General features: G+C 39.7%; 3 protein-coding genes across 10 annotated transcripts; 2 read left to right on the top strand and 1 right to left on the bottom strand.

Moving 5' to 3' along the window:
- Positions 1-27114: 27114 nt before the first annotated feature.
- nme9 (NME/NM23 family member 9) lies at positions 27115-38340 on the top strand. 5 transcript variants are annotated; one of them, XM_037789668.1, is made up of 18 exons: positions 27115-27528; positions 27639-27696; positions 28459-28562; positions 28670-28741; positions 29234-29350; positions 29853-29937; positions 30105-30187; positions 30289-30381; positions 30982-31136; positions 31466-31662; positions 32450-32594; positions 32675-32782; positions 34464-34621; positions 34723-34867; positions 36243-36505; positions 36711-36794; positions 37867-37945; positions 38057-38340. In XM_037789668.1, the coding sequence occupies exons 1-17, from the start codon at positions 27496-27498 to the stop codon at positions 37929-37931; spliced, it is 1965 nt and encodes a 654-aa protein (XP_037645596.1). In that variant the 5' UTR covers positions 27115-27495; the 3' UTR covers positions 37932-37945; positions 38057-38340. The 5 variants fall into 5 exon arrangements, with proteins under 5 accessions (XP_037645596.1, XP_037645598.1, XP_037645595.1 ...); XM_037789670.1 differs by lacking the exon at positions 38057-38340 and having other exon boundaries at positions 28465-28562; positions 37867-37964; XM_037789667.1 differs by lacking the exon at positions 38057-38340 and having other exon boundaries at positions 37867-37964.
- A 72-nt stretch (positions 38341-38412) lies between these two features.
- smarcal1 (SWI/SNF related, matrix associated, actin dependent regulator of chromatin, subfamily a-like 1) lies at positions 38413-49207 on the bottom strand. 2 transcript variants are annotated; one of them, XM_037789666.1, is made up of 18 exons: positions 49066-49207; positions 48665-48978; positions 47758-48109; positions 47218-47268; positions 46837-47097; positions 46658-46708; positions 46371-46554; positions 45984-46134; positions 44361-44522; positions 44178-44243; positions 43554-43694; positions 42552-42770; positions 41785-41855; positions 41478-41580; positions 40999-41181; positions 39320-39420; positions 39002-39098; positions 38413-38822 (listed from the first exon to the last, which is right to left on the bottom strand). In XM_037789666.1, exons 3-18 carry the CDS (start codon positions 48050-48052, stop codon positions 38628-38630), a joined length of 2331 nt encoding a protein of 776 aa, XP_037645594.1. In that variant the 5' UTR covers positions 48053-48109; positions 48665-48978; positions 49066-49207; the 3' UTR covers positions 38413-38627. The 2 variants fall into 2 exon arrangements, with proteins under 2 accessions (XP_037645594.1, XP_037645593.1); XM_037789665.1 differs by having other exon boundaries at positions 48665-49160.
- A 69-nt stretch (positions 49208-49276) lies between these two features.
- On the top strand, positions 49277-65011 carry marchf4 (membrane associated ring-CH-type finger 4). 3 transcript variants are annotated; one of them, XM_037789675.1, is made up of 5 exons: positions 49277-49410; positions 52362-52853; positions 61374-61529; positions 62200-62392; positions 64414-65011. In XM_037789675.1, exons 2-5 carry the CDS (start codon positions 52404-52406, stop codon positions 64833-64835), a joined length of 1221 nt encoding a protein of 406 aa, XP_037645603.1. In that variant the 5' UTR covers positions 49277-49410; positions 52362-52403; the 3' UTR covers positions 64836-65011. The 3 variants fall into 3 exon arrangements, with proteins under 3 accessions (XP_037645603.1, XP_037645604.1, XP_037645601.1); XM_037789676.1 differs by lacking the exon at positions 49277-49410 and adding an exon at positions 51299-51811; XM_037789673.1 differs by lacking the exon at positions 49277-49410 and adding an exon at positions 51300-51811 and having other exon boundaries at positions 52158-52853.
- The last annotated feature ends 6767 nt before the right edge of the window (positions 65012-71778 follow it).

The raw sequence follows: 71778 nt of genomic DNA, 5'->3' as shown, positions 1-71778 counted from the left end.
GGAATTTAACATACTTAATACTTAAGCAATGATGCCCAACATTATGGACCTGAAAGTACATCAACCATCAACGTAAAAAAAACACGTACCATTGTCACTTCACCTTTATTTACCTTTATATACTTAACATACTGTTTTACAAACTATTATACCTCTCTCTCTATATATATATATACTGTATATAGTACCTCTCTATACTTACTACATCCCTGTCTACACCTCTGTATATATATTTTTAGTACCTCTCATTACTACAAACTACATTACTGTTTACACCGCTGTGTACATATATAATTGGCAGAGCATTTTGGCAAATTTGTCTTGGGTGCTCCCCACATAATCAGCTGTGCTGCTCATCCCACAAATGCATGATCCTTACAAGTTGGACATCATTGTGAAGGTAAATAAACAAGCTTTCCAACGATGTAGAATACAATGACCATTAGCATTGTAACAACAGAGAAATAATCGACCAAACACAAGTTTCCGAACTTTCTTTTTCCAGTTTAGATTATACATACTATATCCTGGTTACATTCAGTTATACTGTCTTCAACTAAATTCCAAATTTACATTAACATTACTATTTTATATTTACTGTTTATATTAAAAGCCCTATATATTAACTGCACTATTTTATACCTTGGATTATCATTTTGCTTTCACTTTTACTTGTGCGATTTCCCCTTTTATATATACATATTTTATGAGCATTGTTGAAGGAAACTGAGACCAAAGATTTTCAATGCAAATGACTGCTGTGCTGGAATTGGCAAATGGCAAAATAAAGAACCTTGAACTTAAAAACAACAACTTAATTTTAAAAACATTCTCCATACAACATTTTTATTGAACAATTAACTGCAAATGAAAAGTGTTTCACAGCACAGTAGGTCTAGATAAAAGTGATTAGCCACTAGCAGAGATTTCGCATTTGCACAACACAGAAGACAAATTAAACCACATTAGAAACATACATAGGTTCCATTAAAACAATGAGCCTTTGCTCTTTGGTACAGCACTAAAAAAGATGGTTGAGGGAACATGTTTCTTTTCTTTCTTTTCACTGCCATTGTCATGGATGGCGTACATTTTGTAATGGCAGCCAATTACAGAGGCTTTTCATCCAGGAGGCAGCATCAAACGGTCCGACTGTCAGCTTTTGTTGCTGGAGGCAGACAGGCAGACCGGCCTGGAGAGAGACTGATGCACAGAGCAGCACTTTCTTCTTCTCTCAACGCCCCATCTCGACGGGATAAACGGCCATCAGAGTGATCGGTCAAACTCTGCAGCAATTAGAACCACTTACAGGTGAAAGAGGTGAAGGCACCGAATAAGACACAGAAGCTCTTTTTTAAATGTGGCTCCATCATCATCGGAGCAAAAAGTTAAGCACGTGCGGCTTTAAAACCGAATAGGATGAGTGTTTGCTGAATTGAGAGGTCTTTACTTAACCCCACTTGTTTGTCAGTCTGCTGTATCACCCGGTTGCCACCTGAGGGACTTTCCTGAGCACTGTAGCTGGCCTCCTCCGGGGACCTGATAGATACAACAGATGCAATGAAAAAGCTCTCAACAACACACAATGTATGCATGCACACAGACAGGGCACAGACGTAAAGGCAGCGAGGGACAAACGGTTCCTGCCTGGGAGGGGGTATATTTAGAGTCTTGCGTAATGTGCTTTTAACACAACACAGAGTGGATGAATTTTTAATGCCAGGCAGGAGAGAGAGAGGGTGGGAGAGAGACACAGAGAGAGAGAGAGAGAGAGAGAAAAAAAATGAATAAAGTTAAGTATTTAATCTGTGCTGTTGCTTGGGGGTGAGACAGAGATCTGAGAGCAGCCTATAAGCATCGGGCACGGCACACAGGATAGCCACCGATGTACCAGCTACGGATGAGTGGGTCTGCAAGAGAGGGGATGGAAAGTGAGGGAGGCAGAGAGGAATATTGGGAGATATGTAAGGCAAGAGGAGGAGAGAGCTTGCATGAATGAGCGAGCAGGAATAACTACGAGCCATGTCAACGCTGTGCTGGGTAACCCGGGGGAGACAAAGAAGTGCACAGTGCCACGGTTTCTCTGGCAAAACCCTTACACTGAGTGTTTACGATGCAAAGACATGTCTACCACACTGGCAGGAATACGCCTCAGCGTGATTAAATATGAGAGAAATTACTAGCTAATAAAACTGCATTTCCCCTCTTCTCTTATATCATATTCATAACACAGTTTCCCATTGTAGGAAAAGCTGTAAATAAATCTGAATAAATCTGCATCAGATAGTGGTGGTGGTCACCTTTTCCAATATTACAAGAAGGCAACAGAATGAGATACCGGAGACGACATTTCCGTGACTGTTAGACATAAAGGGCAGCGATAAGGTGGTGCACAATGCAGATCTCTCTCCCAATGGGAGAGGATTTCACATACAGGTATAGCAAAATGATTCAAATCTGATTTATTGCTTTGTGGATTTTATGTTCATATTTAGTTGTTTTCACTCCCAAGAGAGTTTCCAAATCACAGTTTTGTGAAAAGCACACACAATATTTAGAAAACATAAGCCCAGGGCATGTGACTATTTGATTAACTACTAAACCTTTACAGAATATAACACACATATATGCACACAATAACAAAATGGAACATAGATTTGATGTCAACAAAATTTTTCTCAAAAAGGTTTCTTTCATTAGACTTTCTTAAAGTAAAGGCTGGTGTTATTCTATACACGACTCCAGGGAAGTAGGCTAAACAAGTCACCGTTAGTGCGGTGGCTTCTCCCTATACGTGTGCATTTGAATGCAAGTTGTCATAGGAAGTGTAAAATGTTCTACTTTTACCTTTACTTTCTATACAACATTACTTTTGACAACGATATTTGGGAGTTATGATATGAAGAGCTCATTCTAAGCTAACGAAAAAACAACTAATTCTAAAGATGCCTTCAAATGGGGTCGTGTTTATCATGTTCACGAGATGAGTCCATGTGAACGCTCTCACAACCTCGAAGTCGAAAGTTTCTCAAGCTCTGAGTTCACGACTTGTGACGTGTCTGTTGACGTTGTAAGAAATGGTGGAGGCCATGGAAGTACATTTTTCGGTGTTAATAGATCGTAATTTTAGTCGTATACTGTTTTTCTTCGTAATTTTATAATAGGTCTGAGGAAAATGTTGATATTCCCAACGGCCTCATCTTTTTCCTCTGTCATTATGCCTTTGCATTTCCTGCATCTAGACACCAACAGTCACGTTAATATTGCCGTTGCTTAGCAGCGGTGTTCTCACGACTTAACCACTTGAACGCCAAGCACATTGTGTACACGACTTCCCATGTTGTAAACACGAGCTCACGAGTTTCATTTGAAGGGCACCATTAGTTTCATGTGATTATACACTAATGAAAACATAGTTATGAATATTTTATTCCATTTCTGCTAATAGATCCCCTAAAAAATGTTACACACTGTTCCTTTAATGGATTTTTGAACAACAGCGGAGGTCTTTGGCACAGAGGAAGAAGCTACATCAGGCTTTGACTACACACACAATACATGTCAGTAGATTAAATTAATTGTTTTGGTGCTTCCATGGGATTTGTTGATAATAATAAAAAAATATAGAATGACCAGATCTATCCTTTAAAAGCTGAATTTAAATGGTTTTCTCTAATCTGTTTTTTTGTTTACATTATTCAAAACGTTTTAGTACAGCAGTCGATGCACATCTAATTTGTGAATATGGACAGAAAACACCAATTAATATGTCTATAATGACCGATTATTCTTTTAAAGACAACTAAAAGCAGCCCACTGCTACATCACTGAATTTAATTTCCACACCACAGCCTTGCCTCATCTCCTTTAGCTGCTCTTTACCTGCAATGACAGGCTTTCAAAAACTTGCCAAATTACTTGAGCTAGCTGCAGGGATGGAGCGTGCAATTACACGACGGTGTGCCAGGAAAAAGCTCGGGGAGCAACACTTCATCAGGGTCTAGGCTACATGATCGACATACTGCCTCACTGACATTATTTCATACTCTGAAACTTGTGCCAGGACCAAAATGTCACGTGTAAATTAGCAACACATTTCCCTGCTGCTGGCTTGAAGACAAAAAAAAAGGAAATAAAGCATACATGAAACGTCTTGAGATGTCTTGGAAACACCTGCCTTTAAAACCAGCTGGCGAGGCAGGTCCCACTGGGAGCTTCATCGCCTACTGCGTGACTCACTACACGGTTTTCCTCTCAGCCTTTCTGCTTTCTCCGCCAGAATAATACTTGAGAGAGAACAGGATGACAGAAAACATACCACAAAGCCTGTTTGGCCTTTGCTAGTGTTTGGCTAAAAACATTATGACAGCCAGTGTCGCTGAAATTCATGTGAAATAGCCGCTATAGTCTCTGTGTGTTTAGTGCTGATGGCAGGCGGAAATGACAGATGGCCGAGGAGGAACTGACTATCTGTCTTCTCACATGGCTCTACTGTACGGGGGAATCTTTAAGAGCAGAGGATTGAAAAACGATCATGATCACCGATCAGCAGATGTATAGGCTCACTGCTGCTAATCCTGCCCATACGCTCAAATCTCCCCAAAAGAGGAACAAGAGTGACGTGACAGTGAGTGATAGTCAGATTGCATCAGATGTGCAGGAAATAACCTCAGGGCGGGCAGCAGCAATGAATAAGATAAAAAGGTCAAACGAGGTGCTGCACATTCAATCATTCTTTCAGATGCACTGTACAGTAGTTACCCTCTTCTCACCTCTTGTTTCAGTCTCTGTCAGTAAGGCCAACGAACGTCGGCCAGCTATTCATTCTCTCTCAATAACAGTATTTACCTGCAACTCATAGCTAAAAAACATCCTTCTAAACAGTTTTCAGTGGAAAATAAAGGTCTTCAACTACTCGTTGCTCTCATTAACATTTCATTCAACACTCAACAATAGACTGAGATTTCTTTCACTGGATGAGAAGTTTTTAAAGTGCTCAGAAAAAATGGAAATTTCAACAGTTTTCAACAATTCCGCGACAACCTGGCAAACTCAATGGAGCTTGTGGTGAAGTTGTTTTCTGAAGTGCTGTTTTCAAGGTCAAGCATTAACTTTGAACCTCAGCTTTTTAAGCCAAAATGGATGAGAAGTTATTATTTTTACCTCCGCCAAGGCCAAAGTCCTAGGAGGGAGGTTATGTTTTCACTGGCGTTGGTTTGTTGATTCGTTGGTTTGTTGGTTTGTCCATTTGGAGGATTACTCCAAAAGTCAGTGATGGATTTGAATGACATTTTTTGGAGGGGTAACAAGATAGGTACTGTAAATGAAAAAAAAGTATGCAAAAACATGGTAGGAGATCAAAATAATAATAATAATATAATAATAATAATAATAATAATAATAATAATAATAATAATAATAATAACAATTATTATTATTATTGTTATTATTATTATTATTGTTGTTATTATCATAAATAAATAGGAAATATAAATATATATATAATAAATAATAAATAAAAAATGAATGGATGGGAAATTTAAAAAATCTGAGCAATTCCACGACAACATGGCAAACTCCTTCTGCTGATGAAGATCATGTGATATGACAGCTACTAAACTGACCTTGTGGTGAGACTGTTTCTCTCAGTGAATTTCTCACATGTGGAGCACCATTTCACTGTTACATACTATACAAGCATATTCGGTTTCATTTCTGATGATTTCACATGATATAGGTACATGTGATTTTCAAATATTGCACATGTGAAATGTACGATGCATTATTGTGCCTGATTTCTCATGAAATACTGTGACAATATTTGCAAAATGCTGATGAGAAAAATAACATGCGTTTGGTTAATCCACCAAAGAATAATTTGCAATTAATCAGTCTAAATTCCCATACTCCTAATCTTCTTTAGTAGGCCTGCACTAATTATTATTTTTAATTATCATTCAATCTTAATCGGAAACTAGCGAAAAACCCAACAAAGACATTAAATATACAGTTATTTAATTTTGAGAGGCTGCACCAGAGAAAGTATAAGAGCTTAATAGAATATTCATTCGGTACTATATATATTTGCTTATCCCTAAAAAAAAGTTCCACCATCCTCCTCTTGCTCTTTCTATTCAGCTGAAGAGTGTCAGCGTTATCCTGGAGCATCAAACATGTTTGTGTACACACTCAGGGGGCATCTCTTCATGCTGACTTTGCTGATAGCAGAAATAAATTCAGAGGCCCATCAGTCAGAGAGGTAGGAGTGATCTCTCTTCCTCCACAGTTTCACACTGAGGCTATAAACTGATCTCTGTCACAGGAGGAACAAAGCAGCCGTACCAGACAGCACACAAGCAGCTGCAGCATATACAGGCGCAGGATTATTGCCACAGTGGAGCTTTCTATTTGGATATTATAATATCTGTACTCGACGCTGAAGCACCAGATGTGCTGTTGTGATTTCCTGTTGGTTTTCACATCCATGTGATGCTTCATGAGAGGGAGATAGAAAGAAGGGAAGGGGTTTGTTGATGTAAAAAGAAGGAGGATTTGATATATGAGAAGAGCAACATAGTATAACACATACAGTTGTTACCATACAGGAGGGGCTATATTTGTATGTCACATGGTCAAGTTGACCTAGCACATTGATTAAAGGACAAAGTCATCCTTAAACACCGGCAGCCTCTTGACTTTGTCCCGTCCTCTCTCTTCAAGATAAGTTGTGACTGATGGAGCCCAGAGGTGTGAGAGTTGCCATCCAGGGCTCATCTGGCCCGTGACGGCCCTGAGGCGGTGGCTGTCACCAGCAGAGCAGACCTCCTGCTCCCGGCAGTGGTTTCCGTTGGGCGGAGGCCGGCTAATGAGGACGTTATCAGATCACTGTCTTCAGCCTGACACAAGCCTAGCCGCCAGCACAACTGATTCGACCTTTTCCCACCTGCTCTCAAGATGAACGACCAGAAGCTTCACGCAATATAGTCACAAGAGGATGGAGGTCATAGATATTGTGTTTTATTTCTAGGAAGTGAAGAACTTCAGAGATGAATAAGAGAAGGGAATGTGATTTATGTGATTCAATAATTCAACAATTCAATTTTAAATGTGTGTGGGTCATAGTGTTCATTTTAGTTGACTTACTTCTGAATTTTGAATGGTCCAGGTCACTACATCAACAGACTGAATTTTGCTTTTGTTATTATAATATTATTGTCATATTAAATGTATATTTATTGTTTTCACAGTCAGTTTTAAGTCCATGTTGTGCTTGAAAAAAATGTTCAGAAAAATGTAAATTCTGACATCTATGAGAAAACTCTATGTAAGATGAATACTGGTAAAATGGGACACTTTTGGATAATTTACCATCTGCGTCATTTTTAGTTCATATCCAAATACCTTAGCCTCTCCATATGATACTATTCCAAATAGCTTAAGAGCTCTACCATACGATACAGAAGAAAAAATAAAGAAACATTAAACACAGGATGGATGATTCTTCCTCAAACACTGACCCAAAACCACATTTCTTCAGGCGATACTGTCAAACTGGGACACTATATATAGTATACTATACTACTATATACTATATATATATATACAGAATATAACAATTAAAAGCTATCCATCGGGTTATTTTTCTATAACTTTAACATTATTCACCTCAGAACGCTATGTCATTTTACTTAACATCACAAGGTTGTTGAATATGATGTGCCACGCCGGAAGTGATGTCATAGCCACAGAAGCTACTTTATATATATACTGTATATATAGCTATATTTTTCTGAAGCTCACTAATTTACACATTATACCTTGTTTGTTTATCCTGGAAAAAAAACATGTTGCGCATGCACGTGAGAGTGGAGCGAAATAGCGAGAACAAGCGCGGCGTGTGACTGAAGGCAAGCAGGCAGGCAGAGGAGCAGAGTACAGCAGAGACTCCGGCCCTGGAGACCAAAGCTGCAGTCTCCCCTGTGTCCTCCGACCGCGTCCTCCATCCGCGGCCAACAATGTTTTGCAAGACGGGCTTCACTAGATATAACTTTGCGGTTTTGGTGCTTCTGTGTAGTTTGTGTTGGAGTCTGAGTCTGAATAGCGTAGCCACACGTGAGCGCGCATGGGACACCGACCCGGATTGATTTATACGGGTAAGAAGTTACAAACAGTTCCTTTAATTATCTGAAATTAATTTCATGGCAATCCATAAAATAATTGTGAAGATACTTTACTAAAAACAGATCGTCAACCTCATGGTAGCGCTAGAGGTAAAGTCAGGGGATTACCAAAGTCATTAATGACATGAATTTTAGTACAAAATTTCAATGCAATCCTTCCAATAGTTGTTGAGACATTTAGTCTGGATCAAAGTGGTGGACCGGCAGACCGACATTGCTATGCCCTAAAAACCACCCCACTGCTGTAGATGACAAACAATTTTTGTTGAAATAAGTAATTTAAGAAAACAATGTCTGTGATGAAGGCGTCTTTCTATAATTAAAAAGTGTTAATATGACACAGAGTGTGAAGTGATTAAACAAGTGCTGCTGTTATTTTAAAAAAAAAATGCTGTGAATCAGTGACAGAGCCACTTAGGCACTGCCCTCAATACGCCTCCTTGGTGATGGGTAATTGTTGTGTTTGTATACGCGTGGCTCCATCACTCCGCTGTATGGTGTCATTAGTAAAACCATGCACCAGCTGCAGAGAAAACAGCAGCGAGCTACTGTATCATACGCTGAAAACAGTGTTGTTGTTGCCTTTCGAAGTCTGTGAACTTCAACAGGGAACAAACCAAGTGTAAAAACTAGCTCTGATTGCTGTGTATGCACTGCTGAGCATTTGCTTGACAGGGCAAAGTTACGACAGATGAGATGCTGAGCAACAGCAGAGACCCATCTGTGTTACCTTGAGACAACGGCAAACATCTCAGTGTGATTTAGATTATGAGAAATGAAATACTGTAGCATTTTTTTCCAGCTATTTCAGAGCAAGAAAGCTTTGCAGTTAAACATAAACATCGACCACTGGCTCTGCAGCCAGGAAAGCATCACTTTCAAACACCGGAGAGACCCAAGAGCAAATTAGCTTTGTTTACTGTTTTGCACTAATACATCAACATAATTATCACCACTATGATGGAAGAGAGGTGTCTACAAGCTGAAACCAATTTTAACTTTCAATTGTCATCTCCAAAACAGAGCCATTCTATCATTTTGAAAGCCTTATGTGAGCCATTAGTATGCACAATGAGGTGCACTTCATCTTCGCACACAGGGAGCAAATTAACTTCAAGCACTCGCACTGTAGTGGTGTTGTGTAATGGTGGACTATGAGGGTAGGTGTTGTTTTTCTGCATTTGGTTGCACAGTCAGCTAGGGACAGTAAGCCTGTAAATATCACATGCCATCTTATTCATGTATTTATCCCTTTATTCAGTCAGTTATGTGGACAGAGAGACAACATACTCTCCTTTATACAGTGCCTCTTTTTCCAAAATGCCAATTTGGGCAGCGGCATTTACAGCATCTATACGCTGGAAACATGTTTGAGAGGAACCTCCAGAAGATGACACATTAATGTCCTCGGTGACAGCTAATTTGGCTGTGTGGGAGTGAGAGGGAGCTGTCGGAGTGTTTATTTCCCTCAGAAAAATCAACATATCTGATCTCTGGTGGGAGGGAGAGTCATTTTCCAGAGTGAATTTTCTTCCTCGCCGAGAGTAACGGCTGTCAGAGGCTGCACAAGATCACTGCCTCCTATTTTCACAGGATGCCTTTCTAAATTGAGATTAGTCACAGAGGTCGGGCTGTTACTAAATGCATGCATTCGACAGCTTCTTGCAGGCAACTTAATGAACCAAGCAGCCTTGGACGAATATGTATGCAAGAAACGAAGACACAGAAAGAAATGTGCAGGAATATACAGAGCAGGTCCAACAGCGTTAAAGCTGGTAGCCTTGACAAGGTGGTGTATTTTTCTAATTTTGGCACCAGTAATTAATTTGTAAAATTTCTTTTATTCAGTCCAATTATTCAGTCTAAATGAATTGTGGTAATATTTATTTCCTTTGTTGAAGAAAATGTGAGAGCTTGCTAATCCAAAAAGATTAGTACTTGCATCATTGAATCTTGTTTTGCAGTTTAATGTAGGTTGTAATAAGTGTTGCATCATTGGGTGATCTAGGGCTGCAATGATTATTTTCATTGTTGATTATTCTCTCTATTAATCGATCAGTTGTTTGGTCTATAAAATGTCAGGAAATGGTGAAAAATGTCGATCAGTGTTTCCCAAAGTCCAAGATGACGTCTTTAAATGTCTTTGTCTTTGTCCACAACTCAACAATGTTCAGTTTACTGTCATAGAGGAGTAAAGAAACCAGAAAATATTCACATTTAATCAGAGAATTTTGTCTTTTTTTTCCTAAAAATGAACTCAAACCAATTAATCGATTATCAAAAGACTTGGTAATTAAGGTAATAGCTCACAAGTAATCTATTAATCGTTGCAGCACTAGGATGATCCAAAAAATGATATTTCACATCACTTTCTCTTATGCTATGACAAGAAGAAATGTACATACTGTGAGGGATTTTAAATTCTTCTTAAACTAATCAACGCATTGTGAGATCTAGATAAGTAAAGCTATTTTCATTGTCTTTGTGTCAAGTGCAGCGTTAGTAGAAGAGTTAATTAGAGAAATGGAAAGCTCATTGTGTGTGCAAACACGTGAGGGTGTTTAAATATTATAACATACAGTACAATGCTCTCTGAGGCTTATTCCCACAAAATTAAGACACATACACCTTCTGTCCTTAATTGTGAATTTGATGAACATCTCCTGTTCCTGTGACAAGCTGAAATGCTCAGCAGTTTTCAATTATAATCCAATATAATCAATGTAATATCATCATAGCAGCCTTCAGCATGAGCCTGTCCCTGCGCCCAGAGGTAATAAAAAGGTGAACAGCCACATTATTGTACTGTTTGAATCACCCTGTGTCCCTTGACAGATTGAGTGGCTGTCACATTTATTAACACTTCACATAAAGCCCAGTGTTGTTGCTGCCTCAGGTGAGAGTAACTGGCCATCTGAAACAAAGTGAAAGCCTCAGAGAGAATCTAAAAGAAGGGACTACAAGGAGACGGCCAACAGAGCCGAGAAAACGTATTCTTTGAGCATGGAAATGAGATTGACGTTTCATTTACATTTACAGATTGTTCTAATTTAATGTGATATTGAATACCTGGCACATCAAAGCTGCACTGATCCACATTTTCATATAAACCGTGGGTCAAATGACGACATAATGTGAAATTGGTCGCTTGTGGTAACGAACCCACAGCGAATTATCATCAATTTTAACATCCTGAAGCTCATTGGTTTGGTTTTTCAGCCCATAGCTTTATTGTTTTCGTTCGCTCTCTTCAGCATTATTTCCAGCTGCAGCAGGTTGCTGTTTCCCATAGAAAAGCTCTAACGACCTACTGTACACTATCTGCCCATAATCCAACAATAGACATGAAGTTAGCAACCAGCTGGTGAACATGTCAGAACATCTAGCATTTTAAAAGTCTTTACACACCGGGGGGCATGACGAATAAATGAGATGAAAATGCTAAATACTTGCATACAAATATTATATGTTTAGGGCTTCTATTGTGAAAGGTAAGAACAGAAATAGTGGATCTGGTCTGTGCTGCCTTTGTCAAGGTTGAAAGGAGTAATAAAGTTTGTCATCCTGGTTCGGACTATAGAGCCTCAGTGTTGTTTTATAAATATAAGCGCAACTCAACCTGTTCCGCACAACATGATTGGTTGATGCCTTTACTCACAGTGCAAAAGATCAGAAAATTAAAACCTTGTTCCGGAAATTCTTTTTGCTATTTTTGCTGCGTAATATCCGCGTCCTGTGTGAAAGTATTCATGACAGAAACAACACTTAAAAAAAAAAAATTTAACGTATGAATTAATTGCACAATGAAAAATGCCATCAGTGTGTAACGGCCTTAACAGCCAGGTATTTCCTTCAGGAGTTGGTTGAGACCAAAAACAGAGCTAAAAGGAGAGTGAATATTGGGCTTTAAATTCACCCAGATGTGTTTGCTGGATGTGTAAACAAGCAACTGTTTGCTAATTACCATATTGACTTTATAACGTGATAACATGCCAATGTTGTGTCTTCAGCTTGTTGTGCTGCCCCCAAGTGGCCAATAAATAAATGAATACAGGTTTAAAGAAAAAGTAGAGAGTGTGTTTTCAGATTTCATTGCGCTTGAAAAGAAATAAATTCAATTCCTCCTGTCTCTCCCAGCACCTCCAATTTCATAATCATTGCCCAAAACTGATGAAAGTCAGAGATAATCACCTCTGCGGATGCTGTTTTTCAGACCACTGGTTCAAACCTCGTCACCTCCAGACTGGAAGAAGCTGAGGACATTGTGAAGGTGATGAGAGGAGAGCGTCTGATTCATGCAGCCTTTCCCTCTGTCTCCATGAGCAGATGGTGAGTTGGATCAGTGCCTTTAGATTGGCTGCTATCTTCTCATCTGTGGCCTGTCTGCGGCAATCAACAGCTGCCTCTCGGGCAGTAAACGTATTGATTACAGGTGGCACTGATCTCTAAACAGCCAAGCTGAGGCATCTGGGGCTCAGTGGTAGAAAGCAAGAACACAAGGAGGAGCACACTGTTTTTCTATCAAACAGTAGAACTATAATTTATCGCAAGTATTCAAGTGTTTCTTTAACAGCACTGAGGAAGTTAATGACAGTAAAAACACAGCTTCTGCGTTTTCCTTTGTTGTAGAAACGATGTGAAGATGAAGTCGATGCTGCAAGGCTCGCTAAATACAGAATACCAACTGCCTGGAAACCAGGTAACAAGTTTAATTAATGTCAGCGTACATGACAGAAACACACATGCACACACCCTCCCACGCACACAAACGCACATCAATTAGTCACAGTGCACTTCCTGAAGGATAAATGATTCTCACTCTCTCTACAGGAGTGATCAAATCTACAGGTGCTCTGTTTCCAAGTGTCCGAAGCTGTGTAGGAGGTTTTCTTCCTTAACCCTCATTAAAACCCTGATTACACTGGGTGGCCTCATTACTTGGTTTGTACTTGGATTTACATTATCTTTCATATTCTGATGAATAATTAACAGACGCGTGGTCCGCAGCACTCATCTAGATCATAATTGCACCCAGAAAATGTATGTCACTGCCAAAATGAGGATGTCTAATCAACCAGTCAAAGCGTTTGTGTTGATCAAGACTGCATTTTTCCAGTTCACTGACATAAACACATCACATCCGCAGAGCTGTCTGACTTACAAAATATAAATGTACCAATTTTGTACATGACAGCAATCAGACAGCAGTCAGATGTCTTCATTTCAGAGTCAATTCAATTATTAAAAACATGGCAATTTGAATTAGGGATGAGCCTCCAACACGTTAAGTCAGAACACCGATCTGGCATATAAATTGTAGCACTAAATATTGAGTTTTTGGTCCACTGTGACTTAATTTAACTGATTTATATGAAGTGATTTTTATTATGTCATTGATGAAGAAACTGCATGACTGCGTTTACAACTGTATTTAATGTGGATTGGTCACATCTGGCCAATCGCCCGCTCCGGTTGATAGGTATAAGTAAGATAATTGATAGCTCTGGGCAAGAGTTGCGAGTTAGCATATTTTCCAAAACTAGTCCTAAGAAATTGACAATTTAAGACCACCAGTGTTAAGAGACTTGTGGAAATTACTTTAGCCTTTGGTTATTATTCCTGAATCACAACGCCTACGCTTCTCACCTTGAGAAATGTGCGCTCAGACTGTTGGTATATTAATGATGAGACCTAGAGAGTACATGGACACCAGCAGCCTTGTCCCTGGAGACAACATGATTTGTATAGTAACTATTGTCAGCAGCATCATGTGAGGTTCACTGAGTGCAAGTCAGCATGAAAACATGCTGCACCCTGGAGCTAAAGAGAACAAAGCTGCTATAGAGAATGCATAGCCACTCCTAATAAGAGTGACTTTTAGCATTCAAAATGTCACAGCGTACACTGACGCAGAGAATTTATTCAGACCCCCTCGGTCTAAAATAAGCCTTCTTACCCAGGCCCATTGAGGAGTGTTTAAGAACATCTGAAGGTATTTCTCCAAGGCTGTAATAATAAGGTTAGGGCCTTGTGGAGCACTTTTTAATTACGTAGTCCAGGCCAGGGTCCTGAGAGAAGCGTTTCACCTCGCTCCCAAACTTCACGGCGGAGGCGGCAAGGTCAAACACTTACAGAAATTAACAGACTTAAAACACCAAAATCAAAGAGTCCCTTCAGGTACTTCTCTTAATTAGCAAAGTTTTACCTAATGTGTTCCACTTTGAAACAGTTAGGGAGGATGCAGGGCACGGCTAAATATCTAAATAAGAATGACATTGTAATCCTCCTCAGCACCTGAAACTCATTGAGACGACGTGTTACAGCATCCTCATGAGCCCGATATTGTTGCTAAATGTCATGGTAACAACCTTGCCAAGCAGGGTGCAGTCTCCCTCTGACACAGCCTCCTTCCTGACTTTCATCATTAAACTGCACACATGGGCAAGAGGCTTTGAAAAAGCCTGCCACTATTGAGCACTCTTGAAAGGAAGGCTCTTTTCATTTAGTGGTCTACTGAAGATGATTTGCATTCAGGGGTTTTAATTGTGCTGTGTGATGTTCAACAGGCTAAGCTGATCCATGGAGCTTGCTTTTCTCATCTGCATTAGTGATTGATGGCGAGCTGATTTTCCCTTGAACTTTCAGGGCTGTAGAGTTCATAGCGCCGGGGGAAGGGTGTGATGGTAAGGGAGGAGGAGGAGGGGAGGCAGGAAGCAGGGTGGGCTCAAGGAGGACAAGCTCTTTAGTCAGCCCATATTCAGAGATAATCAGACAATCAGCCAGAGATGCCTTTTGAAAAGGCTTGATTGTAGTTCTCTATGACAGTAAATAGTCATCCAGTAATCTTCAACATAGGGCTTTTAGCTATCACTCCACGAGCACTAAACAGATACATTAACATTAAATTCACAGTGAAGCAGCGCTTTGAGAGCACCTTGCATAATTTTACATATGTTCTGTTGAAGCGGGATGTGATGTAACACATGCTCTTATACCTGGGGAAATAATTCAGGGGAGAAGGGACATTTTACAAAGCGTGACAACCCTGTCTCCGTTTGTATTCTAATTTGCAACAGCGAATGTGTTTTTTAAGAAAATGCCACCCAGATTATGTTACCCTGTGGGCAATCGGTCTGACGACGATTCAGCCTCCTCCTCTTCCGGGATTTCCGCGACGGTCAGTTGCTTACAGGTTAGATCAGACCGATTAGCAACTTGAGACTCAAGAATGGAGTTGGAGTTGAGAGACGACGTGTACGACCAGTTTGTTTCGCAATTAGCCAGTTTACAAGCTAATTTTAAACCAACAAAAAAGCGAAATCATTGTCAAACAATAGGAGATGGGTTCCGAGATTGCATTATGGCCAATGCGTTCCGCCTCTTTTGCTTTCAACGCAGACAGTTTACCTGCATTCAACCAAAGCCCTTAAATGTGATTACATTACTATTCGGACTATAAACGGAAACCAGAACGTTTCTGACACCAAAATCTTGTCCTGTTGCTTACAGATTCTACATGTGAATAGTCTGTTTATAGAGACAACTTGTTTCTGCTGCCTCCAGGTGGCCAAAAAAAGGGTTTAACAACAGCCACAATCTTTCTAAACCTAACCATAGCTGCGTGCGATACATAAATGAATTGCTTCTTGCACTAGAAAATTTTTTGCTGGAGAACATAATAGAGGCAGTAATTACAATTCCCCACCAACATAATTTGCAAAACAAATTAGTAGTATATACACATCATTTCTTGTAGATTAGATTTGATTAGTTGACAAAACAATTTCAACTCAAGGTCCACTCATTCACTTGCTCTGGAGCTTTGGACTGCTCAGTTGTTGTGTAACTGAACTGTAACTTGAATCTTTTCATGATTCAGATTAGATTATTTCTGATTAGATTAAAATTTATTGTCACATTTCTCAAAAATGTGTCTTTTGTCACAAGCTTATACATTTTATATAGAAAGGAATGAATGTTTTGATACATTAAGAAACAATATTCAGTGTAAAGTTACAGCTAATACTGTCAACCTCACAAAACCAGCCTTAAATCTCTGTGTTTTAATCTGTTTTAACATTACGCTCCACATTGGTCTACTGCGAGCCCGTTGTGTTGTAACAGTTAGATGTCAGAGATTGAATGAGCTCTGGAGCCTGTTCAGACACCCTAAACTGTCAATCATACAGTATACAGGCTGATAAAAGCCCAAATAAAACATCCAGAGGAGTCATTCTTCTTTTTTACTATACAGCTCAATATTTTGTGTAGTGTTTAGTAGTGATGGGTAACACCTTATATATCCTACTGCACTGTTTAACTGCATGTTAAAGGGGTCACTCGTAGTGAAGAACCCACGGAGAAATATAATTGGTTAATGTATTCATTCCTTTTAGAGGTGGCATTGACAGTATTTCCGTTTTGTGTATCAGTGTCGTCAACAGTATGCAATCCACTATGTGAGATTTAGGACCAAGACTACCTAGTAATCATTCAATTTGTCATGTGCAGGTAAAACTACATCTGGGTATAGAAATGTCATCCTTTAAACCCTGTTAAAATGGTTATTATGTAATTAAGACTGCCACTTTTCAACCATGTGTATCCCAGTTTAAACGTAGATATCTTTTAACCTGCAAATTGCCAATCAGTGCGTACTGGTTGTGGTTATCCATTGTGTCTCCTCTGGCTGTGGTGTTTCATCTCTCTACCAACAGGTACACAATGAAACAACACACAGAGGCAGGCTAGCCGGCATTCAATGCATTTTGTACTTAACGAATAGCAGCACCTGTCAGGCAGCTCGTTTACCCAAAGCTTAAATGTCTTCAGAGAAGTATCTAGCTTTATGAATCGGTTCAGTGAGAATCTGCAGGTAGAGACAGCCTCTATTAGCAGCTGTTCGTTGCCAGTTTCTTTTAAAGGTGAATCAGGGATCAAGAGGGGATCCTAAATGCATTCAGCCATATTTTATACACCAAAATTCCTCCATTTAGGGATGTTACCATTTAAATGATGTTGCATTGTGACAGTAATGCTTGTGGAGGCTACCTTTCAGTGCCGCAGCAAAAGAAGATTAGCTCAGCCCACAGATGCTCAGTGTGCTGCTAACGCTATTTGGTGATAAAAGCAGCTGAGTGAAAGTGAATGTGACAATCAGCTTCACTGGCTCTTTTCACAGCAGCCATTTTACCATGTCATAGCAGAGTAAACAGAGGTTTAATTGATCAAATTAATTATGGCCCCATTTAAATTAAGATTGTCACAGCCACTCCAGCGAGCCAGTATGAACAATACCAGACCCACAACCCACATAAATGGAACGGGGCCATAATTAATTTGATCAATTACACCTGTGTTTACCCTGCAATGACTGTGAAAAGGGCCTATTCACTTTAAAGAGCCAGTATGTAACATTTTGGGGGATCTATTAGCAGAAATTGAATATAATATTCATAAAAATGTTATCATTAGTGTATAATCACCTGAAACCATAGACTCTATATAAAGATAGACAACATGACAGCTCCCCAAAAGTGAAGGCAAAACATCTGGTGGCTGGCTGCTGTGTAGGTCATAAATCTTGCGCCCTCCATGTTAGCGGATGGGACAAACTAAAAAATTAAAGTACACGTCAAAGCAATTTTTCCCAAAGATGGTTTCTATCATTTTAGGTAGTTCTCATCACGCTGATGTACATTATGTTAAAGTGTTAATTTTTCTGATAAGTTTGGTTTTAATTAGTTATTTGATGCTATAAAAAGGGAGTGAGATGTCATGATTGGCAGCATTGAGTCTCTCTCGCTGACCAGCTGCGGCCGTGCTCGGCTCGCGATTGGTTTGGGTGGTTGGTTGGCTACCGTGGCTCCACCGCCCGATCACTACTGCAGCTCCCGTATCCGGGATATATTGCCTTCACTTCTGTACAGTTGGAGGAAGTACAGACGCGTCATCCATCTTTATATACAGTCTGCCTGAAACCCTCTTCACAGAGTCCGCCATGTTGCACTGCCGTGACAAACCAAACAATGGCTCTAGCTTTTGCGTTTTTACGTTACCTGAAGGCCAACTTAGTTCTCCAACACTCCCGTGAAACTGTAGTAACGTGAGCCGCAGAGTGCAAAACCGTGGTACCGCCAGCCGCCGTCTGACTTTCGTTGCTCCTAAAATAGTGTTATTATGGTAAGAATGGCCTCTGAGCGTGGGGAACGGTGTTATCATGGTTTTTCATTCAGCGGCTCACGTTACCATAGCCTTGGAAAGGGAGGAGTGAGATCAGTTGTACTCAGTTGGTTGTAATCTGCAACCAACCCACTAGATGCCGCCAAATCTTACACACTGTACCTAAGTGGTAGCTGACATCTACTGTTGAGAACATGAATAGATCCTCTCTGTACAGGAGAGTTAACAGTTTTACATACTGGTGCTGGTGGGATTTAGTTCGACCAATATTACTAGGGCTTTAAATGAAAGCCATCCTTTTGCTGATTGGGGAATGCTGAATCTGAGCAGCATTGAGGGAAACTATGAGAGCTTGCGATGGCAGTCCATCCTCCAGAGTGAGTCATGCACATCATCTTTGCTGCATTCAATCTTTGAATAATGCATGCTAGCAAGCCGCATGCTTCAGCAGCAGACGCAGAAGCATCTATGGTATTTCTTCTCCTCACAGCCAGACTGTAGGCACCCCATCTGCACCCATCAACGCTGAAAAAAAAAGCAGCAGTAGTGCTACAGCGTCCCGAAAAAGTTAAGTTTTGAATAGTCCCGTTGCATAAAGGGAACACTGCCTTCCAAACAGTTTCTGTTTTTGAAAGATTTTGTCAGCAGTGGATGTCATGGCGGAATAGAGATTTCTCAGATGTGAGAGATGAAACATTGAGGCAGTGCTGGTAGTTGAGCACCTCAGCTCTCTGTGCATTCGGATGCCAAAGATCACCTCCCATTTTGTGCAATCTGAAGCACTCTGAGGACACAAAGCTCATTTGAGAAGCTTTACCATGAGGTTGCATGACCTCGGAGAAATCCCCGGGCTCCCTTTGCGTGTCTCCAACTGTATATTGTCAGTGATCATCAAAAGGATCAGGGAGCTGCAGAACCTCTCGCAGCCTCCACAGATGTTTTGTTTGTTTCACATCTCTCAGTTGTTGCAGCTTTGCCTGAGAGTTTAGGATTATGTGCTTTGAGTTTTAGACAGAGGCATTTTTCATCTTTTATTCTTTCGCATTGGTCACAGCCAAGGAGGTCTGGCAGTCGTAAATCATCTGCTGCTATGTAAAACCTGAATGCCAAAAACCAAAGAACTTGGCAGAGTCCTTGCTTTGTGTGAATGTTCAGTTATTTTCCAAACACTTCAGCTGCATCATGACACCTTTCAAACAACACACAAAACAACTGAAAGTAATAAAAGTAGCATTTCCGAGACAATGCTTGTCTCTAGTTTTCACAAAAAGCCCCACGATATAGATTGGAGGACTGCAGTGTTTGCTTGTTTTGCCTCATGACTCACAGTGGCCATCAGAGAGATTGCTTTGTGTGAAGTACATAAGAACGCCACTGTTGTAAGAGCCCTGCAGAGCAATAAAGAAATGCTGAAGAGTATGACACTACAAATAAAATCTTAACTTCAGAATGAAACATATTATCACCACTACATTGAGTCCTAGTCTCATAAGACTTGCAGGCAAAGGGAGGATGAAATCAGCGGGAAACTGTTAAGGGAATAACATCTGAAAGAGCTGCAAGCGTCGGTAGGAGAAGTCTATTATCTATAATCATTTGGGAGGCTATCCGAAACAAGACCTTTAAACCACAACCCAACCCTCTGAAGACTGTCTACCCACTAATAAACTGGCTTTTCAATTAGCACCTATCTGACGTTACAACGATAACACAAAACCAATTACACGCTGTGCTGCAGATAACTCGTAATCCACTTAATAGGTCTGATTTGACTTCTTCTTTTTTCTTCTCCCCTTCCACCACTGCTGCCCCGGGGCTTTTTTTTCTCCAACCAGGACAAGGTATCACTTTGAATTATCAGTATAGAAGGCACATCTGAGATAACAAGCCAGCCAATCTCCTGGAGGTCCTGATAGTGCTTTTATATCTGTGTAAGGGGTGTTGATGTCAGCTTTGGAGGTGAGATGAGCAAAGCTCTCAGGTGTTAACATGGATTCACAGTTCAGCAGCATGCCTTCAATACATCTCAGAGCTCCTTTCTGAAGATAATGTTGTTAATTAGCTTTAACCTTAACCACAAGTCAACAGGAATAATTATTTTTCTGTCTTTTCTTTGCATATCATATATCTTTAAGTCTTCTGTTTAGGGCTGAAACTAACTTTTATTTTCATTATCGATTAATCGTTTAGTCTATAAAACACCAGAAAACAGTGACAAATACCCATCTCAATTTTCAAAAAACCTGATGCTATCAGATGTCTTGTTTTTTTCCAACTAGCAGCCCAAATTCCCAGAATATCCAGTTTACTGTCATGTAAAACAAGGAAAATCAAGGCTAGAACCATATACTGTATATAAGAAGTGGACGTAGTCCCCGTGATGTCCCCCATTGGTTTGTGGACTGCCGTTTTTAAGCCTCAAATTCGTCATTTTGGCTTTTTGCAACCAAAACACAAGAGGGTCCTGTCAATCACAAGGGAGCCACGCCCTAAAGCATATCCTGCTTTATGGTCTATTTTATTCTAAATGGGACCATAATTTACTAAATGAACATCATGCTGTATTGAAGAAGACTTGAAACTAGCGATTGAGACCATTAGCTCATGTTTACAATGTTTACTGAGGTAATAAATCAAGTGAGAAGTAGGGTCATTTTCTCATAGACTTCTATACAATCAGACCTCTTTTTGCAACCAGAGGAGTCGCCCCCTGCTGGCTATTAGATGGAATACAAGTTTAAGCCACTTCCGCATTGGCTTCACTTTTCAGACACGGTGGTAGCCCACTGGCTAGAACCATCCCATTTGGCATTAAGCTATTAATCGATTATGAAAATAGCTGCCAATTAATATTCTTCTGATGACTAATCGATTAATCAACTAATCGTTTCAGCTCTGTTACTGTCTTATCTGGGTTTAACTGTAAAGCACTTTGTCATGCTGATAATCATTAATTTCCCAACATCAGAGATTGTGATGTATTCAGAGAGATTGTTGGTAAAATATATTTCACAGAGAGAAAAAATGACTCTGATAGATGTGAAGGATTTCTGCTTATCAGTCCAACCAACACTATATGCTGAAGAAAGAGAGCAAAATTGAGCTGCAGATCTGGGAAATGAGGCTCTGTGGAAGCAGCAGAGCCGAATAAGTAGACTGAGTGACTGCAGCTATTAACCTGGAGCTGTTTCAGCTGTGACAGATAACAGAGACCTGCCTCTAATGATGCCACAGAGTCACGGCAATAATCTAGCACTTTAATTGAGAAGAGGAGGCCAAAATGAGCTGCCTCAGACCGACATTGAAACTACGATGTGGAGCAATCAGCTGCTACTTTGCTGCCTGTGCCAACTAACAAACAAAAGATACATTAATAATAAAATAGATTATAATAACAGTGGCATGCTAAAGTAATCATGAATTTTAATCAGAACAGGTCTACTGTATATACTGTATAGCCCGGGGTGATTTTCTTTCATAGCGCACCTGATATGAGGCAACCCATCAGTCATAATTTGCATCAAAATTATGTTTCAGTGGAATCTATTCTCACATCTCATTGCTCGTTCTCCCTTTTTAGGAAAGCAAACAAAAGCCATTTGTTGCTCCAGGCTGATTTGTACGAATGGGTGAAACAAAAAAGATGGTAGATGCATTTATCAAACATGGCAATTTGCTTAATGGACTCTGACAAAGCCATTGGCGGTCTTTATTTAGATGCAGATGACTTCCTCCATACTGGCTTCCTCTGTCACTGTAGAGCCGCCTGTCAGGGAGAAGAGAAGAAAGCTCCCTCCTGTTTCTACAGACTGACAGTCAATCACTACCGCTGTCTGTCTGTATATTATGGGACTGACTGACTGCCAGTCTACAACCCCCCTCTCCCCCCTCCCTCAACCCTCTTTGGCTCACACTATTTCCCCTTCACTCTGTATAAATGATCCATTAGTGCAGCGAAAAGAGAACAAACCACCTCTCAGTTGGACTCCTCCATCTGCATGAAAGCACAGAGCCTCACACCGTCATGGTTGTCATGATGTAAAAGAAAAATGAGAAGTTGTCTGAGAGAAATATTAACAGGTCTAAAACTGTGTCTATGCTTCATTACATCCAGCACCGTATCACTCAGAAGCGTAGCTGTCACCCGTAAACACAGCCTGGTGAAATAGTTTTTCTAATTCATTCAGTTTGATAGCACTCAACATTATACACCGTGACTTTTAACAAATATGCCGGCACAAAATTAAGCTATTCTGTATTCAATCGCTGTATTGCTTACGGGATAAGTTTTAGGCCTGGAAGTGCTGATAAGCATGCAACCAGCATATTGAATGCACAGGGCTTTCCTGCTATTAAAAAACTCACAGAGCAGTGTGTGTGTGCGTGCATGTATGTGTGTACGTGTGTGTGTGTGTGTTTATGAGAGAGTGTGTTGGGAGGAGTGAGACAGGAAGGAGGAGTGGTTCAGTGTTGTGAGGCAACAGTGCCCTCTTGGTAAAGAAAAGCATCAGCCTCTGCTGTTGGATGTCTGTTTTATCACATAATCCTGATGTTTGATGTATCGTGATCTTGGTGCATAAAAATAGCATCAGCATTTGCAAATGTGTCAATAAAACATTTCTGACATTTTCTCTTATTTCATTTCACCGGTGTCATGACTGAAATGAGATATAAATCTTTTTTGTTATCACAAATAAAGACAATCTGACACGTTCTTCTTCACCTACTGAAGCTGCAGTAAAACATTTGTATGATTTGTGAACTTACGTACTTCCATCATCACTTCCTTTAGCTATTATTATTATTATTATTATTATTATTATAGGCCAGTGATTCACAAAGTGGGGTTGGTGGCACTGCCAAGGGGTCTGTGAAAAGTTTTCAGATTCATTAATCTAAATTATCATGATATAATTTATATTCTTTACAAAAAGCTTCATAGTTCAACAAATACTATTTTAATTTCTAAATCTACAGTATAATAGTTCATAGATTACGTTCTAGTCTAACAATTCTATAACTCTTAGGATCTGTAAATATGGCTGGCAGGACAGTCCTGCGACAGCCACAGATACCACATTTTTTTCTCTTTTTTTGTCAGAGTATTTGATTTATTGATTGAAAGCGAATTTCAACAAATATAACAAAAGAATATTTGAACAATGCTACCAATCCTACCTTTAATCGATAATGAAAGTAATTGTTAATTGCTGCCCTACAGCAGTCCCTTTAGTCTAATGTTTGTAATATATCGTATTCTCACAGTAGGGAAGGAAAAAAAACAATGACAAGAAAACAAATTAAGATATTTTGTTTGTTTTGAACAATTCCTTAAAGGCACAAAGCTACAGACCAACTGGGATTTCTAAAGCATTTGTTTCTGAACAATTAGACTAAAGCCCTTTGGGCCTGTGCTTTGAGGATGCTAGTATGAAGCTTCTTCCAAAAATAAACACAACAAATAGAGTTCTTCTTTAATTAGGCTTAAATGTGACTTCTGTGCTTAAGATGTGCTGATGGAGATTAATCTTCAGAACTGTCGTAGCTTCAAATCCTCTGTGTCTTTCATCACTGAGGAGAGATTAACAGCAATCCACCAGAGAAGATGATAAGTGGTTTCTTCAAGGCCACACAGGGATTGACGGCCTATAAACTGGGAAAGGACCTGTATTGTACCATGGAAACCTTTTACATTAGTATGGTAACCAGCTTCAAGCAAAGACCTTCAAAGTCTGTCAGACAAATGGCCCGTGGCAAAGACTCAGACATCCTGCAGAATAATTTTCTCTGAATTCAGTCGAGGGTCAGTAGTGAAGTACTGTTGGATTTACACGTCTGTCATTTGAAGTATTTTGTTAGATGTTTATGAAACACAATGTTTTGAGGCCGCAATATATAAAAAAGCCTTTGCTTTGAGACATAATTTAAGCAGACAAGTACACAGAAGTTTGTCAGTAACTGCATGACGAACTTAAATAAGAGCAAAAACAAGTTGCTTGTCTGTTTTGTTGATGCATCCAGATTTTGAAGAACATTTGTAACATGAAGTTGAATTCTGTGAGCATGATTACTCACCATATAACAAGATATTGAAAGTACAGCTTATTAATTTGAAGTGTTTATAGCCATTCCTTGTCTTAACATGTTCCATACTGACTTACAGTAGTGATTAATTCAGCTTCACCGCTTTGATATGAGATAGTGACATTTCGTCTAAATACCCTCCAACAATCTTCTCCCAGTGCATCCCCCTGGGACGGAGCAATCACATTTCAGTTTGCAGAAGCATAACTGTTCAGCGCACAGTCAACCGCAAGCACGCAGCAGCAGTCATTACTGATGACACAAAGGCCAATATTTGAATTGGGCACATGGGACAAAAGCATCAAATCAATGTTTTTCATTGACTTGATAGAACAAAAGCAATCACTTCCTTGCATCTCTCAGATGAAAAGTAGAACAAAAACACAGGCCTGAATATTAAGCACTGTATGAATCTTATTTCTGAGGGCAAGGACCTTGTCACTGCCGCCATGATGGAGGGGAGGTGATTGTAGTTCCCATCTGGCTGCATAATGAGCTCAGAGCGAGACACAGGGTTACTAATAGAAACATGTCATATGGTGCAATACGGCACAGTGAGAGCAAAACAAACAGCAGGGCTGTTGTCGATAGCATAAAGGACCCTGCAATTTCTTTTTGAGTGTGTCATTTTATGATGCTCTTTCTCGCTCACTGTCGCCACGCACTGTGATTTGTCCTTTTACAAAATTACTCTAATTGTTCGACTTGTTTTTCTGGGCCCACTTTGTGGGGGAGGAGGCGGTGGAGCTGAACCGTTTAAGTGCGAGCAGTTCATTGAAATTCATTCGGGAAGCGCATGCAGAAGTGGTCTGATCTTTTTAGAGGACCTATTTCACTATTAAATGAAATGTTACAGTTGGAGGGAAACCTCTTTCACGTGTCAAAATAGCTCTGAGTGAGGAAATATGAGAGTTTCAACACCAAAGGGAAGACATATATAGGCTACTTTTATAGTGTGTTTCTTTGGGAGAAAATTAAAATAACTTGTTGTAAACAGCTGATTCCACACATTACTATAGCACTTGCAGCAATACAAACTAGCGTCCATCACACAAACATAGTGCTTTCTTTAGTTGGTCAAGAAGTGCAAGATTGTAATGGTATTTGTTGTGGCCTTGAGCAAGACAACTGACACTGCTGCTTTGGTCTTTTAGCACTTACAAATGCATATGAACAAGCAAATACATCCTTCAAGACTGGACAGAGATTAGAGCTGAGCAAAGACTAAAAAAACACTTTAGGGTACAGCCTTCAATTACAATTCGATGCACATAAGGAGTAAGAATAAAACACCAGTATTTGCAACTACAAAAATGTAAGAAAAAGGAAGAAGGCAAGGCTCTGTCTTAGTGGGGGACTGTTTCAAAAGCTAATTTTTTACACATTTACTTGCATAGTGTGAACATTACTAAATAAATCTGCGCTTAAAGGGGTACTCAAGTGATTTAGTACTGCAGTTCCAAAAAGTTTAGGGGCTTACAGGAGAAAAAAAAGAATAGTCAAAATTGATGCAGCAAGGCCGAGATAACCTAACCTTTAGTCGCTAGTATGGGTGAAGCTCTAAAAACGCTGGATCGCACACTTCCAATAATGTAACGGGGATTTCAGTAAAACTAGCAAATACCACACTATAAAAACACTCAATACAATTAAGTCCTGCATTTTATATTTCACTTAAGTAAAAGTAGAGATGTATTAGCTACACAAATAGGCTACTATGAATGTAAGTATGAAGTATTCGTTATGCAGAATGGCCCCTGTCAGAAATTGGATCATTATTCTTGATTAGGTAACATGTACGTGGTACTCAATTGTTGTATGTTACACTGTTTGGTAGTTTAACCTATAACAATGCATCATATTTTGCAAAGTGATTATATGTTTTGTATGTACTATGCTATGACTTTTTGTGACTTTCTTTGACATCCTATACTATGACTTTTTGTGACTTTCTTTGACATCCTATACTATGACTTTTTGTGACTTTCTTTGACATCCTATACTATGACTTTTTGCTCCGAACATGTTTCTGATTAACTACATCTGTAAAAGAATGTATATTTAAAATGTATTTGGTATATTGTGATTGTGATTATTTTGTGATTATTTCTTGTGAAATGTAATTATTCATTAATATGTAATTTCACGTGTGTTGTTGTGTTTTTTTTTCTTTTCTTTTTGTTCTTCTTTGAGGTATTCATTTATTTTGTCTTATCTTTTATTTTATCTGTTTTCTTTGTTAGATAAGTGAAATACATGAAATGTCATGTCTCTCTTTCTTTGAAATTCTGACTAAACATTTCATTGTATAATTTAATTATTAATATTGTTAGTCTGTCTGTATGTGTAAATGTGTATATATGTCTATATGTAAAATTCAATACAAATATTATTTTAAAAAATATATATATATGTAATTTCGCTTTGGCAATAATGTAACCTGAACATTCATGCCAATAAAGCTTATTTAAATTTGAATTTGAATTTGAAAAATGGTTGTTGTGAAAAGGGCTTATAGTTGTCTATTGAAATACAGTAATAAACACTGCACAGCCTTAGTATCATAATCTTTAGATAACATATTGCTTTTCTTAGAATGAACTTAGAATAAACAGTGGAGTCGAACAGATTTAAATGTAACACACCGAGGTAAGGTGTTGTTTCCGGTTTGGTTTGAGTTGAGAGTAAAAGATGAGTTGTAGCTGCCACTCTGAGCTCATTTTCACTGCAATGTGTCGCTAAACTAATCAAAAAGAAACTACGACCTGTTTTGGTGTTAATTAATAGCGACGACACAAAGCTAACGAACTTAATATCAGATCTTTAGACATGATTGTAGCGCAACTTCAGTCAGATAATGAGAGATCACTGGGATGGCTCCGGGAGGCGGAAGGCGCCGTTGCTTAGCAACCAGGGGACCAAACAAGCAGCCAGCAGCACCAGAGGAGTTTGATGACCTGATTAACTTACCAGCATTTCATGTTAATTAACTACACTTATCTTTAAAATATCGCTTGATAGCTCGTTTGAGATATTTCCATTTAATGAAATGGCAGGCAAGAAGAAAGAAGCGAGTCTGCAGGTTGGACAAACACAACATATTGTTATATATATATTGTTGACAAGAGATCTTAGCTATGTAAGCTTAAAACATTAAGTTAACTAATAATTAATTCGTTTTTTCTTGTCCAGGCTTCTGTCACAAACCAAGAGCAGTGGGAGGAGATGCTTGCCACCAAAGGTTTAACAGGTAAGAACTTAAAGGTCCCATATCATGCTCATTTTCAGCTTCATACTTGTATTTTGTGTTTCTACTAGAACATGTTTACATGATGTTATGTTAAAAAAAAACTTTATGTTTATCATACTGTCTGCCTGAATATGCCTGTATTTACCCTCTGTCTGAAACGCTCCGTTTTAGCGCATTTTGACGGAATTGCAACGGAATTGTGTTGCTAGGTAACAGCTTGGTTCCATGTTTACTTCCTGTCAGCTGATGACATTCACATACACTGCAACCAGGACATAAACTGGGACACATTTAGGATGTTTACATTTAAAATTGTGCAAAGGGTCTAAATATTGAATATTTGTGACATCACGAATGGGCAGAAATCCTGACAGCTTGTTTCTGAATAAGGGCTGTGCGTATTTCCCTGTGGATTGAGTGTTTCGATACTTTCACAGTATTTATATAGGACTTAAGCCTGCTTTATAATAAAAAAAACATGAAAATCACACTTTTTTATAATATGGGACCTTTAAGAAGTAAAAGAGTCGTTGTTATGTCCCGTTAAAAGTGAATACTAACTATCACAACACCAATCATCTGTTCAATACTGTTGTAACTTGTAAAAAATAAAAAGTCTGTGTGAATGAGCTCTGTCATTGTGAGTGTAATTTATTGTATGCTGCTGCCCCACTGTGTTCATTGGTATAACTGCAGATTGAATCCTGGCACCAGTCTACCAATCTTTTCCTCTCACACACACACACACTGTCTCTATTCTAGTTGTAGATGTGTACCAACAGTGGTGTGGTCCCTGTCGAGCTGTGGTTAGTCTTCTACGAAAAATAAAGAATGAACTGGGTGATGACCTATTACATTTTGCCACAGTAAGCCCCAAGTGAATTTAAAGTGTCAACAATTTATATTCAAACCAAAGTTTGTGAGAGAGCAGCCCTAAACTTGTATTTTGTGTGTTTGTGTGATGCTGGTGCAGGCCGAGGCAGACAGCATTGATGCTTTGGAGAAGTATCGAGGGAAATGCGAGCCCACCTTTCTCTTCTATGGGGTGAGTGAGTATGTAGCCTATATGTGTGTTTGCTTGCTTGTACAGTAAATGTGTGTGTTCATATTTCTCCATGTGTTTTGCATTTTTGTCCTTTGTCTAAAATCTCTGTCTTTCTGGATTTCTATATTTATCTGTATATTTTCTCTCTATATTTATTTTTCCCTTTTATCCTGAGTCTGAATTTATAATGTTCAGAGGTGTCATGATGTAGGCCAGGAAATAGGGCAGTGTGAATAGAGTCGTGATCTCTCTGGCGGTGATGCAATATGCCGCCTATTATTTCATTTGTTACTAATTCTCTTTTATCAGAATTGTGGTCATTCCTGAGCCTGTACTCCTATTTTTTTTGTGTGTGTTGTAGACTGGTGTTTTTGCATCTTTCTTACATGGGCCTGTTGTAGTAAAAGCATCTCTGTATGTCACTGCTTGTTAAGTAGAATTTTATTATGGTTAAAACAACAACTTTAAAATGTCTTTGTGTTGAATGAACAGAGTGGGGAGCTGGTGGCTGTGCTGCGAGGGGCCAACGCTCCTCTCCTTCAGAGGATGATTGTGGAGGAGCTGGCCAAGGAGAAGTCGGTCCTAGAGCAAGGTGGTGAACGCAAAGCGGTGAGCAGCAAGATACACACACATTCACAGTTATCCATTCATGCTTATGTTAATTCTAGAGCTGAAACAATAGGCCTTTTTCACAGCAGATATTTTGACTTGTCATAGCAGGGAAAGCACAGGTGTTACTAATAACATTAACAATGACGTTCTATTCAAGTTTCCCCGTAAGCAATGACAGTAGACCAGCATGCACAATACCAGGACCCTGAAACTGAAGGAGAATGAAAAATAAATTAAATCCAGCCGTCATTGATTTCATTATTTACACCTGTGCTTTTTCTGCTCGGACATGTCAAAATATCTTCCTCTGAAAATGGCCGATTAGTACCTATTATAAAACCTTATAAGGTTATTGAGATAATAACAGATTATTCAATATTGAAATAATCAGTAGTTGCAGCTGCAGTTCATTCATACAATAGAGTAGGTATGCAAGTCTTTGTACACACCCATGATTAGGGATTCAGTGTTTTTATTTTGTTTTGTTGTGCCTCATCAGGTTAAAGATGATGGTCTGGTGGATGATGAGAAGAAAGACGAAGAGGAGACGCCACAGCAGTCAGAAAATGAAGAAAGCATAATTGGTACTGTGGAAACATTATAATCATATTAGTGGTCAATTTATTTTTGTCATTAGCATTATTGTTGGTAATGTTGTTACTGTGATTACTATTGTTGTTTACCAGCGTCATCATGATTCTGTTCACCATTATATCTGTATTACCGATCAAGCTGTTCTTTTCTCCTGGAGTTCCTGCCAGTAAATCCTACACAGTTGCCATCATCAAACCAGATGCTGTTGCTCACGGCAAGGCAAATGAGATCATTATGAAGGTACACAGACACTAACACTGCTCACATTCTGAGAAGCCAAGATTGTCTCAAGCCTTCCTGCTGACATTAGTTCATTATCCTGACATTACTCCCCTGGCTAGATTCAAGATGCTGGGTTTGATATCCTGGCCCACGAGGAACGCACGCTGACTGAGGTTGAGGCTCGAGATTTTTACCAGCACAAAGCAGAAGAGGTACGGTGAGAATAGAATAGAATAGAAAAGAATAGAATAGTAGAAAAAAGGCACATCTCACAGAGACATAAGACCAAACATTTGACAGATACGGACACTCATGTTTGCGTCTCATTGCAGAGATTGGCATACTAGTCAAACTGCTGATCGGTTCAGTGTATGTTTGTGTGGTTAGTCTGGGCAATTTAAATTCTGAGTCAACATCCTAATGGGAGAGCAGTCACGACCAGTGTAAAAATCATTTCAATTAGTTTGCAATACATCACACTTCCATCTGCATTTCTGCACAAGGCTCAAAATAGATCTGCTGCGTAAGCAGCTTTTTTTTTTTGCTTATCACGCTGTTTGTGATGAGACTAAATGATTAGAGATTCAGAAATACAAAACATGTGAGGGAGGTGGCTAGGTAAAGCAATAATGCTCATTAAATAATAAGTAGTTTATGTACAATATTGTATCTGCTTCACATTCATAATCATTTTCTTCTCTCTTTCTCACCTTAATAATAAGGCCTGATTCAAGACGTGAAAATACTTGTGTTCATCGCATTAACATATGTGTGTGCTCTTGTTTCTGTGTGTATTTGATGGTGATTTGTAGGCTTGCTTTGAGGACTTGGTGCAGTTTATGTTCAGCGGTCCGTCCCATATTCTGGTACTCTCTCATGTTGAGGGCTCAGCTAACGTTGTACCAGCATGGCGGGAGTTCATTGGCCCAGCAGACATAGAGGAAGCCAAGAGAGATCAACCAGAAAGGTTAGTTATTGGAAATTATACATATACTTCATTCAGAAAAAAGAGTTGAGAAAACATCAACAATCATTAAACCTGTAAGATATGGTATGATGAAAAGATCATTCCTGTGTCTTTGTAAAGACCATTTGTTTTTAGCATAGACATTTATTCACGCACTGTTGATCGCAACAGTGTGAAACAATCTCAGGCTTAAGTCTGGGAAAGCGAATGAACAGCATTTTCTCGCCTGCTCCGTCAGACACACCCAAACATTATGCTTCTCCCTGGTTGAGCACCAGCCAAGCAACCATCTGCTCTCCTCTCCTGTCTCCCCCCTTGGCTTCCTGCAGCTTGCGGGCACAATACGGCACACAGACACTGTTCAACGCAGTGCACGGTAGTGAGGACATCGACCAGGCCAGCAGGGAGCTCGCCTTCTTCTTCCCCAACTTTAGGACGGCGTCAGTAACGGAGCAGGATGGGGAGGAAGAGCGTGTGGAGAGGACACTAGCTCTTATCCGGCCTGACGTTGCCAGAGAGAGAAGAGGTGGGGCCAATGCCAAATACACAAACACAAGTACACACATGTGCTAGCACAGATATACACGCACACAAAGATGGTTCATGTTGACATGGTGAAACTGCTTCTTGATTCCCACAGCAAAGGTGTTGAATGACACAGGTGCAGTTCCAGATTTGTATGTAATTGATCGCTGAAGAAAAATGTATCACACTTTCAAACCAGAATATGGCTATCTGTATTAAAACTATTAGAATTTAATCAATTAGGGCTGTCACAATATCACATTTTCACTCCAAAAGAATTCACAATAAAGATATTATTGTGATATCTATAGAAAATTTGAAGAAAACAAAAGATAATGCTATCAGTCAAATTCATCTCTTTTTTAATTAATTCAAAATACAAGTGTAGGGAAGTGGAGAGAGAGTCTGTAACCATAACTGTACAAAAGCATAATTTAAGAGTTGCTGGATTATTTACATGATATTATCATATATGTATTATTAACATGATATCAATATTTAATTTTTGGAATATCAAGGTTATTGTCAATACTGGTATATTGCGACACCCCTTCTATAAAGTATGCCGGTTAAATAGGTACACCTAGCTAAAACTAATGCAGTCTAATAAAATGCAATAAATAAACACTGCTAATAGCAAAACTGCTAAAATAGTTTCATCAAAAACTGAACAGTAAACCTTCATGAAGGTAGGATTCATTGCAGGACTGTTGTATTAGACTGCATTAGCTAGCTGTACATAATAAACTGGCAAATTAGTGTGTTTTTTTATATCTATTGTTCTGCAGAGGAGATCTTGGCTCAAATCCACAAGTCAGGCTTCACCGTGTCTCTCCAAAGAGAGGTGATGTTGACAGAGGGGCAGGTCAGACACTTTTACTTCCAACATGTTGAGGAGGACTACTTCCCTGCTTTGCTCCGAAGTATGACCAGGTAACTTAAACATGCTCTAAAAAGAATCTACAGAGTAGTATGTTACTGCAGATATGTATTTAACATGTGTGTATTTACAGTGGGCCTGTGCTAGCTTTGGCTCTGGCCAGAACGGGGGCTGTCCATCACTGGAAGAACATCCTTGGTCCTTCTGACGTTAATAAAGCCAGAGAGGAGAGTCCTGAATGGTGAGTCATGTGTGGCTCTATTAATTTACACAAAGAAATGAGTCCAGAGAAGTCACTGGGGATTAATTACTGTTCCAATGGAGTTTTTAGTGTTAATCCTACTGACAGCTTGTTAGGAAGAATTCTGTATTTCTCTTTTGACCTCTCTTGTTAACCTTGTCAGGTTTTGCAGGTTATTAAAAACAAATGTGTGATTAAAGAGAGAGCAGGCTTACTGTTAGAGATGTTCCGATACCATTTTTTCCTTCTTGATACCGATTCCGATACCTGAAATTGCGGTATCGGCCGATACCGAGTACAGGACCGATACCAGCATGATCAAAAAATATATAGATATTATTATTACTATTATTTAAAAGCTGTTTACTACTGACCATGTATGGTTGTGATATGATTACTATCTTTTTTGTAAGGCCTGGCCCAAGTTATACCCTTTGTAAAACATGAACTGATACATACAGAGAATGAATGCAATATAAATTTATTTTATTATTCAGTTTGTCAGTTACAAAGAACATAAATAAATGAAGCTTGGAATAAATAACTATTCTGTATTCTCTTAGTTGTCTCCTCAGTGGACAACCTGTGTGCTAATTTGTGGAGGCCTTACATACTAAACATATCACTGTTTCACTTGTTGGATTTTTCACTGTGAAATATTGCCAAATGGATGACATTTTCCTTGCTCTGACTGCCGTTACCGTTACACTCTCCACTAGCACCGCACTGTTGTGTTTTGCTATCGTCATGTGACAAACTACCTGCAATCAGTTCTTCTTCGCTGCTCTAAAACAGTAGTTGCCAGTGGCAGCCATGATAGATCCATGGCGACAGCACAGTGAAGGCTACTGTTTTGGAGCTGCGAAGAAGAATTGATTTCCAGTTAAACAAGTTGATTTTTTTCTGGGTTAATAAATTCCGCTATCGGATCGATGCAGAGACTGGCGCACTAGCCGATACCGAATTTTGGGCAGTATCGGATGCATTTCCGATACTGGTATCGGTATCGGAACAAATCTACTTACCACTTACCATACAATCACACAGGAAGAAATCAACTAGATAACAATTTCTTTTCCAACAGTAGTGCAGTCACAAGACAAAGATACATTTTAGAAATTACATTTTTTCCTCACCTACCACTGTGGCAGATCACTGAACATTTCCACTCCATTTTTTTGTCTGCCACTTTTGAAATCCATGTAGACAGCTTGTTGTAAACACTGAGTCAGTGGTACCAGACAGTAGAAATGTGGAATACTGTATATCTCAGGAATTGCTTAAAAAAAAAAAAAATTCTTAATATATGGATAACCTGTCTGCCATGGTTGCAGGTGTCCTGAAATTGTTACCTGCCACAGCCAACATTTACCCTGTATTTGGCAGGTGACAGCTGCTAATTTCATTCCCTGAGACGAAGTCTCTATTGTAGTCTCTCTCTATTCCACCTATAATGCACCATGTTCTGGGGCTTCTTGAAAGGCAATCTTAAAAATGTAGATAATCACTAGCTGAAGTAGAAGCAGGCAAGGCAGGGTGAGTCAAAGTGAAGAAAAGTACAGTACCACTTCATCCAAAAATACTTCCTGTGAATCATCAAATATTAACTATTTGATATAGATAGCTATTTAACAGTCTCATCATACCTGTAATGCTGACTTCTGTGTCCCTCATCACTCAGTCTAAGGGCCCAGTTTGCTGTGGAGAATGAACCCATCAACCAGCTGCATGGCAGTGAAAGCCACGAAGAGGCAGAACAAGAGATCAACTTCTTCTTCCCTAAACAGCAAACACTGGCCGTGATCAAACCTGATGCCATGGAGGAGGAGGAGCATAGAGGTAATTTCTGGTAGTTTGGAACAATGTAAATATTGTGTTTGTATAAATGTGCACAAATAATCATATAATATGTCTAATGCATTTTCTATTCGCTCTAACAGAGAAGATTTTAGAGGAGATCTATGGCAGCGGTTTCTCTGTAACGCAGCTGAAGGAGACGGTGCTGTCGAGGGAGATGGCTGAGGAGTTTTACAAAGAGCACAGAGAGAAGCCTTTCTTCAACCAACTGGTGGAATTCATGTGTCGGTAAGTCTATACCCAAACACAGCCAAAGGAGAGGGGCAAAGTGACCACAGCAGACCTGCCCTAATTCCTGTTGCCGCTGGAAGTTTTACCAAGCACTTTTAGCAGTAATCTTAGCTGCTTAAAACCAAGGCAGCCTCAGGCAAGTGGCTAGGAAGTCCATCTCAATTTCATTCTTTGTTCCACCGCACATCTAGATTTTAGAGTTATCTTCCGCTCCGATTAGTCCCTTCACTTGGTTGTTACACAACTACTTGGACACAATGGGCAGAGAGATGTGTGCAGCTGGGATCTTCAGCCTGAGAAACTACCTTTACTGTCACTATCCCTCAAGATCAGCGCAGGTTTAGCCTTAATTGTAGTCTTATATTCTTACTATTGTAGAATGTTTTACTAGTTTGTTATTACAGCTAAGGTACCATTTTATATCCTACAATGTATTTATGGAGTAACTTAATACCAGGCAGGAAAGCTGTGTTTTGCTGCCCTCTCTGGTTGGAGGTTTCAAGCCTATTTCACCTGCTGTGTGTGCTCTGCTGCACAGTGATGTCACGGGCCACTGGAGTACATCCAGTGGTGGATGTAACTAAGTGCATTTACTCAAGTACTGTACTTGTACTTTACTCCAGTATTTCCATTTTATGCTACTTTACACTTCTACTCCACTAAATCTCAGAGGCAAATATTGTACTTTTAACTGCACTACATTTACATTGTGACAACTTAAGTTACTTAATTAAACAATTTTCCATCCCCTTCCTGTCCAGTGAAAACCATGCATCTCCAGATGTGCTGATTTTGAATGTTTGTGATAAACTGGAAGATGACTTAAGTGTTCCTTTATGTGTTGAGAAAAGTCTTCTACTTCTTAAGCTAAATAAACAATTTAAAAACCCTCTTGGATCAGCTGGAAAATGCATCGTCACAAAGCTGAAAACAGGGCTGTTTTTCTCATGAAAAGCTGACTTTTAGAGAAGATGCGTGGTTCTCACAGGACAGTGACGCTACAAACATATGATGATCTTATAGAATATGATGCATTGCTGTAGAAACTACCCGAACAGTATATAACCCATAGTAGTTAAAATTACAATAACCTTAAACATCTACAGCAGTAAACTGCAACATGCACATTAATGCAGCAGTATTATTGCAATGGAACGGGGGAGGGAGAATGCAATATCAAGTGACTTTATTTGTAGTGGAGTATTTTCTCAGTGTTGTACTGTATTAGTACTTTTATTTAAAGGTCCAGTGTGTGGGATTTAGGGGAATGTCTTCTGAATGCATAGTCAGGCTTTACCAGGAATGACTTAAAATAACATTAACATTACACCAAAAGTCTGTTATATGACCATCCCTTCATTGATTGTTTCAGGGGGCCCTGCATGATGCTCGTCCTGACCAAGGAAAATGCAGTGGAGGAGTGGAGGGCCACTATGGGCCCTGCAGACCCTGACCAAGCTAAGGCAATATCCCCAAGCTCTCTGAGGGCCCGCTTCGCCTCCGACATTCTCCACAACTCGGTCCACGGCTCCTCCAGTGAGCAGCATGCAGAGGAGAAGATCCGTTTTATCTTCGGTGACATCTGCTCTGACGCAGAGCTCACCGGTGATGGAGAGACTGACTCAACCGTTTTAGGTAATCATATGATGTGTGTGACAGTCATTTCCATCTGGCACACCATCTGGTTCCAAGTAAATAACCATTTTGCTCTTTTTTATATTTTTGTTGGTTTTCATACCCTATTCCTGCTAGAAACGATATTTCATCCAGCTATATTTCTTATGATTGAAAAGAAAAATACTGTAAACTTGAGACTTGAAAAAGATCAATTTTCTTGCAGCAAAAGAGCAAGACAATTCTGCAGATGAAAACACAGGAATGTCAAGATCTCCAACTGAAGGAATATCTGACAACAATCATGAAGGTATGAATTGAATAAGAAGTATTTCACTGACATATTAGCGGTCACAATTCAAGGTTTGATCCTTCAAAGTCAACATTTCTAGTAAAGTAAATATATCATATTAATACGACCAATGAAAAAGCCTCGGCAAGTTGTAAATAATGGACACCAGACAAATTCCACTGTTTAATATGTTGTTAATCACAGGACATTACAGAGTAATAGATGTTAACTATATGGATATATTTGCTGATATCCTGGCCCGCTATTTGCCATTTTTTCATCCAGGATGATGTCCCAGGTTACCACGTAAGGGACAATGTACAGCGAGCCGGTGCGCGGCAGCGGTCTGTTATACATAGCAGCGGTCTGCTACAAAGAAATAACAGACCGTAGAATGTCGTCATTGATCAATCAGAATTGAGTCTTCAACAAAGCTGTGCAATTTAAACTTTGTCAGCTGTGTCAGCCTTTAAAATGTTACACTTTTGATGAGGAATACCTAAAAAACACAACTACTTTTGGTCTTTTTTGATGCTGGAATTGTATTTGGGGAGGAGGACGCAGGTTCAGCCAGACCTTTTTCTGTGTGGGCTGCATCTTTCAAAGGATCCATCTTCTGAATTGGGACACGGCAATTACTGCATTACGTCCTGGGAAGTGAGAGTAGCTATCAAGTAGATACGTCTCTCATCTGACAATTCAGATAGCTTCCGCGAGCAAGAAGACTCTCTTCTGATTCAGAGAATAATGAGGCCATTGATCTTCATAATGTCACTAACATCAGCTGGAATGGAGATGTAAACTGCTCAGTCTCTCTGTCTAGAGAGTGAAGTAAATCTGGACCAGCTGCATTGTGGTGGATAATTTCAATTCAAATGTGCAATAGCTTCTCATGATTCCATTTAGTTGAAGTATTAATGGGTTTTTGTGACAAAATCTTTCTATGATTTCCTGTGGCTGATGAATCTGAACAGTGCATTAGTATCCAATACTCTTTTACTGGTTGCAGGATATTTCTTTGTGTAGGGGATTTATTAATATGTGGTTGTCATTCAGAAGACTTGAGCTAATTTTCCTCTTTACTTTACAGGTGACCCGCATAATTCGAATCCTTGCAGCCCACAGATGGAAAAAAGTGACGATCCAGAGCACTGAATCAGCAACACTTAGTAGGTTCTCCTGTATTGTGGGCTTATTCTGTAACATTATGGGAACAATATCTGTCATTCCGTGAATCATGAAATAGAGATGTATTTTTTTCTTGATGCTGCTGATGGCAGTTAACAGTTTATAGGCTGTCTTGACTCGCAGCAGCTGTAAACTACATGACTAAGACCAGGATCATAGTCACCACAAAAAGCAAGTGATAATGGATTTTCTACAATAAACTGCATCAATTTTAACTACTACATTAGTCTTGGATGTTTTCCTGTTAGCTTAATGATGACAGGATCGCTTAACAATTGAAGATAACTTCCTCTAGATAAATTAACTGCGTTAATGCCGAGAATATGAACTTCTTGGCGTTATTAGCAGCTTGCCGGTGAATCAATTGGGACTGGGGTTTATGAATTAAACCAAAGGTAAAACCAGAGTAACTGTTTTAGGAAACTTGAACATTACATATAAAACAACCTTGAGTCAGACATTTATTTATTTATTTTCTCTTATTAGCAAAAAATATAAAGGTTAATTTTGATTATTTTACATCTATTAAAGATCACTGAAGCATTTGTTAAGTTTTACAAAACAAAAGTTCACATCAGTCATGATGATAAGCTAGAAACGGCGACTTAGCAAAACATAGTGATGTTAATATAATTTGTCAACACAGAAAGGTTTAGAGTCATCTCATCTGCTGAAAAAGTCTTTGATGCTCCGTTTGCCGGAGCTTTGTTCGACCACGCCGTGGTGTTGACCAGAAGTGTTTTCAGGCGGGGTGTCCTCCCAGTCGTTTGCAGCCTCCAGTAAGATGGCTTCGTCTATGTCGTCATCCGCAGTGAAAGACCTCTGGAACATCTCCATGATGCTCTTCTGGTTAGGGTCCTGAACAAATCCAAATAATCAGGTTCATCACTGAATCTACAGACACCGTTTTTGATCTAGCTAGGTAAGCTCTGTTGTACTGTGTAGCCTCATGTAAATGTGTTTCACCTATGTGTGAATGCTATTTAAAAACTGTGAACAGGATTATACATGTATTTATATACAGATGCAGAGCTTACCTTAGAGTGGAAGCTGGCGTTCACTGCTTTGTCTGAGAGGTTTGACTCCGACAGACCCACTTGCTCCAAGACATTCATTTTTTCCTGGATCATTGGCCTGGATCAATAAAGAGATACATTATTATAATTGAGCAGATACAATTCAATTCACTGCTTGTCACAATATCAGACAACCCACATTAACTTGACCCACTACTGTTTCACTGTTTGCTTTGGCTCAGTAGTGGAAGTCTGATGAAAATGGGAGGAAAAAGACTTTAAAAACACAGTTTGATTATCGGTGTAATTGGGTCATACTGCCCACTGATTGGCACATACCACAGGTGATCATCAGAAGTTCCCTTGGCAACCAGGTAGTGAATGTTCACATTGCTGGTTTGTCCAATGCGGTGCACCCTATCCTCTGCCTGAACGAGAATCTGAAAAAAAAAAAGAGCATATGTTTCCTGCCGTCATTGATTTATTCGACGAGTGCTCTGCTCGAGGAAAAATATCAATAAAATGTAAAGTCATTATTCTTGCTTCTGCCAGCAGTTGAAATTAAAGCACTATTAAGATTCCTCCTGGAGCTGAAGCTGTGGTTACTGGCACAGCGGTCAGGTTGAGTACAGGAATAGGTTCATCATGAATCAAGCTTTTTTTTTTGCGGATTTGTTCCCCTTTACTCCCCAATTTTAGAATGCCCTATTTGACTGTACTGTGATCCGTGTCACATCTTTGTCACTGCAAACTCCACTGTTAGCATAAACAAGGAATGAGTGTGGGGAATTCCCATAATGCCTGGATGGAAAATAGCTGCCAAAAAAAGTTAAACTAGGTCCCAGTTTACGCATATGAACCAAGCCCCCAGGAAGCAGGCTTTGAAGCCCTTCAACGCTGTATCCAGCTCTCTTTATACATCCATGATATGAACAAGGACAGTACTATCCTCCATTGTTCCCTCTCTTCCTGCCTTCTAGCAAACTTTTCTACAACTAGTGCAGTGCCTGTTCGGGGCATGGCGGTTCAGAACGGACTGATTGCTTGTCTCCCAGTATTGCTGCTTGCAGCGTTGTCGAGAACCGTTCATCACTCGTTGACTCTGACAAGTAAAGCAGAGTTCAGTTGTAACGTTGGTATATCCAGCATCCAGCAGCAAAAGTGAACTGCAGTCAATGAGCCGCGGCCTGTAAAAGGCCTGCTGCGGACGACATGCTGCACAGAGCGCTTGTTTATTCAAAGTTTATTAATATTGAACGTGTCGCGTGTCAAAAAAGTGCACCAACTTCGACACTGCACGTCCTTGGGTCCCCAGCAATACACCCGGCAAGTGTGAAGTAGATCAAATGAACGTTTCTTAAGATATGCGAAGGACACACCCACATACATACAGAGATTCCTTGTTTTATAGTTAGATTCACTACTAAACGTTATACAGGTGAGACGCTGCAGGTGCGCAGCTTTGATGTTGGCCACTGGAGGGCAGATAAACATCAAAACACACTGACCTACAAAAATACACCATATTACTGTGTTATAAAAATGCAATGGTCAACATGTTGGCAAAACATTGCCAATTTATGTAACTAGAAGACTCTAAATTGACTCATTAATTTGGCCACCTGAAGAATGCAAGTCTTTAAGCTCTCTTTAGGTCTCCCCCAACTCCTGAGAAAAATATCTGGCTGTTTAGCTGCTACATGTTTTACTTTCTTCACCAGCCACTCCACTCCTTCTCCGTCTGTCATTTGGTGTTGGCAGATAGCTTAAAATGGGTTTACCACAGCTTTTTTGCTGGAAACAGCTGCCTACACAGTTTGACTAAGGAGTGTCTGACTGAATCATTTTGTAAAAATGTGGGCCTAAAACCAAAAGTGAGCTAAAAGAGGTTAAAAGATGAGTCGAGCTGCAACCAAAATTGAATACAAAATGAAAGTACTACAAAATAAAATGCATTTTTAATAAAGCAGTCACGATGAGTACACCGTATTTTGTAGTAATAACTTTCCATGGCTCACCCCGGGGTTCCAGAAAAGCTCAGCGAAGATCACCAGGTCGGCAGCGTGCAGGGTGATGCCCATGTTAGCTGCAGTGATGGACAGTATAGCCACGCAGGTGTTGGTTGAGTACTGGAACGTGTCACACAGCTGCTGTCGTTCAGCTGAAGGAGTGGACCCGTCAATACGGATGAAACTGACATTCTGTAGGAGAAATTAAAGGCCAGGATGGGTATAGGTAGCGGACTAATACAAATCAACAACCCTTCTTTGTTAAGGTTAGAACAATGATAAGTCATAGTAGTAGTAGTACTAAGCTCAAATGTGCTGCCTACACTTGTTCCCTGCAGCTACTGATGAAAGTTGACCAAAGAGTGGACTTTAACTCCCACGAAAGAATCAGTCAAGTTGAAAAAGTCAAAATTCACTCTTTTAAACCAGATTATATTTCTTTGCATATAAGGCTTTTGTGCAGTCTTGTATCTGCACATTTTACTCACCTTTTTTCCCAGTTCGGTGGAGATATGATCAAGGACTAGCCTATGATGGGCGAACACTAGAAACTTCTCCCTCCCACACTCCAGCATGTCTGTGATGTACTCCCTGGCAGTGACAGAAACAACAGAGTTCTCAACTGTTAATAAATACTCACGAGGACTGAATATTTCACTGCTTTCTTTGAAAAACTTCTCAAGTTATCTCAAATCCAGTGCAGTTCGGTTTCATTTTACATTTTAATCTCAGTGCTCATCACATCTAAGCGGATTCGACTTACTGATCCCCGACCATTAGAGGGTCTGTACTTACATAATGGCTTGCAGCTTGGCTTCAGCTGTGTGGTTATAAAAGACGAGGAGGGCTTCCTTCTCTTCCACTTTCTGAAAAAGAGATAAGGAACAGCATCAGATAAGAACTGACAGGAGATCCTGATTGATGATTTGATAAGACTGACATTACTCTGAGGAGCAGTGAGATAACGAACAATCAGGCAAAGCCACTCACTCCCATCAGAGCGTATAAATACTCTTAAAAAAAGATTTGCTGGAGTATTCTGGGTCAGTTTAAAAGCACTTGTGCGTGTTTGCGGACTCCTTCATATGAAAAGGGCAGAACCAATTCATGTAATTTTCTTGGGCTAAACAAGGGTTTTTGAAATGTTTCCTTAACTACGATGCCTTTTTAATCACAGAGACTTCATTTGGTTTGGGTATTGAATAATTTGCAGGTCAGAATATGCTATTTTCAGCCAACTCTGACATTTAAAAATCATCTGGTAGAGATGGATTATAAAGAAACTTTCATGACATCTCAGGATCTTACCGTTTTCTGTAATTGTTGCAAAAGAACTCAGTGTTTCTGAAAAAACTGTAATGTAGTTGGCTGCATTTTAAGTTATTTTATTTCTTCCAATGTGTTATTTCTTCCAATTTGACCATTTTTTGAAGGATTGATTAATTTTGTGTTAATTTCTAAGATGGGAAGAGCCTGGTTTCTTAAGGTTTGTGAATACTTCTATTTCAAAAATGTCAAATTCTGTCACTTTTCTATTTTTTCCAGAGACATTTGTAACTTACATTGCGGTTTCCGTTGGCCAACTGCTTGGCAGCAGCTGACAGAGCAGCTTTTACGCGTGTGCTGATACCATCTATAGTCACTGTGACAACCTTGCGTTGTTTAGAAGGAAGCTGGGAGAGGACGTCACACTTGAGGCGGCGCAACATCAGACTCTCCTCCAGCAACAGCTTCAACTCCCCGAGGTTGGATGAGCCCGAGTAGTCCCACCCCCAAGTCGACTGTAGAGGACGGGGATTGAGAAGAAAATTAAGAGAAGAATAGGGGATGATGGGAAGAAGGAATAGAGACAAAAGATATGGAGGCAAATTAAACCTCAAGAGCAGGTAGCCAGACCCTTGTCCAATGTTAAGGTTCATTTTAAATCATACACAGGGATTAGTTTTAATGCAAGTCAAGCCAGAGACTAACTAGAAGACTGAAAAGATCAGATTTCAGCTCCAGCTGTTCTGAGTCTCTTTCAGGATGCAAAAGCCATGCTATGCGACGTCAATGGTGGAAAAAAACGAAATTTTAGAGAGCAGAGTAAAATCTCCACAATCTTCAAAATGAGTCATCATGACCAAATTAAGGATGTAATTGGCTCTTAAATCATGCAGCGTGTTCCCTACTTGAACCCACTAAAATTAATTAAAGGAGATTAAGTGCCAATAGTAGACTAACAAAAGGAGAAAGTGGAGACAAAAAAAATCACAGTAGAAGAATCCACTGACACATAAAAAACAGTTTTAACGTAAACAACCCAACGCACACTGGCTTTAAAGCGCACTAATTCCATCTTTATAATCCTGTTGTTCTCAGCAGACCCGTCAAATTTTCTCACCCCAGTGCACAAACTGTATATCCCATTCAAGGAACTGCAGCCTATGGATGTAAGTGAGTCAGATAAATAACTATTCACTAATCCCACACCGAAAGCCCTCTAGGTTCTCTGAGGTGTCTTAGAATTACAGCCAATTACAGCTCAGCAGTATTAAGGGTCACACTTGGACAGCTTAAGCTACCTGTGTGGCACCGCAGTAGCGCATCCCGAACTCATGGAAGCGAGGGAAGAGCGTAGGTCTGACAGCCAGGATCTGGGTGTAGAGCTCAGAGGGTCTGGACATGGCAGGGGTCCCAGACAGAAGAATCACTCTCTTTGCTGCCTAAGGATGGAAAAACAACTCTGATCAGAGCACCGCTGAGAGAGTCTAGCTGACAAAGCAAGAAATTAAACCCAACCACGAGCCAAATGCTGCAATGTTTTGGCTTCAGCTGGATCTATGTTACCGGGGATTATACATATTCAGTACACTACATAGGCAAAACGATGATTTCTCTCTAATACAGTGACACAAGGAGAACTGTGCATTAGTACAGGGATCCTATCAGAGCCTGTGGCAGATGTTTAAATAAAAAAAAGATCTTGTATTCCAACTTGAAATATTAGACCCAAAGATAGAAGATCAGTAATACTGACCATATAAAAGACGTTTATTCACATATGTTGAATGTTGAATATTGGTAGTGTAGCAGTCCTTTTCTTTACTTTGGGATGGATTAAGGGTTCATTTTTTGATTAATTTCAAACATACATAAACCATAATCCAATTGAAACATTAAATGTAAGAGAGAAGAAGAATAAGCACCTTCAGCAGAGGTAAGGCTGCTTTACAACGGGCGGTCTTCATGTTCTTCAGAAAGTGGGATTCATCCTGCACAGAATGACAAAATCTTATCAGTAATTGTTTTTAAAGAGCAAAAAAAATGAGCATATGTTTTGAAGTGGAAACAGCCATTTCTAAATACTGCACAGTTCAATCAGTGCTAACCATGATGAGAACATTGAAGGGGTTTCCTGGCAGCTGCTTGTCCATCCTGTTCAACAGGTCGTAGCTGACGATATTGATCAAACCGGACCGAAGATTGTCTTTGGCCTTCACTGCCACGTTGATGCTGTCAGGACTCAGGGAGGGGAGCCAGCGTCTGAAGGCCTGCAGCAGGTAATACAGACACTCATGTCTGAGACGCAGGGTGAAACAAACCTCCTCAGAATAACAGTACTGGTTTTCAGGCTGTACTTTTACCCTAGTCAGACTCTGAACATGAACATGAATGAACACCATAGAAACATTCAATAATAATTTTGTGACTGACAGCTAGTTTGAATGTTACTCATCACTAATAATTCATTCTAACTACTATCACAGTGTTCCCTATTTAGGAACAACCAAACATGTAGTTCAGAAAAATGTCCCCTGTGGCCCAAATGTTTCTGACAGTTCACTTACTTGCTCTCCATTCGCCTGTCAACCTGGCTTAAGCTCACAAGTTATGGCTCCCACGTTTTGCACTAGATTAGACCAAATGCACAAGACTAACAGTGCAGATAAGAGCCATGTCCTTTAATGGGTCGACATCCTGTGACTAAACCCTCCTTGGCGATTCCAACTTCTGATTGGGGGACTGTGTTTGATCCAAGATATCTATTTAGAGAGCAGACTGTCTTGTCTTGTCAATAGACAGAAGGCCAAGTAAAGCTCTTCTGAAAATGTGCAGCCTGGTAATGCTGCTGCTGAGTTAAGCAGAGAATAGATGCTACAGAACACGAGACAAACACTCAGAGAAAAGAGACACCTGAGATGAAATTAGAAAGTATTGAAATTGTAGACGGAAAAATGGGGACAAAGAGGTGCTAACATTTCAATGATGCCAAGTGTGGGGGCATCATAATGGCCTTGTGGTTAAAGACCAGTCTACCTTTGTGTTACAGTTTTTCTCAGTCGCTTTGGTACATTTCTCAGATTAGAACTGAAATTCTCAAAACTATGTATTGCAATGACATGTTCTGTCAACAAATTACAGTATAAACAGTAAAGGCGTAAATGTGAATCCTGTCCAATCTCTTGCAATCAATCTCCCACATACAATAATACGTATCTTTGTACTGTTGAAATTGATATATGACATACAGACAAAGTGCAGCCTTATGCATTTTCAATCATTGACATCAAAACCTTATCTATAGTTTACATCGGAAAATACTTACAAAGTACACTGTTATATTGGCAACATGGTGAAGCATTTTGACGATCTTGTTTGTTAACAATGACACAAGGACTTGTAATTCTGAAGGCACTGACATGTTCATTGATATTTACTTTTGAAAGATAAACAGAGGATTTTGAGCAAGTTACAAGCTTTTGCAGGTAATCCATTGTGTGGTACTGTTTGCACGAATAGTTTCGAGAAATGCACTTATTGCTTTGCAAATGTTAAAGATGATTTGAGAAATGTACTAAAGCGATTGAGAAAAGCTGTAAATTAACAGGGTGGCTGCTGTCTTAATGCAGACCAACAATGAGCCATTAAATGGAAACAAAGTGATAAACTCTAACACCAACTAAGTAATTAACCACTTTTCTTCTAAAACTGCAGAATTGTTTTTTTTTTACCTCGGCCCAGGTGAATCGCACAGAGGAGGGAGCCACCACCAGCACGGGCCACTCTTTCCTGTAATAGGCTGCTATACAGATGGCCTGCACCGTCTTTCCCAGGCCCATGTCATCAGCCAGGAGGAGGCGGCCTTGTTTAGACACTGCAAAACTACAGGGACACCAAGATATGCTAAAATTAAAAGCTACAGCGGGACAATGAGTCGACGTCATACTGATCCAAACCCTTTAAAAGTGAAGTCGCAGAGGAATGGCACAGAAATATTGGCTTATTATGATAAGTATCTCTTCATTTGCACAAGACTGAGCAAATTATAGATGAATAGCTTTCCCCTGGTATTGAGTTATTGGCTATGTGCAGAAAGATGGCTGTCCAAAGGCACCTACTTGACTCCCTCCCTCTGGAAGGGCATGAGGCTGCAGGTGAGCGAGGAGTCGATGCTGGAGAGGTCTGCCTCAGGGACGTCTAAAGACCTGGCTTCGGTCCCGTCAAACCTGGCAGAGAAAGCCTGGACTACCGCCCTGGGCAGAGGCTCCACCTCCACTGCTGCTATCCCACTGAGGAGATCCACTGGGTATGGAACACAGCACGGTCAGACAAGATGGCAAATGTAACAGAGACAAACAGGACCGCAGAGATAAACCAGCTAAATAAAGCAAATGTTGTTACTCACAGAGTCTCTTGTAATCCTGAAGTGAAAAGCTCCACTTTCTCGTTTTCGTGTCTGCCACACAACAACAAAATAACACATCATCATCTTGTATCAGAAGTCGTAAAATGCAAATACAACATTAAAAGATTGACGAAGAAGAAGACAGCAAAAGTATATTAATTGCATAATTCCACTGTTACCATAGTTCTTGGTTGGCATCTGCTTGAATGCTGCAATGACATCGACATTGTAACCGACGTCGACCTCAAACTTAGTCGGAGACACCAGGACGCAGTGGCCCTGCAGACTGGCTCCAGGTTTCTGCCAGCCGTTGCACAACTTCAGCAGCGCCCCCAGTGCCACACCGTCACGAGCTCGGCTGGGGGCTTCTGCAACGTCCAATGCCTCCATTCCCTCCAGAGGCCTCAAAGACACAGAAGCAATAGCAGCTGCTTCCTCCGCTGCAACAACACAGGGTAAAGACAGAGGAGATGCAGCAGCAGCCCAAAGAAGACCAATACTCTGTCATGCCTTTAATTTAGGAGTGCATGTTGCCATGAATATTTCCCTGATGTTCATACTTAGCTGTCGATAGTCCTCCAGACTGAAGTTCCACATCTTTGTGGCAGGGTCTAAGGCAGAGCAGAATACTTTATTATTCTAAAAGACAGTGCAGACATTGAGATGAACATACAAAACCAGACATATGGTACAGATTCACTACATTTTGAAAGTTGGTATTCCTATTTAGAAAATTGATGCTGGTTAGGATGAAAGATTTGTGTACCTGGCTTCTGCTGGAAACATTGTGGCACTAAGGCTGGGTATTATTTGAAATTGCAATACCTGCTGCTGCTACAGAACACAATACAGTAAGTCAGGACTCAAAAACGATTGAGGTTTGATACACAGATCTATCTGGCGCATAATGGTGCATAATCTATATCGTCTGTTGAGGGTTAGTTTAATTTGGTATGAGGCATATACGTGAAGCAACTCAATCAGCTTGAGAAAATTAACAGTTTTTGTTGTCCTGTTGGTCTTTGAATATGGGGCTACGAAAAGCACTGAGCATCCAGACTCAGCTAAAAAACAGCCCAGCTGTGCTGGCAGATACTTACCATAGTTCTTTGAGGGGATGGATTTGAAAACAGCAATGAGCTCTGCGTGGTAGCCCACTTCTACTCTGAAGCGGCCCTCTGTGTGAGCTACACATCTTCCTCTTACGGAGATGGCAGGCTTTTTTGCAGGTACAGCATTCAAAGTTGATGAACTGGAGGGAAGCTGTGCCGCAGGACTTTGGGCAGGTTTACTAGTTTGCTTGTAGAATGTGCCGACTGCACCACCAGAGCTATTCGAGGTGAAGTTAGGTTTGGGATGAGCTGGCTTCACACCAAAGCTTCCTCCGCTTGACATGACAGGGCTGCTCACATGTTGACTTCTTGGCTGAGGAAGTGGGTCAATAACTTGTATCTGCAGGGAAAGACGTTACAAGGAATTAGGGAAAGGTTTTCTTCTCTCGGTTTCTGGCGGATCGCAAACAACTTTAATGTGCATACAGCCACCTACTGTACAAGAGTGTGTAACATCATGTAATTTTACACATAACTGCTACTCTTAAATTCTACCCACTAATCCTGTGTCTCTTAAGAACATTAATAGAACATTAATAATGCCTTCCTGGTGCTTTCAACCCCCTCAACCTCTGTTCCCAGTATCCCCATCAAATCCCAATCCCGTCCCTCCTCTCTGACTTGATCCTGTAATCTTTGTCTTTCAGCCTCGTACTTTTTACAATGAATTAGGATATGCTGCACATTTTCTTGAACATCACAATCCCCACACTTGTCACTCTTTTCTGGTTCCTCCTCACATCTTTTTCTGCCATATCTCCACTCCTTTCCTTTTAATCACCGCTTTTCCTTCTCCTTTCCCAAGTAAAACTGGTACTGTTATTTTCTTTTGCAGTGAACTTTTAGGAAAAGTTATTTTTTCCTCCAAAACAATAAATGATTGAATAAAACTCACCTGTCTTGTAGAAGAAGAGTTATACAGAGTACTCTGGTTGCCAGTGCTAGGTGACTGCTGATGCTTTGGGCCTTGATTATAGTCATTGAAGTCCTTTTTGAAGGGAGGAACAAAACGTTTTGGTGCAGGAGCTGAGCTGTGGTGAGCCAGGGTAGCAGGATCCGAGGCAGCAGTGCGTTTAGAGGGCTGTACCTGCTGCACTGAAGAAGTACTGCTGAAGCCTGCTGAGGTGTTGCTGCTGATTGTCTGTCCAAGTCTTTGGGCTCTTCTCTCCAAAGCCCTCCGTCTATTCTCCTCAATCTGTCGCTGCTGTTCTGCAGTCAGTTGATTAGACATGATGGAGCTGCAACTAAATGCTAACACACAAACTCAGAGGATTATCAGCCAAAACATCTGGTTACCTGGACTACCAGGATGCTAACTGTTGCTAACGGCGACAGTAACACTTAGCAACAACATAAGCATAGCAATACATATCGACAGCGGTTTTAGACATAAAGTGAGCATTCATTCAGTCATTCATGGAAGAGCAGGTGGCCACGAATGTGATCTTGAAGTTGGCAAAATATGGTAAAGTTTGTATAAACGAAGAAGCAGGATGAAACATGTGAAGCTAGTTGTCAAAGTGCTAACTAGCTAGCTGGTTCAGTGTCTGCCGCGCAGGAAGTGACGTAGAAAAACAAGAAGACACGTGGAGGAGGCGGTTGCTTAGTGACGAAGAGAAATAGCAAAAAGAAGATAAACAGGTAAGCTATTTCATGTTATTTGCTTTAATTTCTACTTTGTTGTGTTGAGAAAATCCGTCTTTATGTAACCCGGGGAGGTATCTTTAATAAGTTAGCTTGAAAGCAAAAGTAAGCAAACTATTTCCCCTTTGAATCAATGTTTTTTACTTGTAAGTTAACTAATTGTGTATTTTTAAACTAGTTTTAATTAGCTAACTATCTAGCAGGTGTGTTAATTTCAATTATTCAATCAGGACAAACAGCTGCCCTGACTAGCCAGCCACTTTATTGCAAGCAAACTATTTCCCCTTTGAATCAATGGTTTTAATGAAGATAATTAATTTACAAACATCAAGACATTGTAATCTAAACTCAATACTCCTAACATACAAGTCACAATTGGATAGGAAAGATAACTTAAATTATAAAAAAAATAATATAATAACAAAAAATAAAAGAGGGTAGAAAATAATTAAAGGAATAAAAAAAAGAAATGCATAAATAAATAATAATAATAAGACTGCACTCTTCCATAGTAGCTCTAGGGGTCATCATCATATATGTTCAGTTCTTCATAAGCTCTGAGGAGACACTTAGCATGTTGTCCTTTCATTAGTCTTAAAGCACTGACATGATTGTCCACAAGGTTGCTTTTGAAAACGGAAAATAGCGGTTTCATTTTCCTCCATTTGGATGCATGGATGAAAAAAATTGCCAGCAGTATCATATTGTTCAATATCAAGTCACTCTTAATGTCCTTCAATTTAATACCAAACACAATATTTTCTCTTGTGAGAGGAGCAAGTAGTTGGATTTTGGTTGACAGCCAGTCCTGATGAATATATACAGTGGAAAAACAGATGATCAGTAGTTTCAATCTCAGTCTCACAAAAGTTGCAGTTATTGTAATCAACATTAAATCTCAGTCTTAGCAATTCATTGGATGGATAAATATTAGAATGTTTTTTACCTTTAGGTTAGCTAATTGTGTATTTTTACACTATGGTAGCTAGTTTTAATTAGCTACCATAGTGTAATCATATACTATACTCATTTTTAACAGTCTCTTCTGCACTATATTCACTTTTTTTAATAGTCCTGTATCACAGCTGTTACCCTGCACTATATTCACTTTTTAACAGTTTTCTTCATCTCCTTGTATTTTTATATCTGGTATATTTTTTTGTACTTTGTACTTTGCAATACTAACTTTTTTACTGCCTTTTTACTAACATGTTTTGCATTATGGAACAGAAATTATTGCTAAAAACAGTGCTTTACTGTTAATACAAAAGAAAACCTGTTAAATTACGCTCATAGGCCGTTTTTTAACTGAACTATAATGCATTCTTAAAAAACATCACTTTACTGCTGATCAACTGTCTAAAGTATCATCAGTAACAGTTTCATGCAGTATTTTTTAAATTCTGGGACCTGATCTGCTCATGTGAGGCTTGTACATTGTACATGATTGGAAAATCAGTGGTTAGCTTTACTGTTCTTCACTCACATGTTGTTATGGTTTGCGTTCTGTACTTGTAGCCAGCTATAGACAGACATTTTGGGAAAAGTGTCAACAAGTCTACTATAGCCTTTTTCCTAACAAGTGCCTTTAATTGTATTTAGTGTGACTATTCCTATGTCTGTAACCTGCTAAGTCTATTCATCTAGGCACAAAATAATGTTTATTAAAATGTATGTACAAAATACAACCTAAATAGTGCATTAAAACAAATCAGTAAGATAATGTAAAAGAAAGGTGAAAACAGCTATATAATGTATCTTTAAACAGTAAATAAACTGTCAAATACTGTGAAATTAATAAAAAAAAACTGTTCAAACTGTATTTTCCATTAACAGTTTAAAGCTGTAAATTTCAGCGACAGTATAATAATGTTAATTTTACAGTAACATAAAGGCAACCCTGCTGCCAGTTCTTTACTGTTATTTTACTGGGAAATTCTTAACAGTGTAGTAAACATGTCCTTCTTTGGAAGAAAAAAAAACATGAATGTGACCTTTAACTTAATATTTCCTTCTATAACGATAGGTTAAAAGTAGTAACCAACCATTTTTCCTATATGCATATATATTCCTATATGTCTCAGTTGTATGACTTGGCTGCTTGCATCACTGTGCGGTGGTGACGTGTGGCGTCTGGGAGCTGTCCCAGGAATCATGGTGCTGAAGCTGCAGCACCGATTCAGCAGCCAATGATCACGGGAGGATCCGGGGCTACGGATGCTTTCACCCAGAGCAGGACAGTCCGATAGTCGTGTTGGATTTTAACGGAGGGGATTTCAACATAATAAGCTTGGAAATGCGATAATTGGGGATGTAAGCTTCACGCAGACTTGTCAGCGACCTGCAGTCTGGCAGGAGAGAAAAAAAAACTGTGAGTCGTATAGCAATAGCTCGCCAGGTAAGACAAGATTTCGCTTCATGGCACGCCATCGATAGACTTGATTTGCTTTTGAAAAGACATCGACATATAATCTGAGCTCTGATGATTTAAAAATGTGTCTCCTGAATATGTAAAGAATGAGCGCTTGTTATGTCTGTGTCTGCATCAGTCCATTGTACCAAAAGGCAGATTTTGGTTTGTGCACTCTGTGAATCTGAATCTGGAGGGAGAAGCCTGTCTAGATAGTTTATGTTGTACAGAAGCAGGCAGAGACCATTAAGGCCATGAAATGACAGTGGACTCTTGAGCCTTATTACTTGAATGCATATTCCCATCAATCTAACATTTGGCTTTCCTCTTTTAGCTTGTTTCAATTTATTGAACTTAATGGCTTCAGACACTTGTTTGCATCGATGGGATTTATTTGCCTTTTGGATTTACATTCTCGTGGGAAGACAGTAAAAAAAGACTTTCGATTAGAATATATCACTAAAAGGCTGTTTTAAAACCCCACAACTGGAAAACGCACCCCCTGCACTATCCCATGCTGCATGCTGTTGTCTTCCAGCACCTTTGCATGGTGCTGTGAGTATCCGGATCCAGCCTCTAGATGCTGCGCAGCCAGGGCATGCTGAAGAGCCGCTGCTGCGTCCTGCTGGGTGACCTGAGGGTGCTCCTTCTCGGGCCACCTGCACCTCAGACACCGCTGCCTCCTCTGACCCCCATGAGCGTCCAAAGCCATGAAACAGGCGTCGCCGTTCCGGACAACAACAACACGTTGACGCGGAGCCACCAGCAGCAGCAGCAGCAGCAGCACGCAGGAGACCGGGTTGCACCACCACCTGCAGCAGCAGCAGCAGAGGAGGCTACCGGGCCACCGGACGGAGAGCGACCTGGCTGGGTGGATGCTGCAGAGCTGTCCTCGGCCCTGCGAGGCTGCAGCAGCTCCTCCGATGACTGCTCAAAGAGCAAGCTGGAGGAGAGGTACTCTCTCACCAGCTACTCGGAAAGTGGCTTCAGGACTCCCTTGTGCAGGATCTGCTTCCAAGGACCAGAATACGTGAGTCAAGATGTTTTTTACCCCATAAATGTTTGAATGTTAAAATAAGATGTTTATATCATGTAGAAAGTGATCCATGACATAATTACTACACACACCTTCTCTGTGAAATCTGTTATATTTAGTTGGAATTAGTTGCTCTCCAAGGAGCATACAGTTAATTTCCATTGTACAGCTGACAAGAAACAAGAATGAATATATGGATTGTCCTTACTCTGTATTCACCTTTTGCAAAAGTGCAATCTTTGCTACTATTGCACTGAGGCCATAAAATAAATATACACTTTTACACATAAATAACAATATTAGTCACCATGTCTATTTGGTCTAAAAAACAAATGCTCCTAAAATAAACAAGACTAGGTGACCATTTAGATCCAAAAATCAGATATTTATGTCATGTAGGAAGTGATCCATGAAATAATTACTACACACACCTTCTCTGTGAAATCTTAGTGAAATCTGTTAGTTGGAATTAGTTGCTCTCCAAGGAGCAAAACGTTATCTATAGACCAGACTAGGTGACCATTTAGATCCAAAAATCAGATATTTATGTCATGTAGTGGTCCATGAAATAATTACTACACACACCTTCTCTGTGAAGTCTTAGTGAAATCTGTTGTTACCCATAAATGTTTAAATGTTAAAATAAGATTCAAGATTCAAGAGTTTTATTTGCAAATATACAGTATATATGCTCCATGACCATGTTAAAAGAACTTGTAACTCTCATAAAATATTTAAAAAAATTAATAATTAATATATTTCAGACAATTACACAGTGGAAGGCAGCATATTGCATAGCATTACAGTCTATTCAGTTCAGGTGTACTGTGTGTCAATAATGGTATGGAGGTGAGGTGTGGGGTATTTGTGTCCTTATTGTAGCTGGGAAGAAGCTGTTGTGAAACCAGAGGTGCTCTGTGAGTGGAGATGCTCTCTGGCCTGTGGTGCCTCAGGTTGAGATGTTTATGTCATGTAGGAAGTGATCCATGACATAATTACTACACACACCTTCACTGCGAAATCTGTTATATTTAGTTGGAATTAGTTGCTCTCCAAGGAGCATAAAGTTAAGTATAGACCAGACTAGGTGACCATTTAGATCCAAAAATCACCCTTCCTGGCAGAGTCTCTGTTACCTATAGGGCTGTGTATTGGCAAGAATCTGGCGATACGATACGCATCATGATACAGGGGTAACAATTCTATATATTGCCATACTGTAAGCAAGGTGATATATTGCGATTTCTTTTATTTAATTTTAGGAAAGCTGTCATAGTATAAAGAACACACCATTATATACCATTTTAGAATAGGCAAAAATAAGACATTTATGCTGGGTTAATAAAAAACTGCATGATTTTTGCCCCAAACTGCATGTGATTATCATAAAGTGGGCATGTCTGTAAAGGGGAGACTTGTTGGTACACACAGAACCCATTTTCATTCACATATCTTGAGGTCAGATGCCAACGTACCCCTTTGAAAATCGCCATGCAAGTTTTTCCTTGCGAAACATTTTGCGTAACTTTGGAACGTTAGTTAGCCTCCTTCTTGACATGGTTGATACCAATGGATTCCTTAGGTTTTCTAGTTTTATATGATACCAGTAACTTCACTCTAGCTTTAAAACTGAGCCCGATACAACCATCGAAAGATCAGAGTTTTAAGAGGTTAATCAAAATCAATAGTGTTTTGGAGAATCAATACAGTATAGTGCAACATAATGTTACGATACTCATATGTATCGATATGTTCCTACACCCATAGTTAAATACAGGCTTTCTATTACATGGTGGTCAAGCTTTTTTTTCCAGTGAGAAAACCCTCTCCCAGTGTCTTATTAGGGCATTCACACAGTCTGAGAGTCCTCTGAGCAGGGATCCCACTGCATCCAGCACTCATCCTTTTGTTTTGCGTGGCTTAAAAAGACCGCTGTAGCAGTGGGAGGATAATGAAAGACCTTGTCCCCATGGCTGACAAGTGTGGAGAATACACAGAGATGCAGTAACAACGCCATTATAGCCAAACACTGTGAATTCACATCGAAGCATTACATGCATGAAAAAAGCAAATAATACCACTCACTCTGCTGCTCACATGCACCACCTGGAAACAGCTTAAAAAAAAAAAAAAGAAGAAGAATGTGCACAGAACAGGAGGGAAGAGCCTTCACACTGCGTGCCTCCGTCTTTGCGGCCATATTGATGATAATGTCACACTACATCAATCAGTAGGGGAAAAATCTGAAAGAAGAGGGCTAAGGTGTGTCGCAATAAATAATATTAAATTATATCAGAGAAGCAAGCACTTAGCAATTTGCAGACACATTAGTTACACTGTTTGACAGAGCCTTTGAGACCACATTGACGAATATGTCACACCTCACCAATTGGTAATGGAGGTAGGGAGATTACAAAAAGTGTTAAGCAAGATAACTGAGGTGTAGAACATAAGTTTTTTATCCATCAGTCTGTAGTCGTGGTTGCTTTTTATTTGTCCAAGCAGCAGATTTACTGTATCATTTCATGGTCATTGCGCTGTGTATATAATCTCTTTATGTTTCATCAACTAATTACCCCAACAGCAATTCTGTGCATCATTCCACCTCTGAGCACAGACTTTGTAATTATTACTGACATAGGGTCTAGTTGTGGGATTGGAAGACAACGCCTCATCTTTGTTTTTTTTAAAAAAACTCCAGATAGTCAGCACACTCTGCAGTGCATACAAAGTACCGCCTTCGAAATTTGCAGTGTTTCCCATGGCCTCCTCCAACTCATCCCATCGACGCTTCCTCGAGACATTGCAGCTAGTCAATAGCACTTGATTTCATGCCGTCTTATCATTATGCAAGTTCTTATCTATCACCGGCCTTCCTTTTCCTGTCAGCTCTGCTGTTGGTTTGGGTGAAGTCCAGATATGGATCTGCTGAGGTGTAAATGGGGTACAAGGAGAATGAGGCTCCATTTGAAAAGAGATGAGTTGACTGTCCGTGTGTCACTGTGTGATAGAGGCAGTGGGCACATTAGTTATCCTCTGTTCTCCCGTAGCCTCCAGGATGTCACATACACCGAGGCAGCCAGTATCTGATCTGACAATCCACCTCAAAAACACTTCCATCCCCAAGGCTGAGATACTCAAGACGGAGTAAAGAAGGGAGCGAGAGACATTGCTCTCCTCAAGCATCCCACTAGAGAAGGGCCTTGAGTGTCTGACACAGGCAACCATTGAAAAATGATTGTACTCTGATTTAATATGACACCAAGCGATGTAATAAGTCTGTGTAATCGAATTTCTGTCAGTGTTTTTGGTGCCATTTTCTTTGAGGTGCCCTTTCTGATTCACAACCAAAGTCCTGTTGTTTTTTAGGATAGGTTTGCATCTTTCTTTCCAAATCTGTCTTAATACAATATGTGATATGATATTGCATGCCCATTGAAAGTTATTGGTCACTGTAATCATTCCTCTTCGCCCATACTGGCCATGAAGCTATCCCTTCAGCAGGCAAGCAAAATCAAGTCATCTTCCAAAGTCTTTTTAGTACGGTATTCCCTCTTTATGTTACTACTACTTCACAACAATTCACCAAGGAAACACTGTACGAGGAAACACAAATAGGGAATTTGTTACAACATTTTTCGCCATACTATACTATGACTTTTTATGAAATACCATACTGTGACTTTTTATGACATACTATACTATGACTTTTATGAAATACCATACTGTGACTTTTTATGACATACTATACTATGACTTTTTTTCATGACTTTTTTAAGGCATTCTATGACTTTTTATGCCATTTTTCGACATACTATACTATTAATTTTTATTTGGATAATACCCACTTGATAGCACCAAACAAAAATTCTGTGTTTTGTCTCCCATCACCTACATTATATTCACACAATGAGTGGATATCTTCAGGGTGAAGGAATGATTCCAGAGACCAATAACTCTTTCAGTGACATGAGTTTTCTTTTAAGAAACCTTGACCAAATACTTTAAGCTAGACTACTTCTGTTGGAGTTAAATTACATTCCCAGACACAAACAATGTAATAAACAGCTGAGTCAATGTCACAAATGCATGAATCTTTTACCTCAATACCCCAGGTTATTCATGTATTCTTTTATATACAGCTAACCTGAGACATATTCAATCCATTATCGGTTCTATTCAGCTAAAGGTCAGCGAGAACCTTTACAGGGGGCTCTGGTTTGCTTGTATGGAGTGTTTACTTCATTCAAGATTGTGCTTTCAGACTTGACCTGACCTCGTCCTTCAAAGCATAAGCAATTTCTCTGCTATATCTTCAGATCATAGAGATTTTTCGGAAATGGTCATGTAGTGCACAAACTTATAAAAAGTAATATACAAAGAATGAAAAGTAATGGGATATATCTGCGTGTGAGGGATCCTTTTCCTGAAATGTCATGCACTATTACATTGAAGTGCCCTTTGGGGCCGATGCTTCTACTGTCCTGTCCTCACTTCAGCTGCATGTTGAGAATATGTGAGTCCCTGCTGCTTAGAAAAAATGTTGGCTTTCCCTCCTAAATCATAACGCAGATGATGCACTCACACAGCTTGTTTTTCTGAGACACAATGAGAAGCCTTGAGGGGTCAAGTTAGCATCATTCTTTCTATATAGTCCCACGGTGCCGAGGCATTACGCTCTCTGTACTCCATCATATGTACATAAGACGGTTCCTCTGCCATTTGTTTGGCAATGGGTCTAGGCAGGCACTGTGAATTCATAAACTTAAAGGGATAGTTCGGGTGTTTTGAAGTGGGGTTGTATGAGGTACTTATCCATAGTCAGTGAGTGTATTACCTACAGTAGACGATGGTCAGCAAGTCTCCAACTTGGAGAAGCAGACAGGAGTTACAGCACGGAAGCAAAGCAATGTACGGCTATGGACGGGGCCGGCAGCAAAACGTATTTTAGCCACCTAAAAGAAAGGCCCATCAAAAAAAAACGTTTAAGTGTGTGCTATATTTAGAATATTTTCACTGCTTTACCTTGCCGTCAGACAGCCCTTTCCGGCGGGGAACGGAAGCCGTTGTATCCATCTATGTTCTCACCAAAGCCACCAGACTCCATTGAAAAAAACCTGTAATTTTACGTTGCAGAAATTGTGGGTTGCTGGTCTACCGCTGCCTTGGTTGGTTAGCTTGTGTGTGTGTTATTGTGTGACTTTGGTTATTTCGGTTTCACAAAAGTCACACAATAGCACAAACGTACAAACCGACTGTTACTTTTAAAGAGCCATTAGCTGTCACTGTAGGCTTAATGATTCCTGTAAAATAAGCAATGAGTGACCAGTCATTACAGGTAAATAAATGTGAAATAATATGACCTTTAATTTAATCTTTCAGTTATTCTTTTCCCTCTGACTTGTTGAATATGGTTAAAGCTTTTCAAATGCCTGCAGTATTGCAGGTACTTATTAAAGGTCAAGCTTGTGGCCTGAATGTCATTTGGAGCTAGTTTATTATACCACAATTTCCCTTCGCCTAGAGTTAATAGAGTTCACTTGCATCGATTCCAGACCCTTAAGAAATGTAAATAGCCATCTCTAATTTAGTTTCATGTCATTATATACATTGGGAGTGGATCCAATTTTATAATGAGAAAATTAGGTGCACTAAGATGTTTTTAGGATCATGCAGCACGGAGAAATGGAATAACACGGCCAAAGCTATCAGACCTATCATCTTTTTAATACATTGTTCTATTGTGTTTTTTTTTTTTGAATGATCATTGCTGTTTGATCAACAAAAGGACATTTAGTTATCACTTTCTGTATGTGTGGGCTGTAATGCCACATTTGTTATCAGTCTCTCTTGCTCTCTCTCCAGCCTCAGTTGTGCCGGAGTGATCTAGGTTTCAGCTCTTGGCTGCAATCAGGCCAGTCACAGTGAGCGGTCTGAGTCCCACTGGACACGGCAGAAGTGTTCTGGTGCTCCTGCCAATACACTCCCACCCTGGCCATCTGTAGATGGGCCTTTTCTCCTCTAACTCCCTGCTTTTCCCTCCCTTCTCCTCGACCAGGGTGCTGCTCCGTCTGTCAGAGATGTCAGCACAACGATGCAGAGGAGAAATAATTTGGAAACTCACTGCGTTTTGCATTTCTTCCCACCGTCTTTATGCCATGTTCATGGCAGACGGGGACAGGGGGTATTTAATATTGAATTAACAATACCTTGGCTTAGGAATTGAATGCCTCAGCTTAGAAAGGTGGACAGCTTTCTTGCAGCAGAGAGGGTTGGCTAATTTATTTTTTCATTCACTATACAGGCTTTTTGTTCAGTCCCATTAAGATTAAAACATCTATACAAGAAGGTCCTGCTTTGAATTTTATAGATCCAAGTATCTTTAACTGCAGGTCAGGGTGGCAGGCCTACATCTTTTGGGTTATCATCTATATCCAATATGACAAGGCTAGTAATGTATTTTAATGAGCTTGGGGCCCAGGGTGAGAGATTATAAATCTCTCAATTGTTCCTCGGGCTGAATACGACATAAGAATAATGGCTGGTTAGACTGAGCACATATTGCTGCTAAGTGAAAACCTCATGATGCCAAATTTACTGAATTTCTAATTATCACTTTAGCTGATGGGTTTCAGAGTGCAGAATGGTTTATTTGAAAACCTGTCAAGCCCCACCGGAGAAGCTGAAAAAACATGTTGGTCAAGTTAAAGATAAGGGTGCTAAATCTCTTTCACCTGACAGCGGTGAAATGCTCCTTTTCAGTAACGCTTTGCTAAATATTCACATGGTTCAAGAGTTCACAAGTCTAGCGCTGAGCACCTCTTTAGGAGTAAATTGATGGTATTGCCCTGCTCAAATGCTTCTAAAACAGATCTTTACTCCAACTTCTGAGGTGCTGAAGTGAAGGTCTGGTTTTCTTTCAGATACTTAAACTATCTCTTTAAGATCGTGTCTACTGCAAGAGGTTAACCGCACTATACAAGAATAGTACATCTGCCTTTCAGTGAAATCAGTCATATGTAGTCACCAGGCTGACGTAGGGGACTTGAAATTATACTAACATCCTGACTGACTGACTGACTGACTGGGCTCAGTCATTTCAAGATGACCAGTATGACAAGTAACCATATCTTTTCACATTAACTATACCAAATGAATACTAGATAAATGCAGGACAGCCAGACACAAGATTATATATTTTCCCTTTAAGAAAGATCAGGTCCAGACAGAGAAGGAAGGCACTGAGAGCAGAAAGTGAAGGAAGGAAGAGTAAAGGAGAAAATTAAGTGTGTGTTTTTCTATATTTCTTCTGAAGTTCCCATATTTACAACTACAAAGGAATATGTATATGTGACAGCTGCAGTAACAGTGTACATTTAGGGCAGTATTTTGCAGCTTTGTTGGGCTTTGCTCTTTGATAAAAGCCTCAGTGACTAATCCTCTACCTTTCAACTGTACTAGTAATCAAGCATTTTGCCTGTCAACTTTGTGTGAGGCAAAGCTCTTTCATTTCACACCTGAACTGGTGTTCCGCTATAATATAACTGCGCAGTGCTGTGTACTCTCTCTCTTTCTCTCTGTGTGTGTGTGTGTGTGTGCATGCTTGCCTGACTGCATGCAAAGCTCTCAGAAAATCAATAAGCCAGCACAAAGAACTGAAAAGAAATATAAATGTATGTATAGTGTAACCTGCAGTACACTGCATGTTAAAGGGTTCTCTGTGGGGAGTAAATACGATGAGAAAACAAAGGATTATCAGCCGGTCAATGATTGTTACAGGGAGATATTTCTTATGAATCACAAAGCACTACTCAGGCCGCTCTTAAGGTCGAGTCCAGTATTATGAGGCAGAAAAGTTTAGCAATTTTCTTCTTGTTGTTGTGTGCGGCAGTTCGTTGCGTTCAGTATGCTTCTACTGAACAAGATTTGGTCAAAGCCGAGTATATGGCTGGACCGTGTATGGTCAGTCTGTGAATTTGTGGCTAAATTGTTATACAAATAGTCAATGGTCTATAATGTTAAATCCAGCGGTACATGTCCACCAGGTCCGGCGAGGACACTAGGGGACGCGCTGCTCCACTCAACTGGTCGTTCAAGCGGTGATGTACTCTATCATTGAATGCACCTGATTGCTCCCTGGTATTCTGCTTGCTGTTTCAAACAGGAAACAACACGGTGGCCTGCTCGTAAACTTTCTGTTATTCCATCTAAACCATCCACCAAAATCTACTTCTGAAAACATTTTAAGCGAGAAATAGGCTATGCCACGGCTGAATCTCGCCTTTTCATTTTGAAAGAGCAATAGCCAATGACCAATAATAGCCAATAACCCAGTATCAGTGCAAGACTTCATTTACATCACATCACTGCACAGGTAGCGAGATTCATGTTCCTTCAGCAGCAGCACAGATTGTCTGAACAAGATATCCACTGAAAGTAAAAATAGGATTGCATTTAAATGAACTGAATTATGAAAAACTCTTGTCCTGGTTATTGATGAACTCTCTCCCACAGGGTGAGCTCCTGAGCCCGTGTCGGTGCAATGGGTCAGTACGCTGCACCCACCATCCCTGCCTCATCAAATGGATCAGCGAGAGAGGTTCCTGGGCCTGTGAGCTCTGCTACTACAAATATCAGGTCATTGCCATCAGCACCAAGAACCCACTGCAGGTGAGCTGTAGGTGTAAAGGGCAGCGCTGTAGACATTTAACAGGAAAAGAGCTGGATGAGAAGCCAAGATTTTATCACTGTGTGTGAAAATATTTATGAGTTGGCGATCATGACCACAATATTGTAGGTTCTTGGAAAAAGGAGGTTTTGGCAAGTTAGCAGTCAGATGAAAAACTCAAAACACTGAGTACTAAAATTTCTGTTTTGCCCTGACGTTTTGCCATGTCATTAGGAGAATTGTCGGGGATTATGGGCATACGGGTAGATAGCTCACGGCCCTTCTCCTCTGGGACTCATTTGGATGCATTTTTTGTTTTCATATCAAAATTTATGTGGGACAAAACACCATTTTCAGGAATTAAGCTGTCTTGACTGCAGCTGTAGTTATACTCCGATCATAAACCGAGAAATTCAAATAAAAATGAAAGCAGTCTCTCAGTTTTAGACTTTAATGATATGATAGGGGCGTTTGTGAGTGGACATAGAAATGCTTAACAAAATGACAGATATAAATAATTCAAATGTTTTGCATATATACCTGCCTGCCGTCTCGCTCCCCATGGCAGCATTCCCTTTTAGAGGAAAAGTTTTCTGATTATCAGCCAGGTTAAGTTATAATGTGAATGTATGTAATACAAAGAGCTGTACTGTGGTGTGTGTCTTCCTGCAGTGGCAGGCCATCTCCTTGACAGTGATAGAGAAAGTGCAGATAGCAGCCGCCATCTTGGGCTCCCTGTTCCTGATGGCCAGTATCTCCTGGCTGGTGTGGTCGTCTTTCAGCCCGTCAGCCCGCTGGCAGCGACAAGATCTGCTTTTCCAGATCTGCTACGGCATGTACGGCTTCATGGATATTGTCTGCATCGGTGAGGATCTACATTTCACATTGGTTTATTACTTGTTTAATATTATTGAATCCTCATAATTCCTCTTGGAATTGATGTTTGCATTTCAAGACTGAGAATGATATTTAGTGTGTCCAGTCTGGTACATTATGTATTCAGCAGGCAAAGCAAACATAACGTCAAAGGTTTTCAGTAGAGTCTATAATTATTCCCGCCGGCTGTGGCGTGAACAGTTTACACTATTGACAATCAATATTACTTCATATCAATATCAATATGTGGAGTCTTTCCATGTTACTCTGGCTTATATTTGTATTGCACACATGGTTGCTTGGCCACTTTTATTAATATGTTTGTACTATTTGCTATATTACACTTAGTATATTAAAGTGCTCAGTCAAAGCTTATTTGATTAATTAAACATAAATTAAACTTTTGAACATTAAACATTCAGTTTTTGCAGCAACTGGAGTGGTTTACATGGTATATATTAAAATATGTTTCACTCTATTATAAAAACTGCAACGCCAAATTCAGGCAATCTTTGACGACCATCGTGCGCTGATATCATACAACAGAAAAAAAGGTGCATCGAAGAACTTTTAACCGTCTTCTGGATTTGGATGAGTGTCCAAATACAAACTTGTAACATCCCCTTTAAAGGACCAATATGTAACATATTTACTGTAATAAATCATAAAATGACCATTACATGTCCTCAGAGATTAAGGAAACATGCTATACTGGCTATACAGGCTTCTCTGACAACAATGCTACAGCCAGTATGTTCTCCTTTGAAATCTCCATTCTGGTCCAGAATGTCTGTTTTTGTTTCGGCCGGTATGATTCCGTCCACTCCCCATTTCAACACCCCGTAGCCACATATAAAAACAAATTGGCACGCAAACAGCCTTCTGCAGCCATAGAAGCAAGCTAACAAAACTGCTATCAGTCACACCGGAGGAGCGGACAGACAACAGCTCCGATGTTTTGAATTTGGACTGCAGTACCCATTTTAAACGCTAGCTGTCAGTGCCACATATTGCTCCTTTAAGCCTGCTGTCATTCTCGTGATATGTTTTTCCTGTTATGGTGAACGCACTCCCGTACTACTCTGCCTCTGATTGGCTTACCCTTACTCGTGATTTAGCGTCTCCCTCCGGAGCTCTTTTGGATCACTGTGTGATGGCATTTCACATTAAGAAAACTCTAACTGCCACTGCAGTAGACAGCAGGATAAGAGGAAGAGGAGATTGATTGTCTCCGGTTTGGTGGCGAGGATTGACTGTGAAGTCATTAACTCTGCACTTTACAGAGATTAACTTGTCACCTGGCAGACACAAAGACCTGACTTTCACATATCCACAAAGTGGAGTGGGAGAGAAGCAGAGCTGAAGAAGAGAGACAGGATTGTATCTATAAACTCTGTAAATATAGAAGAGGTTGGGAGTTATTAAGTGTCCAATTTTAGCAGACTGCTGCGGCAGAGAGCGGTATTTAACTTCTTACATCAGAGGGTAATATTGTACCATAACTGTAATAAAAGACATTATAGTTTTATGATGATGGTACAAAACATCCCATTCATACAGTATTTCCCTCTACATGACTTTAAAATGAGAAAAAAAAATGCAGTAAAATCCAACCATCTCTTGTTACTGATTGATTTCAATTTTCCAGATACTGAGTTCAATGAGCATGAATCAATAAGCAATTTTAAACCTTGATAAGATGTTATCGAACAACCCCAGAGAACAGATGCATCATTTTTGCTAACTTAAATCCAAAAGTGGTGAGTACTGCTGTGTCGTAAATTGTGCCATGTCTACAATTTTTCTAAGAAATAAATATCATATCTCAGGCAGGGTAGTGGTGAGATTCTTTAAAGATGAGTTGTTTTGTTCCGCTATTCCCACAGCTAATACTTCCTGCAGGCTTTAACACAGTGAGTGTACCACTGCAGAGATATATATCACTGTGCGGTGTCATTAAGACTGCTGCCCGACAGTGACATTGTCTAATTGATGCTCTGATCTCCACAGCACTAATCGTCCACGAGGGACCTTCTGTGTTTCGTATCTTCCACCGCTGGCAGGCCGTGAACCAGCAGTGGAAGGTACTGAATTATAGTAAGTCTATGGACTGCGATGACCTGAAGAACAACACCGTGGAAAGGACTCTGTCTCAGCCCAGCCCAGGTTATCAGACTGGGGTAGGAGTGTCCACCTCCACTTCGTCGCTGATGGTGGTAGCCTCCACAGCCGATGGCTCCACTTCTACGACCTCGGTGACGGCCGCAGGAGGACTGGGAACACAAGTGGACCCCAACAGCGGCAGCGCAGTGCCGGACCAACACTGTCCCTACAACATCCTCCACCTCCTCAGCCACCTCAGGCAGCCGGAGGCCCGCAGCCAACCCAGCAATAGCACACGAGAGCTGGTCATGAGAGTCACCACAGTCTGAGACAGTTGAGGCCTTATCTCACATGGAGGTAAAACATTTATGAACCAGCTGACAGTTGAAAAAAAAAGTCATATCTTAACTGCACTGGATTAATACCATGTTCTTGTTTGTTTCAAATGCTTCTCTGATGTCCTTACATGGATTGAATAAAAGTCAAAGTTGTTTGATTTGCAGAATTGGTTGGAAAATTGTTATTTTAGATATTTGGCGTAAAGAATATTTGCTAACATGTGCATGGATGTTCATTCCTGATATGTGGTGAAGAGAATCTAAGCTCAAGGGTCCCCTTACTATTGATTGAGAGCTTTCAATCGCATCTCAGGTGACACCTCAGCCAGCTCTGTGTTGAAATCTCCAGCTTAGATTATCTTCACTAAAACATTTTTACCTGAAAATCTGTCTGTATTTAATATCAATAATCTGAAAATAATGGTAGAAAGAACTTTCTCTAATTTCATTTTTACAATAGAAAACCTTCAAAGAAATGTTAATTAGTGAGAATAAGGAGAAAAATTTAGCATTTTTCATTTAAAGGAACGGTGTGTAGCATTTCGGGGGATCTATTAGTAGAAATGGAATATAATATTAATAAGAATGTTTTCTTTAGTGTATAATCACCTGAAACTAAGAATTGTTGTGTTTTCGTTAGCTTAGAATGAGCCCTTCATATCTGCATAGTCCTCCTCACGGAGTCCGACATGTTGCTCCGCCATGTTTCTACAGTAGCCCAGAACAGAGAAACCAAACACTGGCTCTTGAGAGAGCCTTTCACCGTAGTTCTCCTACACACTTGGCACACAAAATTGCATAATTTTAGGTTAAAACCTTCAAATTTATAGCGTCTCTTTGCCTGTGATGTTTGTGGGTTTTTAATTGAAAAGATCTTCTTGTGTTGCCGCTGTGCACACAGGACTACTTGGCTCAGTAACCTAACTTTGTGTTGATGTATTGTCTTATAATGATGACTTTCATGTTCTGTTTGCTGATTATTAGGGCACTTTATTTTATATTTGTCGCTGTCCATTGATGATTCTGAATTAAAGTCGCCGTGGCATACTGTGAAGAGATGGGACGGCCTCCAAAACGTCCGTAGCCCCGGGGCCTCAAGTAATATGAAAGCAACCATGTAAATGACAGGCAAGATATGGAGCAGTAAACAGACAACCTGAACTAATTTTTAAAAGTTATTTTACCCTGCTAAATCAATGCCGGTTTGATGCACTGTTTTCTACTTTGTCTTCGATGTGCACTTTTTTTGTTCCGACATTTTCTTCCCAGCCTCCATTATGTGATTTTGTTGAGTTTTGAGAAATGCATTTGCTCTTTTCGGAGCACATTTTTGTGTCACCTCTCAAAATGGTGCCTTTTTACAGTGTACCATCCATCCGTACAACAATGGGGGAGAAAACTCCACTAAAAGGACAGTCATTAGCTAGTTTGCTTAACTGCTTCTGCCGGTATCTCCACGCGTGAAAACGTTGTTTCTGCTCCAAAGCAGTGGTGTCACTTGCAGTCCATTAGACCCATATTCATGTTCACATTTGGCTCACAAAGCCGGTGATTTCCTCATCTCTTGGCTCCCAGATTCAGATATGCTCTTTGATATTTCTCCACAGCTCTTGTTTCATGACCATTAAAGATCAGTTTCATCCCAGGGGATACTAGATCTCTAAAGCATGTTGTAGGAGGGAAGAGACACACACAACATGCTCATAGCAGGGCGGAGATGGGGGGAGGTTGGGGGTTATTGCTGTTAACCATTTTTTCCTCACAACTTCAACAGACTGACACTGATGCTGTGCAGGGATAGACACTGTTCATTACTCTACAGCCTCTCATTTAGATGCAGTCTCATACAAAAATGCTAATATTATCCATTACAAACAAAAAGCCCAAAGCTGATCATAGTGTGAAACATTTTTCAGGGGCTCTGCCTCAGATGCCTTTGAGCCTTTTCCAACATGCATTACATTAAAACACATCATAAGCTTAAAAATACATCTGATATGAGTGAGGAGCTTAATGTCATGCAATTTATTTTTATTCCTGTAGTCTTTCGTTCAATGCAGTAGTACACCGTAACCTCGTCTTGTCAATATAACACTTAACTTGAGAATTTTAGTGCTGTCTTGAAGGAAAACGGCATAATCATGAGGTGTATTACCTGCTTTCTGTTTAGCCTTTCCCTCCTAATGAATCTCCGTGTTACCTGGTGGATTTGCTTTTTTCTCTGCTGCTCCTCATCATAATCAAATGCCAGGAGTACAGTATCTGCAGAGAATCAGGTAGCGCCGTGATTTTCTGCTGAATTATTTAAGCCATGAAGTGCTGATATCAATGGGTGGGAGCTGCTGTATAGAACCAGCTTGCAAAGAGCTGAGGAGGTTGCAGAGAGTTCACCGTGAATCTGCTTGCCTCAGATCTCTTCACACCTTGTCTCTTTAAACTCACACGTAGCTTTGATAAAACTCACAAAACAACCAAATGCACAGGGATTTATTACCTGGATGTTCTCTTTCAGGGTTAACATGGTGTTTGCTGTTTTAATATTTAACTGCGCTCATTTGCATATGTTGAGATCATATCTGTTTCATGCTTTGGAAATAACATGTTGGAGCACGGAGTGTGAAGACGCACTTTTAAAGCTGTATTTTCAATTTAAAGTTATCTCTTTTTATTACACGGCTTTGTTGAATACTCGATTCTTATTGGTCAATCACGGAGTTCTACGGTCTGTTATTTCTTTATAGCAGACCGTCGCTATGTATAACAGACCGTTGCTATGGGCGCAGTTCTAATGTCAGACTCTGGAGGACCGTTTTTGTGTCAAATTATTGATTTCTTAAGTAAGTAGCCGTGTAATAAGTGGGATAGTGTACAGCTGGCCGGTAATTTTTGTGAAATATACCCCTTTAGGGCAAAGCAAGACTGTCAGTCGGGGTTTATTTCACAACAATGACCGGCTCTCAGTACATTATCCCTTACTTAAACAATACACCTTCAAGGTGTGCTTTACATTTCATATAGTTTCCATGTTTCATTTAATCACTTGATAACCTCAACACTATTCTCCCATCAGAAAATAATATTTTTATTAGGGCTGTCAACGCGATAATAACACGTTAACGCAAATTCGTTTTAATGGCACTAATTCCTTTAACGCATTAACGCAACTTGCGATTTTTAGGTAGTAGCGGGCTCAGTTTTGATACTGGCATCATATGAAATTAGAAAACCTAAAGAATCAATTGATACCAACCGTGTCATACTAGCTTGTTGGGAAAGAGGTTAAATAACGCTCCAATCTTACGCAAAATTTTGGCGAGGAAAAACTGGCATGGCCATTTTCAAAGGGGTCCCTTGACCGCTTGACCAACTCCCATGTTGATAAGAGTATTAAGTACTTGACAAATCTCTCTTTAAGGTACATTTTGAACAGATAAAAAAATGTGTGATTAATCACGATTAACTATTTTTTTATTGATTGACGGCCCTAACATAATATGGCAGTTTTGAACATTTTCGCTGAACAATAAGTATTTCATGAAACTCATCAATCAGATTTTCTATCAAATGTAAAAGCTTTTAATGCTCCTAACATCTCTGCAAAAGCAAATAATTGAGGCACTTTGCAGAGCGTGAATGTGTGAAACTCATACGAAGCAGTGATTTCAGACGACTTGTCTTGCTCCTGGTTGGTTGTAATGAATCCATTGTACGCATTGCTTTCATCTGCAGAAAATTGACCCAAAAAGGATTTTTTGCAGACTACATACAACACTGGACCTTTGAAACTGGGTAAATTGCATACAGCTAATGTGTTATTGAGGCAGGTCATCTGAAGTCTGAATCAGACGGGCAGAAAGCACCGCATTCACTCCCTGCAACTTCTCCCGCCTCTGAAAATGAAAAGGAACGTTGTTGATTCATTTTTTGTTGAGGTGAGATGAAATGACAGCTGGAAGCAGTGACAATGCTGGGAGAAATTGCAGGAGAGGTAGCTTTCTTTTTGAATGCAGACACATACATCCGTCCCTTTTCTTTATGCACTTATACCTGTTCAGAGTCAGGGGGATGCTGAAGCCTGAGGCACAGAAAAACAAAAATAGGGGCAATTCAGAGGTTGCAGTTCAACTCATCTGCATGTTTTTAGACTGTGGGAGGAAACCTACACACACAGGAAGACTTGGTGTGAGATGACAAGACTAACTGTGCCACTGCATTGAGAGATTTTAAATCTGAAACCATTATAGTCATTACTTTATCTGGGATCCTCTATCAAGTAGTATTAGACTTTTACAAGCGAGGAACCAATTGTAAAGATGAAGGGCAGTCTGTACTTCAGTTGTCAAAGAAGATCATCAGTAATAGAAATGATTCATGTTTTTGTAGCTTGTGTTCTCCCCCTGGTGGCTCACTTGTGTACAACAAGCTTCATATAAAGTGGCTAAATCTGAGATTTACAGGCAACTCTTAGTATGCACTTTCAATATTTCTTTATATTCTGATGTACAGTTTCGATAATGCAATTGCGACTAAAAGCAGGATTTTATTGTCTTGGGTAATTCTGTGTGACATAATGCATGTCTCTGTAAACAGTAGAGCATAGAGGCCACACTGCTCACTGTACTGTGATAGATTTTGCTGGTGTGCTGCATCGCAGCGAGAGGCTCTCAGGTTCAGACCCGGCTTGCAGCCCTTCTGAGTGGAGGTTGCATGTTCTCCCCTTGTTAGCGTTGGGGTTTCTCCGGGTTCTCCATTAAGATATACAGTTTAGGCATCACTACTGGTGGAAAGTAACTCGAAGAACTTCCTCCTTCAATACCCCCCACAGAAAAACACAAAGAAAAACACAGAGGTCATGAACTCAGTTTCCTCATTTGTAGCTACGATGCTTACTTTGTAGATTCAGATATTTGACATCCAAAAATATCTGAAATACTTAGTTAACAATATGTCACTGGTGTTAAATCTAAGGTAAAAGGCAAAACAAAATGCTCACCAGTTGTACAAAGCAAAGAGATGACCTGTGTATTTATTGCAGCCATGTTAACATACTTACACTGCACACTACATGATGCAGGGCGTTTTATTGTTTAATGATTAAGTATACCTTAGAAATACATATACTATTATGAACATGTGCTTGTCTTATTGATACCTCTAAAGAATATAATCAGTACTGATAACTGCATTATTCCAACTAAAGTCTACAATGGCGCTGGCTTGACAAATCTTATGATGTAGTTCCTACCTGTGACCACTGGAGGGCATTGAAACTCCTGATTTTATATTGTTTGATTATATTCATTAGAGGTATCAATAAGACATTTATATTTAATAGTATCTGTATTTCCAATGTATACTTTGTTATACAAGAATGTAAAGCCCTAAGTCATGTAATTTCACATCGTATAATACGTATGTTGACATGGCTGCATTGACGCTAACTTGACTAATTCAACGTTACAGTTCTTCACAGTGTCCACTAGAGGGCAGTGAACACTCGTCATTTTAAATCACGGCTCATCTCTGTGATTTGTACAACCAGCGAGCATTTTGTTTTGCCTTTTGCCTTAGATTTAACAGAAACAAAAGAAAACACTATAATCTCTGAAAAAATACTCCGTATACTCTATTAACTTATTTGTTTATTTAATTTGTTATTATTATTATTATTATTATTATTACTTTTTTGTTTCTTTGTATTATTATTATTATTATTTTTTTTTTTTTTTGTTTGTTTTACTTTTTTATTTTATTCTATTCTTTTTTGTTTGTTTGTTAGCTTATTTATTTATTTCTCCTTTTTTATTTCAATTTTGAATGCTCATGTTGTTTTCTCTTGTGTACTTATTGTGTTCGTCTCTAAACTCAACTACTTATAAATTGGTTTATAAACTATTGTAATTACGAACTGTAAATTGCATATACGAAAACAACCACGAAAAAAAGGGGAAGAAATGGAGTTTAAAAAAAGAAAAGAAAAATACTCTGTATAACAAATGTATTTGTCATGTTATTATTGGCCAATCATTGGCATGACTGTACACTGCCCTCCCGCGGTGACCACGAGTAACTACACCTCTTTATATGTTGAAAGTTTTATTTTGAAATTATTTACCGGAAGTGTGAGCATACTATAATGTCTGCATTGACGTCACTTTGACTAATTTAGCAGTTACCTGCTGCCACCACTAGAGGGCAGCAAACTCTCGTGTTGTGTATTTAAAATCAGGATTTTGAATGCCCTCCAGTGGTCACAGGTAGGAACTGCATCATAGGATTAGTCAAGCTAGCAGACTTTAGTAGGAATAATACAGTTATCAGTTCTGATTATATTCTTTAGTGGTGTCAATAAGACAAGTTAGCAACAGGACATTTTTATTTACCAGTTGTTTAACCTGAATAATGTAAATATTTTTTTAATTTTAATTTGATATTTTGTTTAATAATTTAATGTTATACAGAGTATTTTTAGGGATGATTTTGTACACATGAAGGAAAAGAAGCACAAAATCCCAATAGTTGTTTTCCTTTTGTATTTCCAACATTGTGTTGACAAGAAGATGCAAGGGATTAACAATATATTACTGCTGTTATATCTAATGTAAAAGGTAAAACAACACTGAAATGCTGCTTAAATATCTATAAATACATCAGCAATAATAATCCAACATTATAATATGAAGCCAATTTGCATAGTGACCATTATTATTACTGTGATCCTTATAAAATAAGATGAAATAAGATAGAACTTTATTAATACCGAAGGAAATTCTTGTGCCTGAGATTGCTCAAAAATACAACAAAATTACAAGTTCAAGTGTATAAAATACAAGTGTATAAAATAAAAAAGTACTATTTCTAGCACCAGTGCTTAAAAGAATAACAATTAAGTAAGATACATTTAGTAAAACGAGTAAATAATATAAGTAAAATA

The sequence above is a fragment of the Sebastes umbrosus genome, chromosome 13, assembly GCF_015220745.1.
Source record: "Sebastes umbrosus isolate fSebUmb1 chromosome 13, fSebUmb1.pri, whole genome shotgun sequence".
Classification (NCBI taxonomy): domain Eukaryota; kingdom Metazoa; phylum Chordata; class Actinopteri; order Perciformes; family Sebastidae; genus Sebastes; species Sebastes umbrosus.
Note: the sequence above shows the minus strand (reverse complement) of the source record. Positions and strands in the feature narration are given on the sequence as shown.

Excerpts from the sequence above, each read along its gene's own strand:
- nme9 (XM_037789668.1), top strand. The coding sequence starts at position 27,496 with ATGGCAGGCAAGAAGAAAGAAGCGAGTCTGCAG. Across the intron at positions 28,742-29,233 it reads CCACCTTTCTCTTCTATGGG|AGTGGGGAGCTGGTGGCTGT; the intron begins GTGAGTGAGTAT and ends TTGAATGAACAG. Across the intron at positions 30,188-30,288 it reads CAAATGAGATCATTATGAAG|ATTCAAGATGCTGGGTTTGA; the intron begins GTACACAGACAC and ends TCCCCTGGCTAG.
- smarcal1 (XM_037789665.1), bottom strand. The coding sequence starts at position 49,000 with ATGTCTAATCAACTGACTGCAGAACAGCAGCGACAGATTGAGGAGAAT. Across the intron at positions 44,523-45,983 it reads TGCGATTCACCTGGGCCGAG|GCCTTCAGACGCTGGCTCCC; the intron begins GTAAAAAAAAAA and ends TACCTGCTGCAG. Across the intron at positions 42,771-43,553 it reads GCTACTGCGGTGCCACACAG|TCGACTTGGGGGTGGGACTA; the intron begins GTAGCTTAAGCT and ends CGTCCTCTACAG.
- marchf4 (XM_037789675.1), top strand. The coding sequence starts at position 52,404 with ATGCTGCGCAGCCAGGGCATGCTGAAGAGCCGCTGCTGCGTCCTGCTG. Across the intron at positions 52,854-61,373 it reads GCTTCCAAGGACCAGAATAC|GGTGAGCTCCTGAGCCCGTG; the intron begins GTGAGTCAAGAT and ends TCTCTCCCACAG. Across the intron at positions 61,530-62,199 it reads GCACCAAGAACCCACTGCAG|TGGCAGGCCATCTCCTTGAC; the intron begins GTGAGCTGTAGG and ends GTCTTCCTGCAG.